Genomic DNA, 72,089 nt, shown 5'->3' with positions numbered 1-72,089 from the left:
AGACAGAGAGAGAGAGCAGGGAGAGAGAGAGAGCAGGGAGAGAGAGAGAGCGGGGAGAGAGAGAGCAGGGATAGACAGAGAGAGAGAGAGAGAGAGAGAGAGAGAGAGAGAGGAAGCAGGAAGAGAGAGAGAGAGACAGAGAGAGAGAGCAGGGATAGAGAGACAGAGAGAGCAGGGAGAGAGAGAGAGCAGGGAGAGAGAGAGAGCAGGGAGAGAGAGAGAGCGGGGAGAGAGAGAGCAGGGATAGACAGAGAGAGAGAGAGAGAGAGAGCAGGGAGAGAGACACAGAGAGAGAGAAAGCAGGAAGAGAGAGAGAGACAGAGAGAGACAGAGAGAGACAGAGAGAGAGAGCAGGGATAGAGAGACAGAGAGAGAGAGCAGGGAGAGAGAGAGAGAGAGAGCAGGGAGAGAGAGACAGAGAGAGAGCAGGGAGAGAGAGAGCAGGGAGAGAGAGAGAGCGGGAGAGCAGGGAGAGAGAGAGCAGGGATAGACGCAGAGAGAGAGAGAGAGAGAGAGCGCAGGGAGAGAGAAAGCAGGAAGAGAGAGAGAGAGAGCAGGGATAGAGAGACAGAGAGAGAGAGCAGGGAGAGAGACAGAGAGAGAGACAGAGAGAGAGAGAGAGCAGGGAGCGAGAGAGAGCGGGGAGAGAGAGAGCAGGGATAGACAGAGAGAGAGAGAGAGAGAGAGAGAGAGAGAGAGAGAGCAGGGAGAGAGAGACAGAGAGAGAGAGCAGGGAGAGAGAGAGAGAGAGCAGGGAGAGAGAGAGAGAGGGAGAGCAGGGAGAGAGAGAGAGAGCAGGGAGAGAGAGAGAGAGTAGGGAGAGTAGGGAGGGATGGAGGAATCAGTGCCACAGGGTAATCCTCATATCAGCGGTAGCTCATGAGCAAGCGCCGCAATGCCCTTCCCCTCACCCTTCAGCCCCCTCATGGCTGACACCCAACACTAACAGGCCAGGCAGGGGTTACACAGGGACGAGTCTGTACGCTAGTTGACATGTGGGTGGTAGGGTGGTGTAGGTTGAACGTTTCAAGCATTTACATTAGAGTCCTGCCTTTGTGTGTATTGATAGGTATGAATGATTGGTACTTTTTTCCACACACAAAGAGGCATGCGATACCAGTCATTAACGTCTTGGAGCCAGTTGGATGAAGGAGACAAGTCACACAAAATTAGCACACCTGTCTAAATGATTTCACACTGTGAAGACGGAATCCGCATTAGGGGAAACCGTATCACTGTCTGCCCAAGTACCTTTGTTATTGCTTGTGTTTTTTGGAGAAAATGGAGGTGATGTGCATCGAGCAACATATATTCTGCTGTTCTATCATGCCTACAATGACGTCAGAGGGAGAAAAAAACTGTGTTGATTGTTTGCAGTAACTTTTTTTTTCATTTTTTTTTCAAAGTGAAGTATTCCAGCTTTAATCTAATAACTGGATAGTGAGAATGACGCTGGTAATGATACATACAGAGGCAGTGGACCTCCACTGGCCTGAATGACCTGCCAAGGCTTATTAAGGAGACGTGATGAAGAGGAATGAGGAATGGTGCTGTGACTGACTTGCAGAGGTCCACATAGACAGAGAAGGCTATTTTTGGGGGGGGAGGGGGGGGGGGTGAAACTGCTTTGAACACTTGAGTGTCCTGGTCCCTCATCAGATAGTGGATAACAAGATATAATCATCATCATCATCATGAATCATGTCTTGGCATTACCACTGATAACTGTCTCCAAGTTCTCAATGATGCACAGATACAAATAGTTTACAGCTATATTATCACATCAGTACTCTCCACAGGTTTCATAGCACTAGCATATCTCTGAGATCTTCAGCATATAAACATGATATGTAGAGTGACATCTGCAGTTAGCTTCATTGAATCACGTGGTTCAGAGAGCGCCCATGTGATTTGAGTGTAGTAGGGTCAGGTGACGGTGCGTTGGGAGTGACACCTCTCTAAATGACCGCAAGAGCCGCAAGAGCCAGGGAACGGATTTCAGGGACGCATAAGCAAAGGGTGGAGCCAATAGTTGAAATGTAACCAGGTGTGAAATACTCTGGCATCCAACCTGACAGCGCCTGTGTAACACTGTGATCTCCCCATTGAACCGGGTGCTCAACTTCACACATGTTCCTTTATCTTTAGATCTGAGCTGAATAAGTATGACTTCACCAGTTACTACAGGCAGAACTCATACACACGTTTTCATATGCTAATTAGGGGCCGCTGATTAACATATTTTTAATGAGATTAAAATACAGTGATGAGAATAGGTACACTTATGCCAAATTTGGAGCCTGCATGATTTGGTTACACTGCCTTTGAAATCTTACGGGTACATTGGTTTTGATATGACTAGTATTTACATGTTATCTAAGCTGTATGAAGTACTTAAGGGAGGGTTTAGGGGAGACTTTATTGAATAAAACAACATTTCTCCAACTAAATATATTGCCAGTGTATGTATGAAGTAACACATGACTGAAGAAAGTAGGCTACCCTTATGTTTAAACAGATTCCATTCATACATTTCAATTAGACATCTGACCAATAGCAGCAAATGTTCCCCAAAAGTTGAATATATCAACTTTTCTTACGATAATTGAATAGCTTTTGTAAGTTACTCTTTCTGTTTGTGGATGCTTAACAAAAAAAGTTCTGAATCAGATGGAATCTCTGTCCGTGCACTGGAGAAGCAGAACATCTTTTAACTGTCTGTTTTTCAAATGGGAGGATATCTTCCCAGATCTAAAGACGGGATAAAAACTAGGCTTGGGGCCTCCTGAGTAGCGCATCGGTCTAAAGCACTGCATCACTGCGCCACCATCAAAAATGTAATAAAAAAATAAAAAACTGTCTTGGAATTCGCCAGACATGTGACACAGAGGATAATTCTGCCAAATATCTGAATTGACTAAGCGCTCTGGTGCCAAGTGGAAAAGAGTACCTCGTCTCCCCCTGTGATTGCACAATGCAATTTCTGACATGCTCTGGTAGCAGCAGTAGATGAATCATCCCAGTTAGCACCACTGTCTTGTTTATCATGATCAAACCTGGACACTGCGGCAAAGACTGGCTCCATTGCAGAGGCCCGCCAAGCCAACCTGAAAATAGTGCCAAAACAACCTCTCCGATCCTTTTGAAATCCAAAACCATGAAGGATATAGTGCATGCAAGTCCATGCAGGAGCACAATGGCAAATTAAGAAACTGTTCCACAAAGAAAATCCAAAATGGCCCCTCCTTATTTGAAACCTTCGCTAGTTTATGTCTTGGAAAAGTTGCATCTCCAGACATCGCTGATGCATATGGCACAGATGTTGTTTAGATGATGTAGAGAAATGTATGTTTTATCAAAGCTACCAGCTGGAGTTTTTCCCTCTCTTTTGGCTCTGGCCCCACCAGTGTGAGAGACGTCTACGTGCAGTTGTGTAAACTGGCAGTCATTATGAGGTTGACCAAGAAAACAAATATTTTCAACAGGTCTAACCTGTACGTACGGGCATCAGTAGCTCCTGCGTTCAAAATAAACATTTGTCAAACATATTGCTTCACGCACATTCTGCGTGGGATGAGTAACAACCCTCATAGCACGCCACAGATATATGCAGACGATGTGTCGTGATAAAGCGGTTCACGCCCCCGTTGATGATTTTTCCAGGATGACAGCGAGGTTGACGTCAAACTTGGGAAACATTGGAAAAGTTGTATAAAAACTTTGAGAATCACTGGTACCCTGAAACTGTACCAAAAGTTCTGCGTTCCATTCTCAAACAAGATATACAGTAGGTAACGGAAATTCTAACAACAAAATAAGTAAATAATTTGTAGTCTGTAGATAGTCTGCAGATAAATGCATTACTGGAATTGTTTGATTGACGGTGCCACACACGGAAGCCAATGCTTTCCCAGAGACGCATGATTCAAACAATGATTTAGTGATTTACAAAAAGGCAAAGCAAACATGACATTGAATGACAGCATGACAGCCACTTGTTTCCACCGAAAGCCTGACACACAGGAAATACGTTTGTACTCCTGGAACTACTGGGTCATGTTTTGGTTGGGAAATCTCCAGTGGTGCATCTCAACTGGAAAAAAATGGCTTCCTTTCCTTTTCATTGATATAGAAAGAACTGGGCAAGTGAAAGCAACTCCCTGGTAAACAAGTGAAAGCAACTCCCTGCTAAACAAGTGAAAGCAACTCCCTGGTAAAAAGTGAAAGCAACTCCCTGGTAAACAAGTGAAAGCAACTCCCTGGTAATAAAGTGAAAGCAACTCCCCAGTAAACAAGAGAAAGCAACTCCCCAGTAGACAATTGAAAGCAACTCCCCAGTAGACAAGAGAAAGCAACTCCCCAGTAGACAAGAGAAAGCAACTCCCCAGTAGACAATTGAAAGCAACTCCCCAGTAGACAAGTGAAAGCAACTCCCCAGTAGACAACTGAAAGCAACTCCCCAGTAGACAAGTGAAAGCAACTCCCCAGTAGACAAGTGAAAGCAACTCCCCAGTAGACAAGTAAACGCAACTCCCTAGTAGACAAGAGAAAGCAACTCCCCAGTAGACAAGAGAAAGCAACTCCCCAGTAGACAAGAGAAAGCAACTCCCCAGTAGACAAGAGAAAGCAACTCCCCAGTAGACAAGAGAAAGCAACTCCCCAGTAGACAAGAGAAAGCAACTCTCCAGTAAGCAATAGGTAGACTATCCATCCAGCAAATTGCTTACACATACCCTGTGCTTTCAGATCAATGCTTATGAAGAAGTGGAGACGAGCAGGGGGGCACATTAGACTACTGATATACACCCCTGAGAGGAGACCAGCGGCCCCCCAACTACGGAGCCTCTTCAGTACACCCTCAGTTCAGGCCACAAATTCTGAGACGGCCTGATGCAGTGTTGTGATAGGGCAGAAGAGGACACCTTTCCGTGAAAAACGTATCTGAGCAGGAAGCGAAAGCCAAAAATGTACTGTCTTCTTAAAGAGGCATGAAGCAGCTGGTTAAGCCACCGCCTCCCAGATAGACATCTTCTAGTCAGGATATTGTTCCCGATAAGCAATCTGCCAGCTGCCTTGCACCCTGGAGTCCACTAGGCTCATTGGATTTCTCCCTCTTTTTCTCCCTCCCTCTATCTCTCAGACTTCCTTCTGTTTTTGATCATCACCAAGTAGCATTAACAGGAAAACAGCCACATCTGAGACAGGCAAAGGGGAGGACGGCTTTTTCAGGAGGGAGCGTTTGACTATTTCAAAAGTGATTTATTTCCAAGGACAGAAAATAATTTGTGTGTAGAAAAAAACGAGACGTATTGATTAACACCTTGACACCTTTTATCCACATTGATATGGGGAAGCTAAAACAAAATAAATGGCAAAACAATCCCCTTGTTTTGTAATGGATCCCCTCTGACTAGATTCAAGATACAAAAAGCTGTACTGGGTGTATGGATGAGGACTGTGTGACTCATCTGGTCACAGTCCTCCAGCCATAGGGGCCATTAAGAACTCCAAGATGAAGGGAGAGCACAGATACCAGCTGTGCAGGGGGACTCCTCTGACTAACAGGCACAAATCAATGGACAATCGGAGGCAGACATTACAAAGAAGGCCATACTGTAACTGCATGTCAATTGTAAATTCACAGAATATGTTAACACTGTGGTACATTTTCCAAGTGAACAGGGGTGTATAACTACTCTACAAGGTGTAAAATAAGTCCATTGAATAATGTTCTTTTTCCCAAACACAATCAGCCATAGAATTGAACTGGGCACGGCTATGGTTCGTTGATTTGCGCTGTTGCTTAGATGATGTTTTCCTGCGGGGCTCTTGCACACGTCAGTCTCCACGTCAGTCTCCTGCCGACCCACAGATAGCTGATTCTCAGAGATACCTTGGCTGATTTCAGCTAGAATGGACCCGTTGGGGTGGTTTCTCTTCCATTGTGATAAGCGGTAGACCGTGATCTTCTTGTTGTTGTTCATTCTGATGAAAGTGGACGTCGATACCTGATGCACAATCAGAAGGATGAAAGCTGTCTACTGAGGACGGTAGTATGACGGTAGGATGGACAGAGTGAGTTACAGTATACAAAGATGGTATTATAATGGACAGAGGGAGTTATAGTATATAAAGATGGTATTATAATAGACAGAGGGAGTTACAGTATACAAAGATGGTATTATAATAGACAGATGGAGTTACAGTATACAAAGATGGTATTATAATAGACAGAGGGAGTTACAGTATATAAAGATGGTATTATAATAGACAGAGGGAGTTACAGTATATAACGATGGTATTATAATGGACAGAGGGAGTTACAGTATATACAGATGGCAGTAGGATGGACAGGGGAGTTATTTGTTGGCCCTGAGCAGTCAGACAGACAAGGTTCAGGTGGATTTCAAAATGGTTACAATCAAGGATGGGGGACATCCTGGCTTAACATAATGTTTCTCATCCTAACCAATGACGGACGCTGACTGTCTAAATACCCAGGGTGCGAGGTTGTTAAAGTTGTCAACAAAGCAGCATGACAGAATGATGATGTCAAGTTTTCCAACTACCGGCAGTTTCTTTGAGAAGATACAGTTGAAGTCGGATGTTTACATAGACCTTAGCCAAATACATTTAAACTCAGTTTTTCACAATTCCTGACCTTTAATCATAGTAAAATTCCCTGTTTTAGGTGAGTTAGGATCACCACATTATTAGAAGAATGTGAAATGTCAGAATAATAGTAGAGAGAATTATTTATTTCAGCTTTTATTTCTTTCATCACATTCCCAATGGGTCAGAAGTTTACATACACCCAATTAGTATTTGGTAGCATTGCTTTTAAATTGTTTAACTTGTGTCAAACATTTGGGTAGCCTTCCACAAGCTTCCCACAATATGTTGGGTGAATTTTTGCCCATTCCTCCTGACAGAGCTGGTGTAACTGAGTCAGTTTTGTAGGCCTCCTTGCTCGCAAACGCTTTTTCAGTTCTGCCCACACATTTTCTATAGGATTGAGGTCATGGCTTTGTGATGACCACTCCAATACCTTGACTTTGTGGTCCTTAAGCCATTTTGCCACAACTTTGGAAGTATGCTTGGGGTCATTGTCCATTTGGAAGACCCATTTGCGACCAAGCTTTAACTTCCTGACTGATGTCTTGAGCTGTTGCTTCAATATATCCACATCATTTTCCTTCCTTGTGATGCAATCTATTTTGTGAAGTGCACCAGTCCCTCCTGCAGCAAAGCACCCCCACAACATGATGCTGCCACCCCCTTGCTTCACAGTTGGGATGGTGTTCTTCGGCTTGCAATGCTCCTCTTTTTTCCTCCGAACATAACGATGGTCATTATGGCCAAACAATTCTATTTTTGTTTCATCAGACCAGAGGACATTTCTCCAAAAAGTAGGATCTTTGTCCCAATATGCAGTTGCAAACCGTAGTCTGACTTTTTTATGGCGGTTTTGAAGCAGTGGCTTCTTCCTTGCTGAGCGGCCTTTCAGGTTATGTTGATATAGGACTCGTTTTACTGTGGATATAGATACTTTTGTACCTGTTTACTCCAGCATCTTCACAAGGTCCTTTGCTCTTGTTCTGGGATTGATTTGCACTTTTTGGACCAAAGTACGTTCATCTCTAGGAGACAGAATGTGTCTCCTTCCTGAGTGGTATGACCGCTGCGTGGTCCAATGGTGTTTATACTTGGTACTATTGTTTGTACAGATGAACGTGGTACCTTCAGGCATTTGGAAACTGCTCCCAAGGATGAACCAGACTTGTGGAGGTCTACAATTGGCTGATTGGCTGATTTCTTTTGAATTTCCCATGATGTCAAGGAAGAAGGCACTAAGTTTGAAGGTAGGCCTTGAAATACATCCACAGATACACCTCCAATTGACTCAAATGATGTCAATTAACCTATCAGAAGCTTCTAAAGCCATGATATAATTCTCTGGAATTTTCCAAGCTGTTTAAAGGCACAGTCAACTTAGTGTATGTAAACTTCAGACCCACTGGAATTGTGATACATTGAATTATAAGTGAAATAATCTGTCTGTAAACAATTGTTGGAAAAATTACTTGTGTCGTGCACAACGTAGATGTCGTAACCGACTTGCCAAAACTATAGTTTAACAAAAGATTTGTGGAGTGGTTGAAAAACGAGTTTTAATGACTCCAACCCTAAGTGAATGTAAACTTTCGACTTCAACTGTATACAGTGTATCTGTGCATTTTAACGACACCATAAATACACATATTTCACTTCTTCATGTGAAATTCTCCCACTGTTTTGAACAGATTATATTATACTATTTATAATCCAACCTGTTCATACTGTTTCTACTATTTTTCAAACTGTTCATACTGTTTATACTATTTACAACCATCAGTCAGCTCAAACGAGTGTACCATAGAGAACACAACAAGCATGCAGATAGGTGAAAACACATTATCTAACTGGGGATAGCTAGCTAACAGAATGTCACAAAGCATTATCTAACTGGGGATAGCTAGCTAACAGAATGTCACAAAGCATTATCTAACTGGGGATAGCTAGCTAACAGAATGTCACAAAGCATTATCTATCTGGGGATAGCTAGCTAACAGAATGTCACAAAGCATTATCTAACTGGGGATAGCTAGCTAACAGAATGTCACAAAGCATTATCTAACTGGGGTTAGCTAGCTAACATAATGTCACAAAGCATTATCTAACTGGGGATAGCTAGCTAACAGAATGTCACAACGCATTATCTAACTGGGGATAGCTAGCTAACAGAATGTCACAAAGCATTATCTAACTGGGGTTAGCTAGCTAACATAATGTCACAAAGTATTATCTAACTGGAGATAGCTAGCTAACATAATGTCACAAAGCATTATCTAACTGGGGATAGCTAGCTAACAGAATGTCACAAAGCATTATCTAACTGGGGATAGCTAGCTAACAGAATGTCACAAAGCATTATCTAACTGGGGATAGCTAGCTAACAGAATGTCACAAAGCATTATCTAACTGGGGATAGCTAGCTAACAGAATGTCACAAAGCATTATCTAACTGGGGATAGCTAGCTAACAGAATGTCACAAAGCATTATCTATCTGGGGATAGCTAGCTAACAGAATGTCACAAAGCATTATCTAACTGGGGATAGCTAGCTAACAGAATGTCACAAAGCATTATCTAACTGGGGTTAGCTAGCTAACATAATGTCACAAAGCATTATCTAACTGGGGTTAGCTAGCTAACATAATGTCACAAAGCATTATCTAACTGGGGATAGCTAGCTAACATAATGTCACAAAGCATTATCTAACTGGGGATAGCTAGCTAACAGAATGTCACAACGCATTATCTAACTGGGGATAGCTAGCTAACAGAATGTCACAAAGCATTATCTAACTGGGGTTAGCTAGCTAACATAATGTCACAAAGTATTATCTAACTGGAGATAGCTAGCTAACATAATGTCACAAAGCATTATCTAACTGGGGATAGCTAGCTAACAGAATGTCACAAAGCATTATCTAACTGGGGATAGCTAGCTAACATAATGTCACAAAGCATTATCTAACTGGGGATAGCTAGCTAACAGAATGTCACAAAGCATTATCTAACTGGGGATAGCTAGCTAACAGAATGTCACAAAGCATTATCTAACTGGGGATAGCTAGCTAACAGAATGTCACAAAGCATTATCTAACTGGGGATAGCTAGCTAACAGAATGTCACAAAGCATTATCTAACTGGGGATAGCTAGCTAACAGAATGTCACAAAGCATGATCTAACTGGGGATAGCTAGCTAACAGAATGTCACAAAGCATTATCTAACTGGGGATAGCTAGCTAACAGAATGTCACAAAGCATTATCTAACTGGGGATAGCTAGCTAACAGAATGTCACAAAGCATTATCTAACTGGGGATAGCTAGCTAACAGAATGTCACAAAGCATGATCTAACTGGGGATAGCTAGTTAACAGAATGTCACAAAGCATTATCTAACTGGGGATAGCTAGCTAACAGAATGTCACAAAGCATTATCTAACTGGGGATAGCTAGCTAACAGAATGTCACAAAGCATTATCTAACTGGGGATAGCTAGCTAACAGAATGTCACAAAGCATTATCTAACTGGGGATAGCTAGCTAACAGAATGTCACAAAGCATTATCTAACTGGGGATAGCTAGCTAACAGAATGTCACAAAGCATTATCTAACTGGGGATAGCTAGCTAACAGAATGTCACAAAGCATTATCTAACTGGGGATAGCTAGCTAACAGAATGTCACAAAGCATTATCTATCTGGGGATAGCTAGCTAACAGAATGTCACAAAGCATTATCTAACTGGGGATAGCTAGCTAACAGAATGTCACAAAGCATTATCTAACTGGGGTTAGCTAGCTAACATAATGTCACAAAGCATTATCTAACTGGGGTTAGCTAGCTAACATAATGTCACAAAGCATTATCTAACTGGGGATAGCTAGCTAACATAATGTCACAAAGCATTATCTAACTGGGGATAGCTAGCTAACAGAATGTCACAACGCATTATCTAACTGGGGATAGCTAGCTAACAGAATGTCACAAAGCATTATCTAACTGGGGTTAGCTAGCTAACATAATGTCACAAAGTATTATCTAACTGGAGATAGCTAGCTAACAGAATGTCACAAAGCATTATCTAACTGGGGATAGCTAGCTAACAGAATGTCACAAAGCATTATCTAACTGGGGATAGCTAGCTAACAGAATGTCACAAAGCATTATCTAACTGGGGATAGCTAGCTAACAGAATGTCACAAAGCATTATCTAACTGGGGATAGCTAGCTAACAGAATGTCACAAAGCATTATCTAACTGGGGATAGCTAGCTAACAGAATGTCACAAAGCATTATCTATCTGGGGATAGCTAGCTAACAGAATGTCACAAAGCATTATCTAACTGGGGATAGCTAGCTAACAGAATGTCACAAAGCATTATCTAACTGGGGTTAGCTAGCTAACATAATGTCACAAAGCATTATCTAACTGGGGTTAGCTAGCTAACATAATGTCACAAAGCATTATCTAACTGGGGATAGCTAGCTAACATAATGTCACAAAGCATTATCTAACTGGGGATAGCTAGCTAACAGAATGTCACAACGCATTATCTAACTGGGGATAGCTAGCTAACAGAATGTCACAAAGCATTATCTAACTGGGGTTAGCTAGCTAACATAATGTCACAAAGTATTATCTAACTGGAGATAGCTAGCTAACATAATGTCACAAAGCATTATCTAACTGGGGATAGCTAGCTAACAGAATGTCACAAAGCATTATCTAACTGGGGATAGCTAGCTAACATAATGTCACAAAGCATTATCTAACTGGGGATAGCTAGCTAACAGAATGTCACAAAGCATTATCTAACTGGGGATAGCTAGCTAACAGAATGTCACAAAGCATTATCTAACTGGGGATAGCTAGCTAACAGAATGTCACAAAGCATTATCTAACTGGGGATAGCTAGCTAACAGAATGTCACAAAGCATTATCTAACTGGGGATAGCTAGCTAACAGAATGTCACAAAGCATGATCTAACTGGGGATAGCTAGTTAACAGAATGTCACAAAGCATTATCTAACTGGGGATAGCTAGCTAACAGAATGTCACAAAGCATTATCTAACTGGGGATAGCTAGCTAACATAATGTCACAAAGCATTATCTAACTGGGGATAGCTAGCTAACAGAATGTCACAAAGCATTATCTAACTGGGGATAGCTAGCTAACAGAATGTCACAAAGCATTATCTAACTGGGGATAGCTAGCTAACAGAATGTCACAAAGCATTATCTAACTGGGGATAGCTAGCTAACAGAATGTCACAAAGCATTATCTAACTGGGGATAGCTAGCTAACAGAATGTCACAAAGCATTATCTAACTGGGGATAGCTAGCTAAAATAATGTCAATTTAATTGCAATAGAAAGTTCGTCAAAATAGACAAGATCTTGCAACCATGGAGAGGTAAATACATGTCTATTTATGGATATTAAAGCGTTATACTTAAATGCAGTGGTTCCCCAGTAGATTATTAAGAAAAGCTCATCCTTTGATAAAACAATTCATATTTGCCTTCATCCAGATTGCAACCTCTTATTTTCAGTTAATTGAAAATAAAACTTTGTTCAAACTGTCTCCCTTTCTGAAACAAGCGATAGAAAGCTGGTTACAATTTCACTTTCAGGCTCCAGAAAAGACAGCACAAATATTACAACAAACATTATGAATAAACTCTAATATATGAATTGATAAAAATACAAATAAAATGTATGGATATATATTTTTTAATGTCATTATTTTTTATTCATGATATCTGGAGTTATATCATACATGCAGCTATCGAAACTATATGGTTATGTTTGCTCAATACAACATTTACAACCAATTGATTGCAGAATTACCACAGAATTGGAGAATATAAGTGGAAGGGGGAGAAGGTTCTTTGTCTGTCCTATATTTAAAGATCAAAATTGGCATAAATAAAACAAATGAACAGTTCCATTTCAGGACAGAAATGCTGACAGCTGCGTCACACAGGTTACACAAAAGCAGGGAAGACTATGTTGTCTATGTTCTGATCTCATGGCACTTGGCTTATGAACTGATATGCAACAACAACTATACAAAATTCTTGCTACCAACAAAATGTTATATCAAATCACTGAATCATCTATTTTGTTATTGCCCCCTTGTAGCTGGTTTCTGGTCACATGTTCAGGAGGGGCTAAAAAGTCATAACATTGGTTTAAAATGAACCCTACAAATAGCACCATAGGCAATGAATCAACAATATAATAATACCTTTAGCAAAAATATTCATTTTTAAATAACAATCTGTTGATAATATGGATTTGAAAGGTTCAGAATCTATGTAAGACATCACAGCACAGTTGAAAAATATATGGAACAAGAAAATGGAGAGATTGTGGCCTATGGAGATAGGGGGGATGGGCTGAGAGAAACTGAGCGGTGGATTTAATCTGTAAAAGTTATTCACCTGTAGTAGATGTGATTGAAAATAATATATATATCACCGGACATGTGTGAGCACTATGAATCCAAAATATTTCTCAATGTTTCTCAAAATTACTGTAGCTTGCTAATTCATTTCATGCTTTGTGATACACGTGTTTTTAAAATTCTGTTTTAGTCCACACCACATGTCGCCCTGTCACTGACAGTAGAACCTGATGAACAACATGGGGGGAAACAATATGATTAGCCATGCTTTTTGTCCTACAGGATCCGCAAGGAGAAAGTTCTAGCTAGTGTATCCCTCTGTCCTTCCACTCTTGTTTGATGTAGTTGTTTGGTTCATCAGGTCCCAGGCTCCCATGACTTTTATCAGGGCCGCAACTTTAGTTTTAGAAGTGGAGGGGATATTTTATTTTTATTTTACCTTTATTTAACCAGGCAAGTCAGTTAAGAACAACTTCTTATTTTCAATGACGGCATAGGAACAGTGGGTTAACAGCCTGTTCAGGGGCAGAACGACAGATTTGTACCTTGTCAGCTCGGGGATTTGAACTTGTAACCTTCCGGTTACTAGTCCAACGCTCTAACAACTAGGCTACCATGCCGCCCCAATATAATAATAATATATACATATATTTTTATCCAGTCAGATAAACACTCCAAACAGCCTACCCGATCACTCGGAGGCGTCCGCATGGTCCTAAAGCACACCAGTACCTAGTTTAGTATCACATTCCAATGATAAAACTGGGGGAGGACAAAAAATGCACTTTCAGATTGTGGGGGGGGATATGTCCCCCCGTCACAAGTGAACGTTACTCCCCTGACTGTTATAATTATTTGCTTACAAGTTCATTACAATTAGCTTTTTGATTTGAGTCTGAAGTGGGGAAGTACGTAAACTGTCTGGTGCCAGAGACTCATTGGGAGTGAGATTAAAGCAGACCCAGAAATTCTGTCTGAACGGATGCACATTTGAACACCTGAAAAGACTACCTTTACTTAGTGCTGTTATAATTTATGCTATGAAATTCTGTGATTTTATTGGGGCAGTTCCCCCTCCATAATAAATAGCTAGCAAAACAATCCAAGCAATATTTGCATGACCTATATGCCCATAGAGGCGGAGCTGCTGCTGGAGGCAATCACTGAGGGGCAGAGTAGTAAGTAACTGAACGGCTTGTTTTGAACAATATATTTATGAAACAGGAAAATGTATACATTTATCTCCGTTTTATGCAGTGGTGTAAAGTACTTAAGTAAAAAATACTTTAAAGTACTACTTAAGTCGTTTTTAGGGGTATCTATACTTCACTTTACTATTTATATTTTTGACAACTTTTGTTTTTACTTCACTACATTTCTAAGGAAAATAATGTACTTTTTACTCCATACATTTCCCTGACACCCACAAATACTGCTTAGCAGGACAGGAAAATGGTGGCTCACTAAACACCAATGCTTTTTTTGTAAATTTTATTAAAAAACAAGAAAATTGTGCCATCTGCTTTTTTTAATATAAGGAGTTTGAAATGATTTATACTTTTACTTTGATACTTAAGTATATTTTAGCAATTACATTTACTTTTAATACTTAACCTCTTGAAGCTAGGGGGCACTATTTTTATGTTTGGAAAAATAACATTCCCAAAGTAAATGGCCTATGTCTCAGGACCAGATACTATAATATGCATATAATTGACATATTAGGATAGAAAACACTCTAAAGTTTCCAAAACTGTCAAAATATTGTCTGTGAGTATAACAGAACTGATATTGCAGGCGAAACCCTGAGAAAAATCAAACCAGGAAGTGGCTTCTATTTTGAAAACTCCATGTTCCATAGCCTCCCATTGCTCTATTTAAAGGGATATCAACCAGATTCCTTTTCCTATCGCTTCCTCAAGGTGTCAACAGTCTTCAGACATAGTTTCAGGCATTTATTTTGAAGAATGAGCGTGAACGACCACATTGCGTAAGTGGATAGGTGGGGGCTCTTAGAGTGAATTGTGCGCAAAAGAGAAAGGCGGCCCTGTTACTCCCGGTCCTAGTGAAAAGCCACCTGTCCCGGTTGATATATTATCGAATAGATATTTGAAAAACACCCTGAGGATTGATTATAAAAAACGTCTGACATGTTTCTGTGGACATTATGGATATAATTTTGAATTTTTGTCTGCTTTGTCGTGACCGCTCTTCCCGGTGGATTCCTGGGCATAACGCACCAAACTAACGGAGGTAGTTGGATATAAAAATATCTTTATGGAACAAAAGGAACATTTGTTGTGCAACTGGGAGTCGACTGCGTGGCCATGCACGCCTCCAACTCAATCATCAAGTTTGCGGACGACACAACAGTGGTAGGCTTGATTACCAACAACGACGAGACGGCCTACAGGGAGGAGGTGAGGGCCCTCGGAGTGTGGTGTCAGGAAAATAACCTCACACTCAACGTCAACAAAACTAAGGAGATGATTGTGGACTTCAGGAAACAGCAGAGGGAACACCCCCCTATCCACATCGATGGATCAGTAGTGGAGAGGGTAGCAAGTTTTAAGTTCCTCGGCATACACATCACAGACAAACTGAATTGGTCCACTCACACTGACAGCGTCGTGAAGAAGGCGCAGCAGCGCCTCTTCAACCTCAGGAGGCTGAAGAAATTCGGCTTGTCACCAAAAGCACTCACAAACTTCTACAGATGCACAATCGAGAGCATCCTGGCGGGCTGTATCACCGCCTGGTACGGCAACTGCTCCGCCCTCAACCGTAAGGCTCTCCAGAGGGTAGTGAGGTCTGCACAACGCATCACCGGGGCAAACTACCTGCCCTCCAGGACACCTACACCACCCGATGTTACAGGAAGGCCATAAAGATCATCAAGGACATCAACCACCCGAACCACTGCCTGTTCACCCCGCTATCATCCAGAAGGCGAGGTCAGTACAGGTGCATCAAAGCTGGGACCGAGAGACTGAAAAACAGCTTCTATCTCAAGGCCATCAGACTGTTAAACAGCAATCACTAACATTGAGTGGCTGCTGCCAACACACTGTCATTGACACTGACCCAACTCCAGCCACTTTAATCATGGGAATTGATGGGAAATGATGTAAATATATCACTAGCCACTTTAAACAATGCTACCTTATATAATGTTACTTACCCTACATTATTCATCTCATATGCATATGTATATACTGTACTCTAGATCATCGACTGCATTCTTATGTCACTAGCCACTTTAACTATGCCACTTTGTTTACTTTGTCTACATACTCATCTCATATGTATATACTGTACTCGATACCATCTACTGTATGCTGCTCTGTACCATCACTCATTCATATATCCTTATGTACATATTCCTTATCCCCTTACACTGTGTATAAGACAGTAGTTTTGGAATTGTTAGTTAGATTACTTGTTGGTTTTCACTGCATTGTCGGAACTAGAAGCACAAGCATTTCGCTACACTCGCATTAACATCTGCTAACCATGTGTATGTGACAAATAAAATTTGATTTGATTTGGGAGTCTCGTGAGTGAAAACATCCGAAGATCATCAAAGGTAAACGATTCATTTGATTGCTTTTCTGATTTTCGTGACCAAGTTACCTGATGCTAAGTGTACTCATTGTTTTGTCGAGCGATCGATAAACTTACACAAACGCTTGTATTGCTTTCGCTGTAAAGAATCATTTCAAAATCTGAGACGACAGGTGGATTAACAAAAGGCTAAACTGTGTTTTGCAATATTGCACTTGTGATTTCATGAATATGAATATTGTCTAGTAATATTATTTGACTGTAGCGCTATGCTATTCAACGTTGCTGATGACAATTATCCCGGATCCGGTATGGGTGGGTATATTTTAAATATTTTAGACTTTTACTCAAATAGTATTTTACTGGGTCATTTTCACTTTTAATTGAGTCATTTTCTATTTTTTAGTCATTTTCTATCTAAAATGCTACATATCAAAACTTCTAGTAAGAATGGTACTTTTGACTCCCACAATATATATATATATATATATTTTTTGCATGGCTCAAGGTTTTTTTCATAAAAGTAGCATGTCGAACAAAGTTGTTTTTATACATAAATTGTGAGACTTTTTCCAGTATTGTATTTGTTTGTTTTTACCCCCCTAACACATTACACACACACAAAACATAGCTAATTTGTTCTTTTCCTCCTGTTTCATTACCACCTTGACTCCATATCTATTTACACAAATCAAGCTGTAAAATGTTGCCCTTCCTGGGTCATACAATACACTGTCCCGACTTCAACTCACAATGGTCAATGAGAGAAATGTCTTACAAAGACTAGAACAAGTACTACAAACACACATACTTATAGAGACACATTTTAGTCCACAAAAGGTCTACGCGTTTAACATTCAAACAGTGTTAGACAAGCCGGATCTTAGTGTTGCGCGTAAACAAGCAAATGTGCCATTTAAGATTCGGTAACCCCTAGGTCCTCCGGCAAGTGTTTAGGATTCGGTAACCCCTAGGTCCTCCGGCAAGTGTTTAGGATTCGGTAACCCCTAGGTCCTCCGGCAAGTGTTTAGGATTCGGTAACCCCTAGGTCCTCCGGCAAGTGTTTAGGATTCGGTAACCCCTAGGTCCTCCGGCAAGTGTTTAGAGCATGGTAGTAATGAGGGAGAAAGAAAGTAAATAAGCAGTGATACCCATACAAACACGGGAGGGGAAAGTATTCAGACTAGGTGCTGATTACTGCTGAGCTCGACCAACGGACCCTAATTCTGCCCTTAGTAATGTGAGATGCACCATAAACAGTGTGGGGAAAGACAGTGTCAAACACAGCAGGATCAGGCACACCTGGCCTGTCTATTGATATGCTCCTCAGCCTGTCACTTAGTACCTGGCTAACACACTCCGAGAGCTAAATGTCAATTAACTCATTCAGAAAAGGATTTTGAATGTCATAAGACTTCAGTTATTGTACGGTAGGAAAATGATATTACATTTAGTTTGTGTGCAAAGAAAGCAGTCGTTTACCAGATTTTTAAAACATTTTCATTGTTGGATATAAAAGACTGTAAAAACACCGTAAAATCAGTTTCAAGTGATTTTAATATTTGTAAATCTGTTCCCAAGTATTCCCACGCATAAAATAGAGACACATGTGCTCGTATACAAATGTAAGCAAGGTTTGAAATGATTATGTTCCAGCCCCTACCATCTGCTTGGCCCTCGGATGAATGCAGTCGATGATCCTTGAACTAGTAGATATCATGAAGTATCTCGTACCGATTTTCAGGAATACATTTTTCCCAGGTCAAAAAGCTGAATTTAATCTTCGAGTTCAAATCTAAACCAAAACAGCACTGCTTTTTGCACACAATAGCATTCTCAGTATGTTCTCACAAAACATCTGAAATTGTAGCGAGACGTACAGTAAATCTGGTGTTTGATAAACAACCACTGTGTGAACCAGAGACACATACAACAGTCACAGCCGTGTTAGATCTGGGAGTTATAGAGGTTAAACGAACAACGCCTCGGGATGCAGACCTAGAGCTCTCTATTCCCACGGGTGTGTCGAAAACCCACTCTGATCAGCGTTTTTGGATGCAGTCTGACACACGCACGCACGCACGCACACACACACACACACACACACTGCAAAGAAAAGTCCCACGCAGCTGTGGAAGGCCCACTACTACAGGCGGCTGGAGGAACTGGCTGATAGATCGGCATCAGGCGGGGGGCTATTCTTCACCACTGGTGTGTGCTGCCAACTGCAAGCAGAGGCCTTTGAGCGCGGTAGAGTGTGAAGTGCTTGTCACTGAGCCCTGAGAGTGCTTCCCCTGTTGATAACAACACCTCAGGTGTTACTCTCTGCGGGGGGGATTTTTACCAACACCTTCCTCCTCAGTCAAAACCTTTATTTACTTTTTTGGACTTTCTTTCTTTCTATCTTTTTTTGTGTTTTTCAGTGGGTGAGATTATGGGCGTGTGGCACTCCCATGATCAAAGTATTTTCAAATGCGTAGATTAAAGTGGGAGAACTATCCACTTATTTGAAACAATCACATTAATGATGTATTCGTGTACATGTGTTTTTTTCAATGGCAGAGTTTCAAGACCAACCTTGGGGAAAGTCTCTTTTGGGAGACATTTGTTATTTGTTGAATATGATCTTTGTCTCGCTGGTTATCTATCCACCATCTCTGTAAATAACCTATGTTTCTGGGGTACTGCAAGTCAAACACTTCTTATGGAATATGCTATTGGCCTATAGGCCGTAAAATGCAGACACCTTCTCACTGCATGGCTTTTGTTGGGGAAACAAACACGGTCCATTCCACACTAGAAGATGTTGAATTATTATGAACCAAACACCAAACACTGTTTGGTGCTGTGCCTTGGCTTGAAGGTCACAGGTCAGTGATCACCTTGCCCCGATGGCTTTGTAGTGCTGTCGGGATCCTTCTATCTATATCCTCTCCACTGCAAGTGCAAAAATCACCTCTGTCAACACATCATTACTCTTACCGTGACAGTAAATAAATACTCCAACAGTTTTCATCTAGTCTCAATTATTTATGGTAATGCATGTTGTATTTTTATATTATGAAACATAAGATGTAGGCCTAACCAATGAGATGAATCCAAAATAGTTACTTTGAATTACAATTACAGACAGAAACAGACTCAAATTAGCAATATATATTTTTTTGTTTGTTGTGAACCTATATGTAAGTTCATCTGATCCTTTGAGCATTTGAACAAAAGGTGGAGCTGAAAGTTGCTGAGGTTAACTTGTGTGTGTGGCCCTTAAAACCCCAGTCTCATGGAGGTGCCCAGGAAAAGTATGCCCCTATGAAACCCAATCCTCACATCTGCAGGATACCCCCCCCCCCACACACACACACACCCATTGACTGTAATGGTTAATGAATTCCAACGCAAAATCATATGATGTTGAACATTTCCTCAATTGATGGATTACTCCTGTATCGAAAACAAAAGCAGATGAAAACGTGCTCATCCCTCTTATTCACCCCATGCAGCTCCGAGGTTTTGCCAAATTGTGTGCTGGTTAATATTGTTAAAGCCTAGAGCAGTGTCAAGCTCATTCCACGGAGGGTCGAGTGTCTGCGGGCTTTTGCTCCTCCCTTGATGAATTAAGGTCACTAATTAGTACGGCACGCCCCTCATCTGGTTGTCTGCTTATCAGTAGACATGTTGGTTGACTTTTTAAGTAATCTAATATATGTCATTAGGTACCACTAAGTAGAATTCACAGGTGTATACCTGCCAAGTCACAATGTAAAAACAATATATTTGAGAGAGAATATGGAGAAAATAGTATGTTCCCCATTAACCCGTCCTTGAAATCCAGGATATATCTTGTTATTATAATGTTTAAATTCAATTACATTTTTCACATTTTGATTCAAGCATATAGGATAGAATGAATAAAGTGAATTGAAAGACTAATAGACTAATTCCCCTTTATCTGAGGTGTTGTTTCTTGGGGATGGATCAGGAGGGGAGTTGCTCCTAAACATATGACACATGGAAGATTTCTCCTAGGGAACAATAATAACATTAGGGGATATACCATGCCAAAACAATGTAACGACAGGCATCAACGTACTCAATAACACTTCTGCAAAGGTATCTTGTGCCAATAAGAATAGATTATCAACAGTAGCCAGCAATTAATCTTTTAGGTGAGGAGGACCCATGACCTTCAAGTGTTAACAATTCAAAATGCAGTGATGGAAAAAGTACCCAATTCAAAATGACTCAAGTAAAAGGGAAATACTACTATAAACGTCTAAAAGCATTTGGTTTTAAATATACTTAAGTATTAAAAGTAATTGTAATTGCAGAAAATATACATACAGTTGAAGTTGGAAGTTTACATACCTTTAGGTTGGAGTCATTAAAACTCGTTTTTCAACCACTCCACAAATTTCTTGTTAACAAACAATAGTTTTGACAAGTCAATTAGGACATCTACTTTGTGCACGACACAAGTCATTTTTCCAATAATTGTTTACAGACAGATTATTTCACTTGTAATTCACTGCATCACAATTCTAGTGGGTCAGAAGTTTACATACACTAAGTTGACTGTGCCTTTATTAAACAGCTTGGAAAATTCCAGAAAATTATGTCATGGCTTTAGAAGCTTCTGAGAGGCGAATTTACATCATTTGAGTCAATTGTAGGTGTACCTGTGGAAGCATTTCAAGGCCTACTTTCAGTGCCTCTTTGCTTGACATCATGGGAAAATCAAAAGAAATCAGCCAAGACCTCAGAAAAAAAATGGTAGACCTCCACAAGTAGGGTTCATCCTTGGGAGCATTTTCCAAACGCATGAAGGTACCACGTTCATCTGTACAAACAATCGCATGCAAGTATAAACACCATTGGACCACACAGCCGTCATACCGCTCAGTAAGGAGAAGCGTTCCGTCTCCTAAAGATGAACGTACTTTGGTGCGAAAAGTGCAAATCATTCCCAGAACAACAGCAAAGGACCATGTGGAGATGATGGAGGAAACAGGTACAAAAGTGTCTATATCCACAGTAAAACTAGGACTAAATCGACATAACCTAAAAGGCCACTCAGCAAGGAAGAAGCCATTGCTCCATAACTGCTATAAAAAAGCCAAACTATGGTTTGCAACTCTACATGGAGACAAAGATCGTACTTTTTGGAGAAATATCCTCTGGTCTGATGAAACATAAATAGAACTGTTTGGCCATAATGACCATCGTATGTTTGGAGGAAAGAAAGGGAGGCTTGCAAGCCGAAGAACACCATCCCAACCGTGAAGCACGGGGGTGGCAGCATCATGTTGTGGGGGTGCTTTTCTGCAGGAGGGACAGGTGCATTTCACAAAATAAATGTCATCATGAAGAGGAAAATGATGTGGATATATTGAAGCAACATCTCAAGACATCAGTCAGGAAGTTAAGGCTTGGTCGCAAATGGGTCTTCCAAATGGACAATGACTCCAAGCATACTTCCAAAGTTGTGGCAAAATGGCTTAGGCCAACAAAGTCAAGGTATTGGAGTGGCCATCACAAAGCTCTGACCTCATTCCCATAGAACAATTGTGGTCAGAACTGAAAAAGCGTGTGCGAGCAATGAGGTCTTACTAACCTGTCTTAGTTACTCCAGCTCTGTCAGGAGGAATGGCCCAAAATGTACCCAATTTATTGTGGGCAGCTTGCAGAAGGCTACCTGAAACGTTTGACCCAAGTTAAACAATTTAAAGGCAATGCTACAAAATACTAATTGAGTGTATGTAAACGTCTGACCCACTGGGAATGTGATGAAAGAAATAAAAGCTGAAATAAATAATTCTCTTTACTATTATTCTGACATTTCACATTCTTAAAATAAAGTGGTGATCCTAATTAATTTAAGACAGGCCATTTTTACTAGGATTAAGTGTCAGGAATTATGATAAACGGAGTTTAAATGTATTTGGCTACGGTGTGTGTAAACTTCCGACTTCACCTGTAAGTAACAAAGTAAAACTATAAGTACAAATCAATTCAAATTCCTTATATTAAGCAAACCAGACGGCACCATTTTCTTGTTCTTTTAATTTACAGATAGCCAGGGGCACAGACATCATTTACAAACAAAGCATTTGTGTTTAGTGAATCCGCTATATCATAGGAGTAAGGATGACCAGGGATGTTCTCTTGATAAGTGTGTGAATTTGACAATTTTCCTGTCCTGTTAAGCATTCAAAATGTAACAAGTACTTTGGGTGTCAGGGGAAAATATATGGAGTAAAAAGTACATTATTTTCTTTAGCAATGTAGTGAAGTAAAAGTAGTGGAAAATATCAATAGTAAAGTACTGATACCCCCCAAAACTACATAAGTAGTACTTTAAAGTATGTTTACTTAAGTACTTTACACCACTGTCAAAATTATCACAACACCCTCATGAAATCAACAATATGACCTTAAGGAGCCTGTCTTTAATGCCGCACCTTATTAAATGAACAGTATGACCTTCAGGAGCCTGTCTTTAACACCGAACCTCATTAAATCAACAGTATGATCTTCAGGAGCCTGTCTTTAATGCCGCACCTCATTAAATCAACAGTATGACTTTCAGGAGCCTGTCTTTAACACCGAACCTCATTAAATCAACAGTATTACCTTCAGGAGCCTGTCTTTAACACCAAACCTCATTAAATCAACAATATGACCTCCAGGAGTCTGTCTTTAACACCAAACCTCATTAAATCAACAGTATGACCTTCAGGATCCTGTCTTTAACACCAAACCTCATTAAATCAACAATATGACCTTCAGGAGCCTGTCTTTAACACCGAACCTCATTAAATCAACAGTATGACCTTCAGGAGCCTGTCTTCAACACCGAAACTCATTAATTCAACATTAAATGCACCTCATGAAGTGTCTGTCCGTGACATATTACAAACTCAGAGCCACTGAGGCGTTTCCAATGGGGAGATACGCCAACTCTTCCAATATAGAGGGGAGACTTTATGTCCACTGCACCCAAGCTCCGAGTCTTATAATAAAGGAAGATACTACATCTACAACTAGTCAAATAAAGGATGGTACTTCAATCAGTGGAGTACTGGTAGTCAGCTGGTGCTTCCATTTTGACCGGTCTGTCTGAAGTGCCTTATATCTAAGTTTGATTTCCTGTGTTACTTTGGACACTAAGTGCCTCTCAGCCTTAGTTGCTTGCTAGCACTGTCTTAGCCTTGCTACTCTGTTATACTCTGAAGCATCTCCTCGCTCCTCGCTCTCCTTTCGGAAAAGCTGACCATGACTCCATTTTGTTGATCCCTGCCTACAGACAGAAACTAAAACAAGAAGCTCCCGCACTGAGGTCTGTTCAACACTGGTCCGGCCAATCTGATTCCACACTCCAAGACTGCTTCCATCACGTGGACTGGGATATGTTTCGTATTGCATCAAACAACAACATTGACGAATACGCTGATTCGGTGAGCGAGTTCATTAGAACGTGCGTTGAAGATGTCGTTCCCATAGCAATGATTAAAACATTCCCAAACCAGAAACCGTGGATTGATGGCAGCATTCGTGTGAAACTGAAAGCTCGAACCACTGCTTTTAATCAGGGCAAGGTGACCGGAAACATGACCGAATACAAACAGTGTAGCTATTCCCTCCGCAAGGCAATCAAACAAGCTAAGCGTCAGTATAGAGACAAAGTAGAATCTCAATTCAACGGCTCAGACACAAGAGGTATGTGGCAGGGTCTACAGTCAATCAAGGATTACAAAAAGAAAACCAGCCCCGTCACGGACCTGGATGTCACGGCCCGCAACCAAAACATGCGGACTCTCCTTCACTGCAGCCGACGTGAGGAAAACATTTAAACGTGTCAACCCTCGCAAGGCTGCAGGCCCAGACGACATCCCCAGCCGCGCCCTCAGAGCATGCGCAGACCAGCTGGCTGGTGTGTTTACGGACATATTCAATCAATCCCTATCCCAGTCTGTTGTTCCCACATGCTTCAAGAGGGCCACCATTGTTCCTGTTCCCAAGAAAGCTAAGGTAACTGAGCTAAACGACTACCGCCCCGTAGCACTCACTTCCGTCATCATGAAGTGCTTTGAGAGACTAGTCAAGGACCATATCACCTCCACCCTACCTGACACCCTAGACCCACTCCAATTTGCTTACCGCCCAAATAGGTCCACAGGCGATGCAATCTCAACCACACTGCACACTGCCCTAACCCATCTGGACAAGAGGAATACCTATGTGAGAATGCTGTTCATCGACTACAGCTCGGCATTTAACACCATAGTGCCCTCCAAGCTCGTCATAAAGCTCGAGACCCTGGGTCTCGACCCCGCCCTGTGCAACTGGGTACTGGACTTCCTGACAGGCCGCCCCCAGGTGGTGAGGGTAGGCAACAACATCTCCACCCCGCTGATCCTCAACACTGGGGCCCCACAAGGGTGCGTTCTGAGCCCTCTCCTGTACTCCCTGTTCACCCACGACTGCGTGGCCACGCACGCCTCCAACTCAATCATCAAGTTTGCGGACAACAGTGGTAGGCTTGATTACCAACAACGACGAGTCGGCCTACAGGGAGGAGGTGAGGGCCCTCGGAGTGTGGTGTCAGGAAAATAACCTCATACTCAACGTCAACAAAACAAAGGAGATGATTGTGGACTTCAGGAAACAGCAGAGGGAACACCCCCCTATCCACATCGATGGAACAGTAGTGGAGAGGGTAGTAAGTTTTAAGTTCCTCGGCGTACACATCACAGACAAACTGAATTGGTCCACCCACACAGACAGCATCGTGAAGAAGGCGCAGCAGCGCCTCTTCAACCTCAGGAGGCTGAAGAAATTCGGCTTGTCACCAAAAGCACTCACAAACTTCTACAGATGCACAATCGAGAGCATCCTGTCGGGCTGTATCACCGCCTGGTACGGCAACTGCTCCGCCCACAACCGTAAGGCTCTCCAGAGGGTAGTGAGGTCTGCACAAAGCATCACTGGGGGCAAACTACCTGCCCTCCAGGACACCTACACCACCCGATGTCACAGGAAGGCCATAAAGATCATCAAAGACAACAACCACCCGAGCCACTCCCTGTTCACCCCGCTATCATCCAGAAGGCGAAGTCAGTACAGGTGCATCAAAGCTGGGACCGAGAGACTGAAAAACAGCTTCTATCTCAAGGCCATCAGACTGTTAAACAGCCACCACTAACATTGAGTGGCTGCTGCCAACACACTGACTCAACTCCAGCCACTTTAATAATGGGAATTGATGGGAAATTATGTAAAATATATCACTAGCCACTTTAAACAATGCTACCTAATATAATGTTTACATACCCTACATTATTCATCTCATATGTATACGTATATACTGTACTCTATATCATCTACTGCATCTTTATGTAATACATGTATCACTAGCCACTTTAACTATGCCACTTTGTTTACATACTCATCTCATATGTATATACTGTACTCAATACCATCTACTGTATCTTGCCTATGCCGCTCTGTTCCATCACTCATTCATATATCTTTATGTACATATTCTTTATCCCCTTACACTTGTGTCTATAAGGTAGCAGTTTTGGAATTGTTAGCTAGATTACTTGTTGGTTATTATTGCATTGTCGGAACTAGAAGCACAAGCATTTCGCTACCCTCGCATTAACATCTGCCAACCATGTGTATGTGACAAATAAAATTTGATTTGATTTAAATGGGATATATTATTATTATTATTATCGTTTAAAGAAACTCAATGGGAATTGTGGGGAAATGATTTTCTATTTACATTTTGGGAATTATTACAGGAGGGTCAGCTTTGTTCATTACCACATGTTGTAACTGACTTTGTGTTAAATTTGGCTACTGGATTGGAACATTTGACTGTGAATGTGTGTATCACAGAGCCCCCTTGTGGATGAAGAAACAAACAACTGGTATACATCTTCTCAGTAGAGTGAGACCAGGGAACAAAGTAACACCTGTAGGCTTTTGCTTGTTATGAAAATATTATTTGAGTTGGATTAATTATATTTTTTATACAAACAACATACATATCTCAGCTACCATTACACACTGTAACTAAGTTTCTAGGACATACCAGTTGTTCACAATTCAACCGAAAGTGGCTAGAGTGACATTTTCTGGGTACAATCCTAGATCTATGACCAGAGGCAACTCCATTCCGGCTAAGGGGGTTCAGAGGTGGTGAAACGGGACAGTTTGGGCAGGAGAGCATCTGGTGTGCCTCATGGGGCTCGGTAACAATCCTCCTCGGTTCTGATTTGTCAGCTTTTCTCACACCTAGGACAAGAAAAAGAAAGAATAGAATGAGTAAAAAGACAGGTGACAAGGGACATATCAAGCTGGTGTGGTGTGTGTGTGTGTGTGTGTGTGTGTGTGTGTGTGTGTGTGTGTGTGTGTGTGTGTGTGTGTGTGTGTGTGTGTGTGTGTGTGTGTGTGTGTGTGTGTGTGTGTGTGTGTGTGTGTGTGTAATTACCTCACTGGAGGTCTTCATTCAAACTCAGTGTGCTCTTGGAAGAATGGGACAATGTAGGGGTTGAGAACAGCTGGCTTCCTATGGGTCACCTTGTCATGCACTTTGTCAGATATTCAGGGTTCATCATCTTGGGTTGATTGGAACCTACAGAATATATGCAATATAGTTATTAAATCAATGGAGGCATTGAACAAATACAAATAAGACAGCTAGATACACCTAATGTACTTACATTTACATTTAAGTCATTTAGCAGACGCTCTTATCCAGAGCGACTTACAAATTGGTGCTTTCACCTTATGACATCCAGTGGAACAGCCACTTTACAATAGTGCATCTAGGTCTTTTAAGGGGGGGGTGAGAAGGATTACTTTATCCTATCCTAGGTATTCCTTAAAGAGGTGGGGTTTCAGGTGTCTCCGGAAGGTGGTGATTGACTCCGCTGTCCTGGCGTCGTGAGGGAGTTTGTTCCACCATTGGGGGGCCAGAGCAGTGAACAGTGTTGACTGGGCTGAGCGGGAACTGTACTTCCTCAGTGGTAGGGAGGCGAGCAGGCCAGAGGTGGATGAACGCAGTGCCCTTGTTTGGGTGTAGGGCCTGATCAGAGCCTGGAGGTACTGAGGTGCCGTTCCCCTCACAGCTCCGTAGGCAAGCACCATGGTCTTGTAGCGGATGCGAGCTTCAACTGGAAGCCAGTGGAGAGAGCATACAACATATATGCTATATGCTACACATTTTCCTTTCGTTCTGTGCCTCCAAATGTTTGCCTACTACTAGTAAAGTGATCAGGTTTAGCTAAAACACTAACATGGTTAGCGGGGAGAGGCTGTTGTCCGTGCCACCCGGGATCCTTGGAAAGTCTGTACCCAATTGAAGCTGACATTTTAAATACTTAAGGTTAGGCAAGGGTTCTGGTTAAGGTTAGGGTTAGGGTATGTAATCATGATCTGATGAGGGGGAACGTAGGGGGTGTAATAATAGGTTATTTAAAATAATTTTGATTAGGTACCTAGCCATGCAAAGTAGTTCATTACCTTATTTAGGAAGCTCATTGGATCCCATCCAGGTTGAGGTCAAAGTTACTATTTTTTTTCTCACAGACTCTATGCACAAATTTGTTTATATCCCTGTTAGTGAGCATTTCTCTTTTGCCAAGATAATCTATCCACCTGACAGGTGTGGCATATCAACAAGCTGATTAAACAGCATGATCATTACACAGGTAAAAGGCCCCTCTAAAATACTCTGTTTGGTCACACAACACAATGCCTAAGATGTCTCAAGATTTGAGGGAGCGTGCAATTGACATTCTGACTACAGAAATGTCAAACCAGAATTGCCACCTCCAACATCCTTTGAGAGAATTTGACAGTACGTCTAACCGGCCTCACAACTGCAGACCACATGTATGGCGTCGTGTGGGCAAGCGGTTTGCTGATGTCAATGTTCTGAACAGCCCCATGGCGGCGGTGAGGTTATGGTATGGGTAGGAATAACCTACGGACAACAAACACAATTGCATTTTAATCAATGGCAATTTAAATGCAGATACGGTGACGAGATCCTGAGGCCCATTGTCGTGTCATTCATCTGCCGCCATCACCTCATGTTTCAGCATGATAATGCACGGCCCCATGACGCAAGGACCTGTACACAATTCCTGGAAGCTGAAAATGTTCCAGTTCTTCTATGGCCTACATACTCAGCAGACTTGTCACCCATTGAGCATGTTTGGGTTGCTCTGGATCAACGTGTATGACAGTGTGTTCCAGTTCCCGCCAATATCCAGCAACTTCGCACAGCCATTGAAGAAGAGTGGGACAACATTCCACAGGCCACAATCAACAGCCTGAACAACTCTATGTGAAGGAGATGTGTCGTGCTGCATGAGGCAAATGGTGGACACACCTAATACGGATTGGTTTTCAGATGCATATCTGTATTACCAGTCATGTGAAATAGATTAGGGCCTAATTACATTGATTTAAATTGACTGATTTCCTTTTATGAACTATAACTCAGTAAAATCTTTGCATTTTTGCATGTTGCGTTTATATGTGTGTTCAGTATACAACCCTTTCCACAGAGGGTTCTCCTATGGGGACAGCTGAACCACCCTTTTGGAACCGTTTCCCCCCCAAATGTACAGCTAATAATAGGCTAGCTAGTCGCTACTAGCTTTGTTCAGTTTTGTTAGGGGCGAGCTGGATATTCGAAAATGGCTGGGCACTCCCAAGTGAAATCTAATTGCTATTGATGGACATACAGCTGTGTGTTATTTGATGGGTATAGGTACAATGACCAATGTAGACTATAGCTTGTGCTCTGAGGTGATGCTGAAAATGGCTGTGCATTTAACGTTACCCTTTCAAATCAAATACATTTTTATTTGTCACATGCACCAAATACAACAGATATTACTGGAAATAGCTTACTTACAAGCCCTTAAACAACAATGCATTCAAGAAAATAGAGTTAAGAAAATATTTACTAAATAAACTTAAGTAAAACAATTAAATAAACAAATAAGTGACACAATAAAATAACAATAATAACCTTACTGTAAATAGCTTACTTATACAAGCCCTTAAACAACAATGCAGTAAACAGCACCAGCTGTTATTGACAAATAGACACACACCCCCACCCCTCATCTTACCGGATCTAACTGTTCTGTCCTGCCAATGCACAGAAAACCCATCCAACTGTATAATATCTGTGTTGTCGTTCAGCCACAACTCAGTGAAACATAAGATACTACAGTTTTGAAAGTCCCGTTGGTAGGATAGTCTCGAACGGAGCTCATCCAGTTTATTCTCCATAGATTGCACGTTAGCCAATAGAATGGATGATAGAAGCGGGTTAACTATTTGCCGACAACCTCTCACAAGGCACCCTGATCTCCGCCCCCTGTATTTTCTTCTTTTCTTCATGGGAATGACAAGGATTTGGGCCTGGTCTGGGAGCAGTATTATATCCTTCGCATCAGACTCATTAAAGAAAAAATCTTCACCCAGTTTGAGGTGAGTAATCGCTGTTCTGAAGTCCAGAATCTCTTTTCGGTTATAAGAGACGGTAGCATCAACCTTATGTACAAAATAAGTTACAAACAATGCGAGAAAAAAACACACAAAAAATAGCACAGTTGGTTAGGATCCCATAAAACTGCAGCCATCCCCTTTGGCGCCATTCTTTCATTTCGCTGACTGGGGCTATCCTTCTGTCCATTTTCCAGAATCGATGGTTCTGGTGTGTGATGTTTTAAAAACACATCTTGGGCTACCAGTCTTCTCTTCAACATCACGTGTTTTCTTGTGTGCAAAATTACAGTTGTGTATATGGCTGCATTTCAGATTTTTTTTTACGAGAGTGCAAGGACAGAGTCAATTGTTGCTTATGTGATCTAAAAAATATAACGAAAGACTGAGTTTCAACAACTCAAGGAGTCACTGAAACGTGACAGAATTGTGTGTGGAATCACAAATGACCAAGTGCGTAGCAGATTACTCTGAGAACCAGATCTCCTGCTAGCTAGAGCAATAGACATTTTCCGTGCTAGTGAAGTGAGCCAGAGCCAACTGAAAATGCTTCATTATGAAGTCGAGGTACCCATTCACAAGGTGCATGAGGAAAACACAAAACTAGACAACGACCGTGCACAGCTAGTAAAAGAGAGGTTGCAGGTAGAATGGTCACGTTGTGGGTAAAAACATGAACCAAAAAAGTGTCCAGCGTACAGTAAGATATGCAAAGTAATTCACTGCATTGACAGGGAGATGACAGCAGGAAATGAGGACATGTTCATTGGGACAATTTAAGTGAAACACAATGTGTATCTCAGCTAGTGAACATCAATGAGAAAAAAACATGAGAAAGAGCAATGGACAGAAACACTGAAAATAAACAACCACAAACTTACTGCTAATCTGGATACAGGAGCTGAGTGTAACATCTTGTCCTTGAGAGAATTGAAAACGCTGAAAGGAAAAGTTAGTGGCAGATTCCATGCAAAAATTCACCTGCAAGCTAGTGACATATTCCGGCCACGAGATAGAGCCAAAAGACAAGAAAACACTCCAATTTCAGTACAAAGAGAAAGTGTTTTAACAGGAATTTCAAGTGATTGAAGAAGATGCACCTGCAATACTTGGAAGATCAGCTTGTCTATAAATGGTCTTAATACAGAGAATATTCAAGCTTGAACAAAGGACAGAGACTGACATTTACGGTGAATATAAAGATGTATACACAGGACCTGGATGTGTTCCTGGAGTTCATCACATACAAATAGACCCAGAAGTCACACCACTGGTTCACACATGCAGAACCTGTAGCACTAAAAGGAAAAACTGGAAATGGAACTGAACCCCGTGGAAAACATGGATGTTGTCGTCAGGCAACCTGAGTTTACTGAATGAGTAAACAGCTTGGAGATTTTTTATTTTTTAATTGACCTTTATTTAACCAGGCAAGTCAGTTAAGAACAAATTCTTATTTTCAATGACGGCCTAGGAGCAGTGGGTTAACTGCCTGTTCAGGGGCAGAACGACAGATTTGTACCTTGTCAGCTCGGGGGTTTGAACTTGCAACCTTCCGGTTACAAGTCCAATGGGGGGGAGGCGTCTGTTAGCTCTTCGTTACTATGCAAAGTGATAGACATGGTGACGGTGAAAGGACTTCGCAGTGTTGTATTGCCGGGGAGAGAGGCATTGAAGGATACCCGGAGGAGGCGTTATGTTGTACTAGAGTGCCAGTTATAACAGCTTATAGCATACACCCATTTCCTTGCCAAGTCATGTATTTAAGAGTGGGAAACTGCAGGTGGCTTGTTCATTAGGCAACAAAATGGAAGTAAATGGACTGAAACAGGGAGGGACTATAAGAAATGCTTATACTCGTTTTCTGTTGCAAAACATTAACAAAAAAACTGTCGCATTGCCTTACTAACACAACCCAGATTAATTAGAAGTTTCATATTACAGACAATTCTATGTATTCTTCATTTGCAGAAACAAGTTCATCCCTGAGTCAGCGATCAGAAACATACATTTTCAGATATTACAAAGCCAATCATTTATTCATTAACATGGTAGAGGTCTCCCATAAGAACCAGTTGACTCTCTCCTGTGACAACACCAAGGACAACTGGAGTAACAGAAGGCCGTTACCATCACTGGCACTCCCATCATTCATAGTTGGCTATTGTCTGTAAACACTGACAAATATTTGGGCTTTTTGTGAATTATCATATGTGGCACAACCCCATATGGTGCATTTTAAAGGGTTGGTTCACTCTATTGTCTTGCGATTTAAAGGGATGGATGGTTGGTTCAAAGTAAATTTTCCTCAAAAGTGGTCTAAAGTCCTTATTCTATACTTGTTGTGTGTAGATTCCACTACATTAGAATCAATCAATCACCCCAAAGCCCCCAGCAGACACTCAACAGCCCCACCAGTAGACCCCCAACAGCCCCTCCACCAGGCCCCCCAACAGCCCCTCGAGTCGATCCCCCACCAGGCCCCCAACAGCCCCTCCACCATGCGCCCCAACAGCCCCTCGAGTCGATCCCCCAACAGCCCCTCCACCAGGCCCCCAACAGCCCCTCCACCATGCGCCCCAACAGCCCCTCGAGTCGATCCCCCAACAGCCCCTCCACCAGGCCCCCAACAGCCCCTCCACCATGCGCCCCAACAGCCCCTCGAGTCGATCCCCTCCAACAGCCCCTCCACCAGGCCCCCAACAGCCCCTCCACCATGCGCCCCAACAGCCCCTCGAGTCGATTCCCCCAACAGCCCCTCCACCAGGCCCCCAACAGCCCCTCCACCATGCCCCCAACAGCCCCTCAAGTAGATCCCCCCCAACAGCCCCTCCAGTAGACCCACCAACAGTAAGTTATGTGACAATTGTAACATTATAACACAGTATCCCTCACAAATCTAACTCAAAGAGACATGTGTATCTATTTGGATTCGGACATGACTGGACTCTTGACCTATGAAGAAATGTCCCATTCTGTGAGCTTGTTTGGCCCAACACTTTGAGCCGTTGTTGCTTCTGGAGGTTTCCACTTCAGCACTTATAGTTGACCGGGGCATATCAAGCAGGGCATAAACTTGACGAACTGACTTGTTGGAAAGGTGATATCCTATGACGGCGCCACGTTGAAAGTCTGTCTATGGATTTTATACACCTTTCCCCAGAGCTCTGCCTCGACACAATCCTGTTTCTGAGCTCTTACGGACAATTCCTCCGACCTCATGGCTTGGTTTTTGCTCTGACATGCACTGTCAACTGTGGGACCTTATATAGAAAGGTGTGTGCCTTTCCAAATCATGTCCAATCAATTGAATTTACCACAGGTGGACTCCAAACAAGTTGTACAAGCATCAAGGATGATCAATGGAAACAGGATGCACCTGAGCTAAATTTCAAGTCTCATAGTAAAGTGTCTGAATACTTATGTAAATAAGGTATTTATGTTTTTGAATTTTAATGCATTAGCAAAAATTTGCTTCGTCATTATGGGGTAGTGTGTAAATTGAGGGATTAAAAATATGATTTAAATCAATTTTAGAATAAGACTAACGTAATAAAATGTGGAAAAAGTCCAGGGGTCTGAATGCTTTCCGAATGCACTGTACATTAACATTCATCTACATGATGTTAAAGAGAGCCATTTTGATTCAATGAAAGTGAGTGGATGTTCTGCCATGGATGTCTGTCTCAGAGTTACTTTGAGGCTGGAAAGAACACACTAGGGGCGAATTTCCCAGGATACTGATTAAGTCTAGTCCTGGACCAAAAAGCACATGCAACAGAAATTCCCCAATGTGCATGTTTTTTCAGTCCTGGTCTAGGCTGAATCTGTGTCCAGACAATTGTCCCTATAGAAGGGGTCCTGTAACTATGGTTTAGTACATTCAGCACATGGATCGCTCAGATCTTTTTTTCTTTTCAGATTATGATGGAAGGCAGACAGGCCCCAAATGAAAAGGACAGAGCTACTCAGCTCTGTGGAAAACCTCTAGCAACCAGACTAGAGGTCCACTTGCACAGCCAGTCCATGGTAGGGTAGACTTGGCACCCAAGTACGGAAGGGAAATCGCTAGTGCACCAAGAGAAGCTATAAACCCAACCTGCAGGTTTAGCCACAGTCTGATATACACTAAGAAGGAAACTGTTTTGTAGCGCTGAACTTCACTGCCCTCAGTGCATGTACTTCTGAAAGGCCTCCAATGTATTATTCCAACAAAGTAACATGTACAGGGATGTCCAAGGAGAGACATTTCTGTACATGTTTTTATACTGGCATCATTTGGGTGATGTATATGAACAAGACATATGCCAGGAGGACAGATCCCTCTAACTTCACCAGAAGAGTACCGGGACCATCTATTGTAATTGCTGATTGACAGGCTGATGCGTTTGCTCTAAAACAGGGGTTCCTAAAAAAAAAAAAAAGTTTTTCAGCTCAAGACCCAAATCCTCCCATGACTCAAATCGTCCTCCAACGACCCAAATTAAGAAGAAATAAATGTGTAATTATAGATTTATTCTCATCATTTTACGACCCACCTCTCACATGCCCGGGGCCCACTTTGTGTCCGACCAATAATTTAAGAAACACTGCTGTAAAGTATCCCTCATAGACAATCGCGTCCTGAAACCCGTTGGATGCCGACATCTGGCATGCCTCATGCAATTAGTTTATGATAATATTTGATTTTTTGTGAATTTTGTATTCTAGATTTTTATAATGTAAATGGTTTCTATTATGTTTAAATTACTAAACTCAAAGGACATTTTATTAGGAAATTCTTCCTAAAACTGTAAATTGTAAAGGTTTATCGCTCATATATCCCGAGTAGTAATTTACTGAATCAGTGGCTAAAGCAGCATTGACTTCAGTTTTATTATGTATGATGGCAGTCTACACTTATGTAAAAGGTAAATAAACAAACACGGGCCATCTTATAAACCTTATACGCAACTTCACGGTTCATTTATCTCTTGTAACGTAATGACAAATCTGCGTAACAATATGAACAAAAACACATGACAGTCCTTGTTATTTCATAAATCAGTGTTCAATTATACATTTGTCCAAAATAACATTCACATATCTGACTGATATTCTTGGTGAACGATATAAGACCGTAGAAAAGCACGAGAGGATAGTGATTTTGACATCGGTGTCTGTGAACGTCTTCTTCATTTCAGTGCATTATGACTCCTGGGGCTTCTGCAGCAGCATTCCAACACCCAGCTTCCCCACCATAAGTAAACTGCACAAGGTAGAGACAAAAATAACATGTTAAGTAATCTCATACTGCATCATCCTCATACCCATTTCCTAGTCCTGAAACAACAACAACAAAAAGAAGGGAGTTGATTGGCTACCTTGCTGCTGCCATCATTCCAGCAGGCATCATCTTCCTGGAACCATAGAATCTCTTTCCCATCACACCTGCCAGGGCTCCTGATGTGACTGTGTGATACAGGGGGAATTGACTCAATGCAGTAGGTCTACTGTAAAACTAATCATCATGAGTAGCTAGAAGTCAGTTTGTCGTGATCAAGAGAGGTCTGGGCGACGAGACATATGTATACATACTGGTGTCTAAATGAGACAGAAACTGTACTTTTAACAGAGAGATACATTCACAAAACAGTGAGGGACGACACCAAAGGTTTACTAACCTAGAGACACCCAAATATTTGTAGGATCTTGTGATATCTGGTAGGCACCAACCCCAGCTAAGCTGCCGAAGAGAAGACCTGCCGCCAAGGAGGGGACACTGCCTGGAGACACCAAGAGATGTACAGGGGAGAGTGGAAACCATGTTACCACTTCATTGTCACAAGACTGGACATATGATGCAATGCATTAGACTCAAAAACTATTTACTCTATTCAATCTTGTTAACATGACGGCACAACAATAAACGTACGTGCTTTGACATAGCCCATCACTCCTCCGGATGCAATGAGTGCTGCATACCCATATCCAACCCAATCAGTCATTCTAGAACATGTAACGAAGGAAAGAGAGAGAATGTTAGGCTACTAATCGCCATTTGCCACACCCACTGCAGTGGGCATGTGGCGACGATACACATGTAGCAAGTCATTAATTAACTCAAGATGTGCCTGTTAAATATGTTAGATAGCCAATGTTTGTTGTTTTGCAAAAATGTAGCTCACTGCTAAACTGAGGTGTATTGATTACTCCGATTCTGTTGCAAGACGTTACGTCGCATTAGTGGAAACCCAGAGTGTTCTCAGGGCAGACCTGGTTGTGGCTAGATACCATACATTACCAAAAGTATGTGGACACCTGCTTGTCGATAATCTCATGCCAAAATTAGATTAATATGGAGTCAGTCCCCCCTTTGCTGCTATAACAGCCTCCACCCCTTTGGGAAAGTTTTACACTAGATTTTGGAACATTGCTGCGGGGACTTCCTTCCATTCAGCCACAAGAGCAGTAGCAAGGTCGGGCACTGATGTTGGGAGATTAGGCCTGGCTCGCAGTCGGCGTTCCAATTCATCTCAAATTCATCCCAAACTGCAAGATGGTGAAGCATGATTCATTACTCCAGAGTCCAATGGAGTTCACTCCAGCTGATGCTTGGTATTGCACATGGTGATCTTGTGTGCGGCTGCTCAGCTATGGAAACCCATTTCATGAAGTTCCCGACAAACAGTTCTTGTGCTGACATTGCTAACAGAGGCAGTTTGGAACTCGTGGTGAGGACAGACGATTTTAACGTGCTACGCACTTCAGCACTCTGCTGTCCCGTACTGTGAGCTTGTTTGGTCTACCACTTCGCGGCTGAGCCGTTGTTTCTCCTAAACATTTCTACTACTTCACAATAAGAGTACTTACAATTGACTGGGCAGCTCTAGTTGGGCAGAAATTTGACGAACTGACTTGATGGAAAGGTGGCATCCTATGACGGTGCCACATTGAAAGTCACTGAGCTCTTCAGTAAAGCCATTCTACTGACAGTGTTTGTCTATGAATATTGCATGTGTAACAGTATAGCTTCTATTCCATCCCTTTCCTTACCTCGAACCAGGGACCCTCTGCACACATCAACTGACACCAACGAAGCATCGTTACCCATCGCACCACAAAAGTCGCGGCCCTTGCAGAGCAAAGGGAACAACTACTTCAAGGTCTCAGGGCGAGTGAATTCACCGATTGAAACGCTATTAGCGCGCTAAATAGCTAGCCATTTCACATTGGTTACACACAGCTGTGTGCCCGATTTTATACACCTGTCGGCAACGGTTGTGGCTGAAATATCCTAATCCACTCATTTGAAGTGGCGTCCACATACACTAAATATACAAAAGTATGTTTGAGTCGCGTCAGGGACCATTTTAGCTTATCCTAACCGTAAACTAATTATCTTACCCTTCATTCACCTAACCTGTTAGGGAAAGTAACTTCTGTTAGGCAGAACCAGCAGACCTGCCCTGAGAACAGTCTTGGTTTCCACTAATCCAGAAAATGTTTTGAAACAAAAACAAGAGCTTCTATTGGACAAATTCAGGTAGGTTTCCTCCCCATTTCGTTTGCTTCAGTTTGGTTCTTAAACGGTCAACGGTTTCCATTGCAAGACATAATGGATACACCCCTGTTCACTTAGATACGATGTAGCTTGCCGTAAGACACCACCCTACCGTTATGCTTGTTTACCCTGAGCTGCACTGTGAACGGAACGCAATTTTTACATTTAAGTCATTTAGCAGACGCTCTTATCCAGAGCGACTTACAAATTGGCAATCATGGTTACATTAAGACACATTGGAGCTGGCACGAGAAATGCGTCAGAAAACGTTCCTCAATGCAGGGATGGGATATACCACTGTACTCAATTTGACCTTTATCCACAATGTTCCATCGAGATGATTGAAAAACTGAGTTTTTCGGAAAACTTCCCCTTTTGTCCTCATGCTTGCTAGCAGTAGCCACCTCCGCCGTTTTGTAATGGCAGTGTCAGCCAATCAGCTCCTTTGCTGTTCAACACCATGTTCCATAACAACTGCGGTGGCTAATGCTAGCTAACATGAGAACAAAGTGCAGTTTTCTTGGAAAACTTGAAAGTATTTAAAATGTCTATATGCAGCAGTATGGATAAAAATTACATTTTTGGAGTACAGTGGCATATCCCATCCGTACATTGAAGTACATTTTTCAACTCCTATCTCATGCAGGCTCCACCGTGTCTTAATGTAACCATGATTGCGTCCATGACCCCAGTACAGCTCAGGGTAAAAAGGCGTAACGGTAGGGTCACTATCTTCTGGTAACAGTGTAGCCTGTCCCAGCTAAATTCATCCGTGGAACACTGTAGTTAATTGCCCCAACGTTGCTACAATGTTTCCCGTTTTAAAATATATATTATATTTGATTTTCTTCAGTACATTGTAATGTATCGGTTGGGAAACATTTTAGACAGTAAATCAATCCCACAAAATTGCAAGTCAGAGCGCAACATAGCATACCTAGCAGTTTAAGACAACAGTGCCCATTGAGTCAATGGAGTTGCCCATGTGTGCGATCGGCATTAATTTATAAGGCAGATGGCTACATTGTCAAGTTTAGGAAACCTTTGGATGAATAGTAAAACACAAGCTTGTGTACAACCTTGCTCCTTTTGGCGTATCCTTCAACGCTGCTTCGTAGTGCGTATCGTAGCAATGACGCGCTGCCAAAGACCCCACGGGAAGTGATGTTTTTCTCCACATGGCAGACAGCATAACCTAATTTGTCTGGAACACTCTGGACCTCATATCCCATGTACCCCCAATTATAATGTTTTACGAAGTGACACTATCAAAATAATTGACAAAAGCTCTGTTCAAGTGTCTACAATAAATGTATAAAAACATCCAATTAAAGCACATATACAAGGGGAAACCTAATATTTTAAAGGCCTGTAATTAATCGATGAAATACAGTACATCGCGTAGCCTATTTATTTAATTGTAATGAATTACTTTTCAGAATATTGGCCTAATGTAGACAGTCACATCCGCAGAAAATGATGCACTTAATAATGAGTTGGATTTGAGTGTTTGTGAGGTGTTTTAGACATATGTTCAGAATGGATCACTATGGTAACCACAAGGCCTACTGACAAAACAGAATATGGCTAATATGGCCTACCTAAGTAAGTGGAATATTTAATAAATGCCCAGTTTCTCGTTTCCCAGTTGCGATGTAACTAAAGCATAACGTTGATCGTACCAGATGCATCATTATTTACCAGACAAATTTGTAAGTGTTTCTGAAACCAACAGGTAGAGAAAACCGTGTGCAGGTAGAGTAAATATTGTATTGGCACTGGCCCTGGAACTGATCCTGTATATTACTTTCTTGTGTTCTTCTTATTTCTATTTATCGTGTTTTTGTTCTACATTACTTTTTAAAAATGGTAATACTGATATTGATTACTTCATTGTTTGGGGGACCTGAGTAATATTTGGTTGGGGGACCTCCCACCTCACAGCAAAACATGTTAGTGACCCCCCCCATCAAGTTTTCTGCAATTCTACCTATTTTGCCATGGGGTAGAGAAAAGCTAATTTAAAGCTAATTTCCTGCATTCTAAACATTTTGTAATGACTTATGCCATGTTAATATGATATCTGAGTGACAATGACTAACAAAAATCAATGGCGACCCCCTGGGGGTCAAAGCCCCTGAGATGTGCCCTGCGTGTCCGGTCGGTATTCGGCTATGATTACTCCAAGTTTAAATACCTGGCTAGCTGACATGTCTAATTGAGTGACTGTCAGTGACATAACTAGATAAAACTGCTGTTACACAACCAAATTGTCACAATCTATCAATGAAATGTATTTATAAAGCCCTTTTTACATCAGCTGATGTCACAAAGTGCTGTACAGAAACCCAGCCTAAAATCCCAAACAGCAAGCAGTAAAGATGTAGAAGCACGGTGGCTAGGAAAAACTCCATAGAAAGGGCAGAATCTAGGAAGAAACCTAGAGGAACCAGGCTCCTGAGGTCAGCACCTCAGGAGTAAATGTCAGTTGGCTTTTCATAGCCAATCATTCAGCAAGTTCGGGACACGGTAGCACGTCCAGTGAACAGGTCAGGGTTCCAGAGAGAGAGAGAAGAGAGAAGAGAGAGAGAGAGAGAGAGAGAGAGAGCAAATGAGGTGAGAGCAAATGAGGTGAGATAAGGGAGGTAAAGGCAGAAAAAAGGCAATGGTGGCGAGGTAAAGACAATATAGCAAGTTAAACAGTGGAATGGTAGATTTGCAGTGGAAGAATGTGCAAAGTAGAAATACAAATACTGGGGTGCAAAGGAGCTAAATAAATAAATAAATACAGTAGGGGAAGAGGTAGTTGTTTGGGTTAAATTATAGATGGGCTATGTATCTGTGAGGGAGATAAGTGTTTCCAGTTTCAGAGATTTTTGTAGTTCGTTCCAGTCATTGGGCTTTGGTGACAAAACAGATGGCACCGTGATAGACTGCATCCAATTTTTTGAGTAGGGTATTGGAGGCTATTTTGTAAATGACATTGCCGAAATGGTCAGTTTTATGAGGGTATGTTTGGCAGCATGAGTGAAGGATGCTTTGTTGCAAAATAGGAAGCCAATTCTAGATTTAACTTTGGGTTGGAGATGTTTGATGTGAGTCTGGAAGGAGAGTTTACAGTCTAACCAGACACCTAGGTATTTGTAGTTATCCACATATTCTAAGTCAGAACCGTCCAGAGTAGTGATGCTGGACAGGCGGGCAGGTGCAGGCAGCGATCGGTTGAAGAGCATGCATTTAGTTCTACTTGTATTTAAGAGCAATTGGAGGCCACGGAAGGAGAGTTGTATGGCATTGAAGCTCGTCTGGAGGGTTGTTAACAGTGTCCAAAGAAGGGCCAGAAGTATACAGAATGGTGTCGTCTGCGTAGAGGTGGATCAGAGACTCACCAGTAGCAAGAGCGACATCATTGATGTATACAGAGAAGAGAGTCAGCCCAAGAATTGAGCCCTGTGGCACCCCCATGGAGACTGCCAGAGGCCCATACAACAGACCCTCCGATTTGAGACACTGAACTCCATCAGAGAAGTAGTTGGTGAACCAGGCGAGGCAATCATTGTTATAAAATTAAGCTTGACAAAATGTTACCAATACATATTTCAAATATCAGCCTACATTTCATCCTATTCATTACCCAAATGAAAAATGTATCATCTATTGATAATGCCCATTAACACAAAACACGTATACATTGTTTTATAATGATATCTTGTGAGGTAAGGCAGGAAAGAAGCCTATAAAGATGCACTGTTCACTGATGTGGGAAGGTTTTTAAAAGCCATGTTACTAACACTCTGGGAAACACCTCGACTACTAAAGATGCATCATAAGATGGCTCTAACGTTGATCTTAACGCTACCAAGGGTCTGGGAAACGGCGCCTTGGTGAATCGACTACAGTAGGCCCTACAGCCAAGTGGAAAATCGTTTTTGTTTTCATTGTACAGTAAATAGAATGTCTTTATATTGTATAATTTCTGCCAAAAGATGGCGCAAGAAGATCAATTAATGTATATACATGCCGATGTCTGTGTTCAGATTGTATCTGTCTGGGATTCATAAATAGGAATACTGGGCCAAATCTGAGATTATTATCATTATGAAGGGTTTTAGGATGAGACGAAATGGTGCATAAAAAAAATATATGTTTAAGTTGAGTATAGGGAATAATTAAAGCGTATTCTTGATATAAAGGTCATTTTGTTTTATAGTCTATTTCATTCAACTAAATGATCATTGCAGTGAAGTGCTCTGCACTGAGCTGGTAGGCTTTGAGCGTATTATTTCTTACTGGAATGTCCTTTGCACACAATACATTTGATTTCAAATACCGTTGAATTGGAAACTCTGGCTTTCTGTCGTGCTCTTCTTTCTCTTAGCGCTTGATGGCGCAAGACCACAATTTATTAGTGTGGAGATCGTCATTTGAGAATAACGATTGTTTCATCACTCGAAACACATAGGGTAAGTACAAAATCTATAACTCCAGAGTTCATAACATTATGTGAGAGGACTCTTCATAGATTTTCTTGGTTACATTTGAAGCACATGAGGGAAGGAATATAATATTGGCTAATTTTGTGTAAATTGTTTTACACCTTATTTATAGTGCTTCAAACCATTTTGTTCTTATTTACGTAGCTATAAGGCATAGTTTCATCACGCCTTACTTGTACGATAATGAATAAAGTTATGCGCCAAGGTGTGGGTATATAAGAATTAAGCACGAAATATGAGTTAACCACATTCTATGACATGTCATGTTGTGAAGTAGATTATTTCTTTAGCATTGGACTGTTCATTACGTAAACATCTGAAATACATCTAAATATCTGAAATGCAACAGCTACTGATGATGATAATGATAATACAGTTGTGTTGTTATTGGCAAGACGCATTACATGCGCATTATCCTTACTAAATGGTGAGATATATCAATGCCCCAAAAAGTGCAACCAGTCGTTTCAGTATCGTTGCCTATTAAGCATCTTGCACAGTTTTATGGTGCTTAACGGAAATTGTGCCGGGGGCTCGTGGTAGGGGTGCTAGCGGCCTTAGACAAACAGGTTGGATATTAACATGGAAACGTATCCTGTCCAGAACTCACACAACACACTTGCAGCGTTCCTGTGCACAGTATTCCAGTCCACCTTGCTGCTCTGAAATATATTGTACATTGTTCTATTTAATCTGTACCTGTACTTCCATTCTTCTCAAATCGATTGTCTTTGAAGTAAAACTTTAATATTCCCTCAAACATGTATAGAATACAAGGTTGAAGACAGTTGCCAATGACAGACTATAACACAACAGTCAAATGAAGTGTGCAAGTTAAATTTAAAAAAAAAATGTAATCTAAAATATTTGAGTGTTTGCGTTAAAAATTGTGTGACTGTCTATTTCAAACTGGGCTGGGTTTTCTTAGGAAAAGTATGCTCAAAAGTAAAGGCCTGTTGTTTATGCTATATAGGCCTAGCTTACTGTTGTCACTGTTGAATTTGACATAGCACAATTGTTATTATTGTTTATTTATCATATGTATATCAACTAAATAACATACCATTGCTCAAGCCATATATCTTTCCATTCTGCAATTGACAGCCATATATCCTTCCATTCTGCAATTGACAGTGCAACACCCGGCACGTGTCGACTCTATCCATGTTGCGGTCAACAACGTAGAGTCGACACGTGCTCGGTTAGAAATGACAAGAAAATACGTTTATCACCTCAGCGCGCGCACGTGTTGTTATTTTTGTTGTTGTTTGTGTGCCTGATGAAGATGAGTTCCTCCCGAGGAGTTTACATAAGTAGGAAATAAACAGATGATAAATAAACCGTGACCCCAATGCACGTAAGGGAATCCGGTAGACTGTGTGTAAGTAATGATGTTACCTTAACCATCAGATTTTCATCCTGATACAGTTTCATTTTGAATGTGAATATATATTTTACAACCAACTGACAGTAAACTTGTGGACATGTTGTAAATCAATAAGATTTTAAATTTAGTTTACTATTTATACATGTAAAAAATTGTAAAACTCTAGCAAAGTTATAATGTTGACCTCGCTGAGTAGGCCTATCCACAACAGTTAGCCCATAAAAAAGTTGCTGTTGTACCCTTTTCTCTCATATGTTCAATGCAGTGAGACCCAAATGCAAATTCACATGAGACCATTACCTCTACTTCAGGTAGGATTACACACCCGGTCCATTGCGCGTGCGCCGCCAGGTGAGGTAATCTCGTTCAGCACAGGTAAAAGATAAAATTGTTTTAGGGACCGAAGGCTCAATGAGATTACACAACATGCAAGATACCATATCAGGACAGATTGAAGAAAAAATCATGTCGATAATTGGCAAAATGGGAGATTGGCAGGTATGTGTTGTTTATTTAAAAACAAAGGTGTTATTGAACGTGTGCATACTACAGGAGTTTAATTCGTCGAATTTATGGACACAATTGGGGAAATGCATTGGCCATAAGCGATTGCCTTGTAGAATTAGTAGCACTATCTTTAGCCTAAATATAAATAAAGTTATATTCTATAGGTATTGTTTAAATTATTTTCACTTGTACAGTGTTAGTTTCCCTCAAACGTTAATAATGTTCCCATTTACCCCTGATTAACAATACCGTATTGGCTGTTGTGCTAACTTTGGGAAAGTCTGTTTAACATGATGCATAGTAAGTAGGCTATACCGCTCAAGCAGTTTAAGAAGATAGAAAACCGTCCCTTATAAAGAAGCAAAGAATAGCCTATATGGAATGTGTGAACAGTAAACATATATTTGAAAGAACCGTGCTCAGACATTTTGTTTTGCTTTGCTTAGTTTTTTAAATTTAAAGTGTGAATACAAAATCAATTAAAATAGCACAGTCATACATAATATACTCCAACTTTTCATTTTATATGTTGATTCGTCTCTGCGATGGTAAATAACCAACACTTGAAATAACATATACTAAAATTATAGGTCGCCTAGGACTTGTGGTTCTTGTCATCTCAAAGTTCGAAACAAATCTATCCGATCGATGTATTACTGTGTATGTTGCATGTTGGCCTGGTGAAAGGGCTTTAAAATAATAATTCAATGTAGATTTTAAAACAGAACGTTCTAACGCGGTGAAAATGAGGTCGGTAACACAAGCCATGGTGAGATTTAGGTTTCACTCTCCGAAAGAACACCACCTCTAAAATCAACACCGCAGCACACATCCCACAATTTCTAAGGCACTTTTACCTAGACGATAGTTATAACAACTGGTTATAAAGGTACCCCACCAAAAAAAATGGTAATCTAGAGTTGGCGACCTGGTTCTTGACCCGAAACCCTTGGTGCTCAACTTCGCCGGCGACGGGACTGAGATCAAATACTTTAGACCCTCATTCACATTAAACAAGCTATTTTGTTGTGTTAATTATTTACATTCCGAAAACGGCGCTCTTCCATGTCGTCAATGGAGCTGTATAGCTACTTTAGAGTGGTCCCTCTTTTACGTGAAAGTGACAGAATAGCTTCTCATTGTCTAAATACATCTAAAACAACAGGTTACGAAAAGCAGGTATTAAGAGAATAGTAGAGAGAGTATTTGGCATATTGTGGCACGCTCTTCAGGGCAAGTTGTAGATACAGAGACCGATTATATCATAGGTTAGTAGGCCATGTGTGTGTGAGCTGATGTAAGTTGTTTTCATGAAGTTGTTTCATACAAAATATTCTCATCAAACAACATCTGCTAAAACGGAATATGCAAGAAAAGTAAAGCAAATGAATATAAGATATAACACGTATTATCCAATTATTAGTTTGATCATATCCATCATAATGATGAACGTAGGTGCAGGTTTTGTTCTTGTCATTTTGTCAAATTTAATGCTTACGCTCAGTTCGTGCTGTATATTGTCATTGGATGTGGGAGAAGTAAATACATGTGTAGTCTCTCTCCAGTTTGACCTGTGTTGTCCGTTGGTGTAGGGCAGATGGAATCAAGCGGCTGTTGATATGCTAATGAGGGAATGCGAATGTTAGTACAGTGGTGCGCGAGCCTTTTACTTCCACCATTAGAGGGAGATCTCAGAGCGCAGACAGCCAAGTTCACCTAAAATAGTTTCAGCTAGAGCACAATTCACTGTGTAGAACAAGGAGAGGCGCTCTCAAGACCCACCACAACCCATGAAAATGCTTTGGAAATTAACTGACAATATAAAATATGAAGATTACGAGGTAAGAGGCTCATATTTGATTTATTGCCATTTTCATGTCATTAATGGCGTGCAGTTTTATTTGTATTTCGTCAAAATCTGGAATTGTTTTGACATTTGTCAGGAAACATATTTAATTCAACTGAAGGATATAAAAATGCATACTGGTTTATTTCATATGTTCGATATATTTTGATATAGACTCATTACAGTTTTTATTGTGTAAAAATATACATTTTGCTGTTTCAATATTTATAACGCAAATATTGTAATAAATATCATCATCATAACAGTCATATTAATAATCATAATCATACATTTTCAAAGCAAGGAAGTAGATTAATACTTGTCAAACCTGATGCACAGGCAATAACAGAGACAAAAAGGTTTATATAATTTTTTACGAAATTGCGTTTAATAGGATTTATCAAAAATCATTGCTGAACAATGAGTCAAATGTAGGCCTATACATTTCATGTAAGATCATGTACTTAGGGACACATACTCAACATGCATCATCGAAAAAAGTTTGTTTATAATAATGTGTTTAAATATAAAATAAATTATGGGATGCCTATCCCTAATATTCTTATGAAAGAAGTCGGTGCATTTCAAGCCCTTAGCTCGTGCACAGGCTGAGTGGTTGTTATTATAGCACACACAGAAAGTTTAGCAGTCATATCAGGCAGTTGTTTAGGAGCGGTGAATCCAGTTGAACATGTTTTTGCCCGGGTCTGGAGAAGGAACATAGTCTCGTCTAGAGCAGGGAAGAAACGCTGGGCTTGAATTTGTGATTATCTCAAATCCAGTTTAATTTACGGGTAACATACCCGTTTCTGTTAATAATAGAAATAAGTGTTAACTACACGGTGTTTTCATAAAGGGGACTCTTTCGCTGTTTTGTCAAAACGGTCGCGTTTAGGTTAGTAGGGGAAAGTACATTTCATAAGCTTGTGAGGTGCGTATCCGTTTGAGAACTTTGTAATATATTTGTTCCAAGTTAATGTTAGCTTGGATGGCGTAGTTTGAAGTCGAATAACCGAGGATTCATTCATTTGAGATATTCGGGAAGGGCCATGGAACGCGAGGCGTCAGAATCTGAATTGGAAAACAAAGGCGAGCAGACAACCGCCCTCTGAACAGTACAAATGTGCCAGCCGAGATGCCCTCAGCGTTTGCTGGATTTTCACACGAATCAGAGGTGCACATTGTTTCTTTCCATGGGTCTTCCTCTCTCTCTCTCTCTGGTCACCCCTTCATTCTGTCTTTCTTTCACTTTTGTTTGCCCTCGAACCTTTTAAACCCCTCCCCTCCTCTCTCTGATTCGTCAGACGCAAGAGAATCTCCCTCTTTTTGTCTCCCGCTCTCTCTCCCCTCCTCACTCACTCCCTCTTTCTCTCCTCATCTCTGATTAGATATACTGATTCCTCATTCAATGGACGTCATTTAGTGCAGACTCTGCCTTGAGTTGGTTCCTTGCTTCACGCTCGATTTCCGACCATTCTACCCTTATTAAGAATTCGTGTAGCCTAATATTAATAGTCATGAATATCTGCTATTAGGAGTCCAAGGGAAGAAGCAGCTCTTTGCTAATAGAGCTCAAGCGAAGGAACAGCAGTGATAGAACCAGACGGAGGAACAGGGATACAGGAAACTTTAAACATAAATCCGCAAGACAAAAAACACTGCATTTTAGAATCGAATGAAGGATAGTGGGAATTTAATCAAATTCTGATGGATTATCGTTCTTCGCTGATGCTTATCTGAACATTGGGCTACGTGATCTTTCAATAGTGTTGTTGCTGGCTTTATTTTGTTTGCTCGTACATTTTCGTTGATTTGTCAACGTTTTTATTCAGAAAAATACATTTTGAATCGCTCGAAAATCTTCGCAGATGTTAGTGCACAGCTTTTCCGCGATGGTAAGTTGGACTCCTTGGCAAAGACTGATATAGGCTTATACTTCATGCTGCATTCAGACTCAGATTGTTGCATTTATTTAATCAAATTGTTTTGGTAAGATAGCATCCAGACAATTTAAGCCAAACAAATATCTCACATTTTACATCAGTATCGAAATATTTCAACTGTAGGCCTATTCATTTATTTATTTTCCGAAAACGATCCAATACGAATGTATTATTGGCCTACAGTAATTATCACTGTTATTATTGGTATCATTAGTATTACTAGCATTATTATTAGGATATTATTCATCCGTTCAACAGGGATCTGATTTAATTCAATATTGCCCATAGTTTATTTAATGTCAACCAACAAATTTGGATACACACGCAATAGGCCATAACAGTCCATAAAAGTCCCTGTGAAAACGGGTAAAATGGAGGGTTGGTGTATAGGTTTAATTTCTACGATTCCTTTTTCCTGCAGGATCGTCACGACGGTACCAGCAATGGGACAGCCAGACTACCTCAGCTGGGAGGCGTGGGCCAGTCTCCGTATAGTGCTCCTCCGCTCTCCCACACCCCAAACTCCGACTTCCAGCCACCGTACTTCCCCCCACCCTACCAGCCCATCTACTCCCAGTCTCAGGACCCCTACTCGCACGTCAACGACCCCTACTCCCTCAACTCCCTGCATGCTCAGCCGCAGCCACAGCACCCTGGCTGGCCGGGCCAGAGGCAGAGTCAGGAGAGCACTTTGCTGCACCAGCATCGCGGCCTGCCCCATCAGCTCTGTAGAGAGTACCGGAGAGAAGTGCTCCTGCCGTCGGGCCACGGACTCGATACGGGACTCTCAGATTCTATCCCAATCCATGGAATACATCACTCTTTAGAAGATGTTCAGGTAATTCAGCATTATTTGGTAATTATATTATTATTACTATTACATTATTACTTTCACATTATTGATATTATAATCATAATAATTGTTGTTATTATTATTTTATAATGACGATTTATACATTATTATTACACACGTAGCCTTCTATTAAAGTTTGCTGCTGTAAATTGGCAGCTCTGTATTAAATGTTAAGGCCTACATTTTATGACTCAATTTTATAAATGCAGAAATAGCAAAAGATTATGCCTTTAATTTAATTGACAGATGACTTTTTATACGAATGTATTTGATTTTTACAAACGCCTTCGAGTCAAACATGTTATACAGGCCTGGATTATTCAGTCTATATTTTCTAGCTGTGTTTGCACGTTATTAGCCTTATTAGAGATAATTTGTTTACCCCCTCCCTCCACTGAAAATATATATAGTGTTATAAATAACACTTACCCTAAACTGCAGCTCTGAGGACTATAATTTGATCTCAAACCCCTCTCACAAAATGGATGGTATATCACGATTGTTGATTCATATACCCTGTCAATTTTTGGACGTGATTCTGAATATCCTCCCTTCATATTTAATTTAATTGTGCTCATTGAAAAGACTCTTTCAAGTCCGGATACGAGTGGGGGTCTGTGAGCTATAATAATACAATAGTCCACTCGGGAGTTTTACACATTAACTGATGTTTTAGAAGTTCCATCGCTCAGCGGGTAATACGAATAAATGGAATAAGTAAAGGGTCTATCTATAGTGATAAATCGTTTTGTTTTATTGAAAACAATGGCCTAATCACTAATTAGCGTGCACGGCTTGTAATAACACCGTTATTCCTAATATAATTCATATTTATTCGTAAGTAGCCAATCTGTGGATGGAATCAGGTCACGATTATTGAGGCGTTATTTAAGTCTGGTGTGCACGACGCACCCTGCCCAACAGCTGTAGACAATAACCCTTCCCCTTTATTGAAAATAATAACAGGTAACCTATAGCCCCCCCCCCCATATTGTCTGATTGTGGGCTACACGCCAGCCTTTTGCAAACAGCATGACATGTAAGATTCATTCCATTGTATTCTTTATTAAATAGTGTTTGTGCATCTGTGTGTTGCAGCATATTGAGGATCAAGGAATTCACATCCCAGACCAGACTGTAATTAAAAAAGGTAAGCAGTTTCCTTCGAGATGCCATGCCTGTTTGCACAAGCTGAACACCACACCAGTCCACCACTCTGCTCGGGAGCTCGGTGCGGTAGCTAAGGCTTCACTGAACCAAATGGATTAATGCGCAGTGTTTTTTAATACGTGAGCTCGAGTGCATCAAACTAACTGCACATGTTTAATCAATGAAGGCCAATGTCAGCATTTCAAAGTAGTCAGATGTGAATATGCCCTATATAGGTTATGCTGTATCCTATAGGTTTTAATGTGTTGCATCCTTTTCGCTCGATGTCATATCTAGGCCTATAGGCTACCCACTGTCCACGTCATTTCAACCAAAACAATCTATGTGATGATGTCAACGTGGAAAATTGATATTATTTGAAAAAAGTAATCAACAGAAGATGTAATCTACATAATATATATATTATATATTATATATATTACATATATGATGTGTTTTTATTTTTTACCCAACTTTGAACCTAAATCCAATGACTTTTTAAAATGTTGATTTCACGTTAGATGACAACGCAGCCAAATGTAAATCAAAACTAGAGGTTGAAGCGACGTCTGTGTCCAGTGAGTAGTTCTCTTTGCACCGCAGGAGCAAATCTAACATGGCAGTTGTTAATGCTGAATGTATTCAGTATCAAGATGATACCAGATCCTGCATCAAGGTGGAACAAATCTCAACCTGCAAAAATAGGCAAGGTCTCTAAACCATTTATAGAGTCCAATTCCATCAATGTTTTACATAGCTGAGGTTGTTTGTGGAATAATGCGTTCAGGGTTGCATTATATAGATGGGCCTAGCATAATTGCGTGTGGATTGAAATGTTTTCTCCTATACTGTAAGACCATTTCGGGCGTCTGAGACCTACTTCATGGTCAGGTTGAATGTTACTCCTCTCGCCATGTAGAGTCTTTTGTCAAGTCAAATTAGTTGCGCTGAGGATGAATCTTGAGAGATGCTCTTTCCGCGTCAGCATGATAATTGGCTCTTATATTAGTAATCTCAAGAGTTCGTTTAGCTTCTATTGTCTCTATTAGCCTCCCCTGAGCTCTTAATGTCACAAGTGATCTATCCAAAAGGCTAGTCCCTTTGTCTCCGGTTCCTGCACACAAAACGGTAAACCCTGCAAAGAGAAATCACACGCACGAATGTATTTTTAAGGGGGACCATGGATATTTGAAAATCAGCTTCTCTCAGCGTGATGTGTGTGTGATGTGTGTGTATTGTACATTTGCAACATAGAGAGTGCGCGTGTGTCTGCAGAAATGTGCAATGTTTCAGAGGTCAAACGTAATATATAGCCCATCCTAAACAAATATAGGGTTTATAGGCCTATAACAAAGCCTTAAAATACGATAAAATAGTTTTTAGCAATGGTTAGCCCTTTGTGCGGATGCCTAATAACACCAACAAGAAAACAATACATATATTATTATTCATATTATTATTAGGTCTGTTTATATAATGTGTTATGATTCGTGTTAATATTATCATTATGATTTGGCCTGTCATAGCCTACCCTATGCCCATTGTTTTGAATTTTGTGTAGACCTCTGCACACACACTGCGTTTGATATTGATCTGATATGGTTAAGGGTCTACATTGAATGAGATTCACTGAACTTGGTCTTTGTGTTCCCTAGGTCCAGTTTCTTTATCAAAGAACAACAATGTCTCCACCATTGGGATAAATAAGGACGGTCTTTTTGGTGGTGTGGTAAACCCCAACGAAGTGTTCTGCTCTGTTCCGGGTCGATTGTCTCTGCTTAGCTCCACATCAAAGTACAAGGTCACGGTGGCGGAAGTGCAGAGACGCCTCTCGCCGCCTGAGTGCCTCAACGCGTCACTGCTGGGCGGGGTGCTGAGAAGGTGAGCCGGACTTTAATGTCTCTTCTAATTTTTTATTCCACGAATAATTTAAATCGACCAAGCGTGACACCTCCTGCTTTTAAAACAGCCTTAACGGCAGACTGTTAAATTCCATATTAACTTTACGCACACACTGAATTTGTTTTCTCGCAATGTAGCCCACAAATGAATGTAAGCCTGTTGGCCTTACCCTCAACCCTCTAACACATGTTTAAGCACGTCACATAGGCCTACACCAAAAGGAAACTACTGTAATGTTCGGTCTATTGATTCTAAGCTAGACGCAAAGCCAGTATTTTGGCTGTATATTGTGTATTTACTCAAATATAGACACCGATATATAGTTACAGAAGCACATGAATGAAATACGATGCCAAATAGATAGTTATCTTTTTGATTAAATAATATTCATTAAACTCTTTTTGGATCAGATAGTGTGTCCAATTGAGTGTTGAAAAAATATTTTATAAATTAGCCTATTCATACAAGCTATTTTTACTTTCTTGTTACAGAGCCAAGTCTAAGAATGGCGGAAGGTCCCTCAGAGAGAAATTGGATAAAATTGGATTAAATCTACCTGCAGGTAGACGCAAGGCTGCAAACGTTACCCTGCTGACGTCACTAGTTGAAGGTAAATTGCATTGTAAATTATCTGAATTCCGGTTCCGGCGATAGCAGGTGCTTTGAACGGTTTCAGGGGGAACATTCGAAATCAGTACGTTAGTGTAATTTGGGCCGGCCTTGCAAACCAATAATGCATGAAGGATATCTGTGTATTTTTGAGTGAGATGATGATGATGATGGTAATTATTCTAGAAGTATTACGCAACATTGGCCTGTGTATTTAGCCTACCTGTGTGCAATCCTCTCTTTGTAAAAGTGCATGGGCCTAAGGCTAGGCTACTACATTGGAGGTAGGAGTCGGTTAGCCTTGCTGGCCTAGTTTGTGCCAGATGAATTAGGCTCGCTGTTGAAGCCGGCTTATGGCCATTTGCTTATTTATTGTCTAGCGGGAGTGTGGAGCTGTTTCACCTCTGGCAGAAGTGGATCGATTGATTTATTATATTGATTTATTCTAGTGGCTTGTTATCATGATCAGTGTTATAAGGCGTTTATTATTATTAAGCTAGTACTAGTAGGCTAGTAGTAAGAATTCTAGTAGGCCAAGGCTACTACTAGGCTACAGCTACTGGTCACCTATTATTTACACTGGGCTCGTTCTTTCTCTGTGATGGAAGTGGAACTGACCTATTGCGGAACTATATGTTGTGAGCCTATTAAATAATATAAATGAGTCATTTACGGTGTACTGTGATCATGGCATTGGCTATTGAATAAAGAAATGTTGCTTGCAAAGTTGAGCCGTTATTATTCATCGCGGTGGTATTTGGTGAGCTGTGGGTTTTAAAGGTGAAAGCATGGGATGGTTCATTGGTTCCTCTTAATCATTACAGCCGAAGAGTGAATGCAATATTCATTGTGCTTCATTGAAATTTGGTGCTGTATGGTAATGAGGCTGAACAAATGTACGATTCTTTGCGATAAGGGGGGGTGGGGGGTATGAAGGCTCTCGGTTATTTAGTGAAAAGACTATGCTTTTTTCTGAAGTGCTGTTATTGTTTATGATCCGCTCCATTTTATGGAAACGACAAAAAGGAGTTTACTGGACATGAGCTTTGACGATAATTGGCGCGCATGCGTTCTTCTGGAGTTGAGATTTATGTCAGGAAGCCCCGCAGTAAAAACCCAACTGTTTCAGGAAATGAAAACCAAAATCAACAAAAAAGGCAGACCTCAATGGAATGAACCTATAATTCTCAAAGCTAAAATATGTCGGAGCGAGATTTACGTATATAGCCTTTTAAAATTGCTTTCCTATGTTGCATTATCGTATGGACTTTCAATAATGTTTAGGGATGTCTAATCGATGTCATGGTGTTGTGCATGACGCTATTTATAACATTGTTGTAGTGTTTCCCTGGTAGTGAACTCTTCTCTCAAAAGGACGTATGGTGCCTGACTTGTATTAATAACATTGAATTTTGTTCCATAATGTGAAAGAAGGAATGCTACAGGTGCTATATAGCCTACTGCTTTGGACATGGATACGATAATAATGCCTTCTCTTTGGCCGAAGACGTTCATTAGATTCATCATCTGATAAGTGGAAGTGTTAATTGGTCTATATTTGATGTCACCAATTCAGAGCAATATATTATACACTCAATCCATTATTTCCTTCTTAGGCGAAGCAGTGCATCTTGCCAGAGATTTTGGTTATGTATGCGAGACTGAGTTTCCAGCCAAGGCAGTAGCGGAATATACAAACCGCCAGCATTCCGACCCAAACGAACACGTCCAAAGAAAAAACATGTTATTGGCAACGAAGTAAGTGTTATGTTATCACATTTCGTATGTCCCAAAAAATGTTTTCAAGTCATTCTCATGTTTACATTGACAGTGTTTGCAAACACAAACTCAAATGGATGGTCGTTTGTTGAAGGCTTTTTGATAGGTTTCACATGGATTTCTAGTGTTACATTTTTGGCATTGATATTTGGGTTACATTGTAGTATTTTTTCCACTAATTTATTGCATTCTAAATGAATGTGACACATTACAACTGACCAACAAAAATGATTGGATACAAATTAATCGACTAACGTCAAAATATTTGAGCTTCTAATGCGCCGGATAAGTCATCACGTGATGTTATGCACGCGACAAAATGCTCAAATGAACAAACACTTTTGGAATTTCACCCTGTCAACTAACTGAATTTAAAATCCCAACTCTCTTTTTCATTTGATTCATGCCAAACATGTTTATCATGGTGCGTAAGCATGAAATAAAACACGTGGACGAATCGGCCTGTATTAGCCTATCCAAACTGGAGTGTACTGTCATTGGTCGGTCTATTGAGTAGGCCTCATCCACACGCAACCATTTTGTTTGCTGTGATTGCGTTTGCATTGACACATAGCTGGTTCTACGCCAACATAACCTTTCCCCACTGCATTAAAACATTTCGACACTACAGTAGGCCTATCACACCTAGCCTATAGCCTACGTCACTTTGAGCAAATATGTTGTGCTAACAACTATATACATTCTATCAAATTAATAGGATTTTTGGACAACTCTTGTGTACTGAATTTATATTAGGGGCAGACTGGCATTATGATTGTAATTAACACATATATTGTCTCCCCTTTTAGGCAAATATGCAAAGAGTTCACAGACCTGCTTTCCCAGGACCGTACTCCCTTGGGGAATTCTCGACCACAACCTATACTTGAGCCAGGGATTCAGAGTTGCTTGACCCATTTCAGTCTCATTTCTCACGGATTCGGGACCCCGGCCATGTGCGCGGCCCTCACCGCTCTCCAGAACTATCTGACGGAGGCGATTAAAGCCATGGACAAAATGTACCTGAACAACAATAGTCACTCAGACAGCGGCACTAAAGGCGGAGACAAAGACGAGAAGCACAGAAAATGATTCTCACCTGAAAGCCCAATATAAATATTATAAATACATATAGATACTATTGATCAAGTAAACGGGCCACTTCCTGATCTCGCAATGATTTTACATGTTTGTTTTTACTATCATTCAACTTTGGATTTTCGGAAAGCGACGTGCAAGATGCCCACCATAATTCACAGCTCAAGAGAGAGAAAGGTCTTTGCCACATGGAGGACTTTTTATGTAGGCCTGCTCCCTCCTTTTATGAGCTGCAACGGATTGAAATCCAGCGACCATTATATCTCAATTTACGATTGTAGCCGTATGACAAAAAAGAGGCTAAAAGAGGATGAATTATTATCAGTATTGTGAATAATAAACTTTGAAAAATCCACATTTACATGTCATGACTTCAGTTGCAGACTCTCACTCCAAATGACCAACTTGAACTTTCAACACGATTCACGGTTATATAAGGGAATCTGTGTTCATGTATGTATATATTTATTTATCTGTAATTTAATGGGAATTGTAAATATGGTGCGTCTGTTGAAACTTATTTTTTATTTATCTGTTGCCTCCTGTTTTAGTGGGTTTAAATATTCGGTTAGTTCTACATGTGGTTTTATGGTTCTTAGAAAACTGAAGTTTGGGGTATTTTTTTTCTCTGGGATATTTCAATTCAGCCCTCTTGTAGCATGTTGAGGCGACATTGAAGCAAGTGAACAAATGTAATAGAAATAAACCTCCATTTCTCTCTATCATCCTTATTCTATTCCGTTTGTTTTGTTGTTGTTGAAAAGAGCATACGCGATATCCTGATAAGAACTCTTTTGTGTTTCTCCTTTCTTGTTTTAATACAAGGTTTTATGTGTTGTGCCAATCAGAATACGTCTCACCTCTTGTTCTTCCCTTGAAGCACCATAAAAGCAATAAATGGATATTGTCTTTAGATTTTTTTTTTCATGTTCAAAGAAATTCAAAACATTTGGGACCACCTGATATCTTGTATGTCCAAATTGGAGGCGGTTTTAGCTGTATTGTATAGACCTCTGCTGGCAATAGTTCCCATGCCTGTCAATGTATTATAGTCCTTTGTTGCCCAGAAAAAAATAAATATTTGATACGCTTCATGTCGATTTGTATTCATATCTTTTAATGATTTTATTCCGTGGTTGATATACGCCCGGGTGTATTTTCGTTCTTGGCATTTTTTTTTATTCAGCCCGGTTACAGTAATTGCGTTTAACTGTCCCCTGACAATTGCTCCTTGCAATAAGCAGCTGAACCCATTGTTTCCCTCAAGTAGGCTATAGTAAAATAAAAAGCACATATACTTTCAACTCATAGTTCATAGCACAGGATCATTCAAACCGCAGCGGAGCTTTTTACCCTGCCAAATGACACAGAAAACAATGAATACATTGGTGTTTGATGCGTGTGTGAAGCGCCAGCCCTCAAGCGAAACCCTTGTTTAAAATCAGTGAGATGTACACGGCTGTGTTGAAGGTTATTACACTTGCCATTCCCTACCACTCTGTTTTTTTTTATTGTTTTAAGATATGCATCAAATATATATGTTTTACTACTAGGCTGTCTGTAATTATTGGTGTTGTTTGACAGCGTCCAGTTGGAATACAACTTATTTCAACTGCATTAAGTTAATTGATATGGCAAATCGTCGGAATGTGGATATCTGTTATATTTGGTCACATCTCTACCGTATAGCCCTTAGGCTTCGTATAAGTCATATCCATGCAAATGATCACGTGTGCTACTGCTAATACACCAGATGTAGCCTTGTTTTACGTGCAAAAAGGCCATGGAACATTGCATTACATAACCTAATTCAAATAGAGTTTGGATTGTATATTGATGGCATGCACCTCGAAATCAATATACTGATGCATAGAGCAGAGTCTGTGGATGTATATGAATATGCTATGTCTGTGCTCTAGATCTCCTTTTCACTGTCACGTTCTAGTCTAGAGCGTTCTAGCTTCGTCTTCTCTTTCTCTAACCGACAGTCTGTTTTCAAATAAGGTGAATGAAGCCTAACTGTACACGTCCTTGGCATAATTGCGATGCAGTGCTGTGGCAGGTGAAGCGAGCCATGGTCTGTCAGGGCTGTTTTTGTTGGCTGCATCTCAGATTGTGTGTGGGATCCTAACCCCAGGCACAATAGCTCACTCATAAAGAGGAATACCCGGCTGCTCCATCCGTAGAAAAATAGTCACAAGGAAAACAATCGTATGCTTATTTATGCATTTGTATTAGGAAGCTCCTTACGTGTGTCATTAATGCTAATGTTATTTAATAAATGAAAACAGTTTTTGAGAGCGAAACGAACGCATTATAGCCTAAATATCTATCACAATGGCTGCTGTCGAAAGCTATAGGCCATAGGCCTGTCTATCAAGGCATGATACAGGAAATACCATTGCCCCCATTTCTTTAAAAAAGGTGTTGTTAAAAATAACATGTATATATTTATTTAGTTTGTTTACGTTGATACAAACATGTCATTTACATAGGCCTATACGTTTAACACAAATGTTGCCATAATTTGATCATAAACAGGTAGAACTAGTTTGACATAATGTCTTAGAGCTAAAGTAATTTACAACAACGAAGAGGCCTGCAAATTTTACAGGCAGTCAGCAATACCCAACTGAATTTGTCTAATTCAATCCGTAACCCCTGGTTTCAGCTACATCAATTACACTTGATTCCACTATAATAATTAATACGTGTGTCTGCTGTGTACTGTTCCCGAGTTGTTATTAAATAGCTTATTCTTAAATGGTAAAATATATATAAATATATTGATCAGATATTCCCATGCACTCTTGATTGCATAGACTATACACGAATATGCAGAAATACAACAACGCGCGCATGTATGCTTGCTCTCAGGCACGCATAAACTACACTCCACAGGCACGTTTATCGGACAGTATTCGGAAACTATTTTGTTGAGATGATGTTGGGAGTTATTGCTGAGCTAACACTAGTGTCTTCTGTTTTTTCATCAATCACAAGACCAGAGTAGACTCCAACATCTCTCATGGCAGGAGAATACTTTGGGATGGCAGATTTTGCAATAGACTAAAGACTGTTATTAGTGGCTATAGCTATTGTTTGATTTTCGGTGCTGAGTCCATTCCTTTTCGATTCCAGTTTTAATGCATGAAATAACATAATGTATTTAATCGACCATTCAAATGTAACTGGCCCCAAATACAAATTCAATGGTTAACAAACCTAAACAATTAAGAAATAATAGTGGCCTAAAATAATGAAAATTGCATTTGAATGTATTTGCATCAGATCAACAAACGTAATGTATCAAGTGCAACTATGGCTTTGAACCGGTTTCCATACCGATGATACGCTGTACTGCTTTGCCATGTGTTGTATAGCCTACACAAGGAACCTCGATGGTCGTCATATTGACCTCTGAACTCAAAACCTGTTGTGTCAAGCGTGCACACAGTATAACATTCCATCTGCAACATGCAAACAATGTATATACAATATTTGGAGAGTTTACCATGTACAAATGTGTTTATATATTTTAATTTACTATAGTTCCTGTATGGACACATCTGTTTCATCAAATTGCCAATTTCTTTATATCTTCTTTATATCTTGTTAATGACGAATTCCAAACTGCAGGTCACTCGACAAGTAGCCTATGCATATAGGGTTCACTCAAATGACTTATGAAACGGGGACCCGTGCAATCGAATTATGTGACTCTATGTTTGCAATGAAGCGCAAAATGGCTAATTGTCGTCAAGTCTGACATCAAACCTCATTTCGGTCTCAACACCCCTCTCCACTTACCTCACTCCACTGTGCGAGCCGGGCCTCAAAAGCCACGAAAGGTCATGGACTCCAACAAATCGTTCTTGATTACTTGAGACATCAGCTAATCGATTAGAAAACATTAACTGACTTTGAATAAACAAAATTACTTCTGAGTAAGTGGAAAATACGATATTTCCAACACAATATGGGTCATTCAGAAACTAGGATAGGTGTTTGATGATTATTGAGGCGACAACTTTGGGACCACACACATGCACACACAGCCACGCACGCACGCAGGCACGCGCGCACATACAAACAAAGCCTAGAGATATAGGCCCAATGTCTCAAAAGTTTCCTTTTACTTTAGGCCTATTGGTATGTGCACAGGCCACGCCACATATGTATTACTTAATGTAAATGAAAGAAATATCAGCATTTACCCATAGTTAGATTTTCCAATTCATTTATGTTCACAAAATTGTCAGTGAGAAAACGAATTTAACATCAAAAGACAATATTTCAACTAGATGGAAGTATCTTGGCTTATAAACATTAATATCGTTGTTTTCAGACTAATAATAGCCTAGTATGTGGCTAGGCCTAAATTATATTTGATTATGGTTCGGTAAGGTTAACATAATATCATGTTTATGTGGTGTCATTTTTAGAGAGAAGGATAGCATCTGGGCATGTGTTTACTTTGTATCTTAATGTTAGTGGTGTGTTGACTGCTCATGCTCATTACAATTCATAGGCAGCACGGTTGTTCTACTATCGTTGCCTTCACCTGTCAAAAGCGGAGGTCGACTAATTTCATGGGCTTGTGTCTCCCAAATATACAAAAATAGGGGATTGAAATTGTGTTAATGTTTCCCCTCTCGGTTAATGTAGTTTATATTCTAGTTTTCAGTCTCTCTGCCTCTCTCTCTCTCCCTGCATTCTCTGAAAGCAGCCGGGGGGACAGTCGCCCCGGGCCAAACATATGCTTCTTTCCATTGCACTAATCCAAATTCAGCGTGGAGGAATAATTGCTCGAGTGGCCATGGCTTCGCGGGGCTTTGTCCCTCGCTGGCTCCCGTCAACTCAACACACGCCATTTCAATCAACCGCCTTTTGAGGGCTGTCTCTTTTTTTTTTATCAAACCTTAGACCTTGCACATGATGCGAACATTTAACCAAAAGGCTTCACGCTCCATAAATACCCCAAAACGACTTTATTTATTCGTTTGTTTATTAATGTATGTATCCATGTATTTATTTATTCATTGGTCTCATGCAGTCTGTTCCCTTTAGTTATTGTGTCATTATGTTGGCCATTCGATCACATGACGTTCGTTACAGATTTCTGGGGACCCGTAGAACTACTTGTCTGTATAGGTCGCTTAGATGGTGAACTTGGTAAAGGTGGGGAAGAATGATGTCTATTTTATTGCGTATCTAATTGATACTTTACAAATAGAAACCATGTAATCGTATCCCACTCAATGAAATGAGATAACTGTTTTTTTTTTTACACATGAACGAAATTCTATCAATTTGCCTCATATAAAGTTCTGGCTTTATGAGCCTCAGCTATTGGGTTACAATATTGTCATAACATAAGAAACAGCTAAGAATGGTTTGCTTTGAGAAACTGTTTTTTCCAAGCGAACATTTGCACCAAGTACAATCTGAAGATATAATACTTTTGTAAAGTACTAAACCATCAAGCGATGCTGATCCCATAACATGCTTTGAGGTTCTTGCTGGCTTACACCATGTTAACAAGCCCTAAGACCAAAGCAAGTAACAATCTTTCTCATACTCAAAACTGCTTGCTAAAATGATCTGATCGAAGTTGGTGTCATTAGTGTAATAATAACAGCCTACTACCATTACTACTACTATGCTATTGGACCAGATCTCTCTTGGAAAAGAGATGTTATCTCAATGAGAAAAACCTGTACAAATAAAGGTAAAAATAAAGAAAATACTGCTGCTACTACTACTGCTGCTGTTACTACTACTACTACTACTGCTGCTGTAACAGTATAACTTTAGACCGACCCCTCCCCCATTCCCGGGCGCGAACCAGGAACCCTCTGCACACATCAACAACAGTCACCCACGAAGCATCGTTACCCATCGCTCCACAAATGGCACGGCCCATGCAGAGCAAGGGGAACTACTACTTCAAGGTCTCAGAGCAAGTGACGTCAGCAATTGAAACGCTATTTAGCGCGAACACCGCTAACTAGCTAGCCATTTCACATCCGTTACACTGCTACTACTACTACTACTACTACTATTAATAATAATAATATCAGGCCAAATGATCTAATAGTAATATTATAATAAATTCGATTTTTTTTCACACAAAAAAACGCATAGGCCTGTCTACATCAAAGGAATAGCCTAAATCAAATTTAATCCAGAAACAACCCTTTTTCAGACTATAATATTTCCATTGACATAATGACAGGATTAACAAAGTATGTCAACGCCAAAATAACTATTAATTCTTTATAAACATGACCTCTTGTTTGTTGATCATATTGAGAATTGACAGCAGCAACCTTAGCCTACATTAATCTATCCATTGACATTACTTCACAAGAGAACTGGGTTATTCGGTAAACTCGCTCTATTGTCTATCTATTGCCTATTTCTCTATAATGAATATATGGCATGTAAACGATTCCAGAAAATTCGAAAGGATAACGACAAAACGTGTCATATGTTTTGTTACAGTTTTAGTTCGGCTGCACTGTGCTATGAACGAAGCTCCATCTTTTAAAGCCCCCCCCCCCGAGCTTTATTTTCTACGAATCAACGATGAGAAATGACTCTAGTAAAATGGACCATTTGTAAGGAAATCGTATATTTTTCACGGATAAGGAATATAATAAGAGAGGGAAATGGAGAGAGGTAGAGACACTGATGTCGGACTAAATTAATAGACAGGATAATTTAAAACCAAAGAGGAACACTATTTCATCTAAGCTGCTGTCGGTTCCATCACAAAGGGTCACCGCGCAGCTGTGGCGAACCCAGCGTTATCATCAAGTTTGATGATAGGATCCCGTTTGCTGTCCTCGCACCTTGCTCGAGGCAAGCAATAGCTCCAGGCAACGCCAGTGCCGCACGGTGATAAAGGACTTACTCTGCGCAGAGAAAGAGAGCAGCTTTCACTTGAGACGTAATCAACTCAACGGCTTGGCCTATACTGCTTTTCGTTTTTTTCTCCCCTCAATCCTTTTTTTCTTCATAATACATTTCTAACTTTTGGCTTATTGCACATTTCCTGAATAATGACTTATTTCTTCTGCTAAATAACTAGGCGTATTTGAAGGATGTAGATACGCTGTTAGAATGAATCCACGCCCACGGATTTTTATTATCCACAAAGATAGTTTAAAAATACATGTATATGGAAATACAATAATGCAATTGCTCAGTTGTTTAGCAAGTTACATGATGAATGTGATCAGAGAAGACACATGCAGACCCCCCCCCCCCCCCCCCCCCAAGCAGTCAGAAGGACCTGTCAGACAAAATGCTTAGCAACCATTCTGTCTGAAGCTCATTTGAACGTCTGCCTTTAAGGTTGATTATTAAAACTTCATCCAGTAAGATAGGCCTATAACACCTTTACACAGTCATTTCCACTCTAAAGACTAGGTATCCTCCTTTCCCTTTTAAACGATCGGGAAGAGTATATTGATGTATTCATTTATACTGATGTTTTCCACAATTGTCTTTTTCCACGTTGCCAATTACTTTTATTTCCTGTTGTTTGGACAGTCTGTATAAATATGTGTGTTTCTGTGATTGAGCCCAAGACGAATTCCCACTTGAATCTGAATGAACACTAAAGCTGCGAATTACATTACACTGACGCTCCAAGACACTCTCTACCTGGGCTGTCTGAAGCTGTGGAGTGTTACTCTAAGCCCCAGAACCCCTCTCCCGTGTATGTTGTGAAGGCTTCGCTATGCTGTAGATTAGAACCTGTTCACATTAGCACTGGTGAGGCCTCGCCACTTGACTAGGTTACCTCTTTGTCCTCTTCATCGTCATCATCATCACCATCATCATCATCATCATCATCATCATCATCATCGTCGTCTTCATCCTCATCGCCGTCATACTTCTCATGGCCATCTTCATAATTTCTCCTGTCTGTGCAGATAAAGATGATCCTCTAGTTCCCTGAAGGAAAGACATGAGCAGAATGAGTTTAGCGCCATAAAGAATACCTTATGCTTGTCTAAAAGTGCAAAAGGAGGCCAGAGTGAATGACTTGGCTAGTGACTTTTGATCATCTACTCCTAAAAAGACCTCATAAAGCACTTACTTATAACAAATTGTAATTGTTTATAGCTTGATATATACTGAACAAAAATTTTGTGAAATAAAAGATCCCAGAATGAAATCATGAAATAAAAGATCCCAGAAATGTTCCAAAAGCACAAAAAGCTTATTTTTCTCAAATTTTGCGAACAAATTTTGTTGATATCCCTGTGAGTGAGCATTTCTCCTTTATCAAGATAATACATCCATCTGACAGGTGATGCATATCAAGAAGCTGATTTAACAGCATGATCATTACACAGGTGCACTTTGTGCTGGGGACAATAAAATGCCACTCTAAAATATGCAGTTTTGTCACACAACACAATGCCACATATGTCTCAAGTTTTGAGGAAGCGAGTAATTGGCATGCTGAATGCAGGAATGTCCAACAGAGCTGTTGCCAGATAATTTAATGTACATTTTTCTACCATAAGCCGCCTCCAATGTTGTTTTAGAGAATTTGGCAGTACGTCCAACCGGCCTCACAACCACAGACCAGGTGTAACCACGCCAGCCCAGGACCTCCTCAACCACAGACCAGGTGTAACCACGCCAGCCCAGGACCTCCTCAACCGCAGACCAGGTGTAACCACACCAGCCCAGGACCTCCACATCCGGCTTATTCACCTGAGGGATCATCTGAGACCAGCCACCCAGACAGCTGATGAATATTTCTGGTCTGTAATAAAGCCCTTTTGTGGGGATAAATGTATTCTGATTGGCTGGACCTGGCTCCCAGGTGGGTGGGCCTTGCATGTTGTGTTTATATTTCAAATTTCATTATCATTTTCAGTATCTGGGAAAGAGGTTGATAATGTTTAATAACTGTTTATGATGAATTTCTAAATGATTATCCTACTAGAGGAAACTTATACAGGAGGGGAGATTGCTTCGACCTCTTGAGTGTAAGAAGAAACAGTTAGATCTAACCACAGGCTAAACACTTCCAAGAGGACTTAATATTGCAGAACAATTTCCAACAATTACCTTTTGACATGCATATTGACACAAATGTGCAAAACTGTCATTTTCTCTCTGAATTTGTTAGCTTGAGGGGCTGGCTTTCATGCCAGTGAATTGTCAGAAGTATTTCTTCCTTCCTCCTGCTAGTCTGACTGACTGTGGGACAGTCAGAGTTCCCTGACAACCAATTCGAAAGTGAGAGGCCGATTTTAAAAATGGAGGATACTTTTTTTGGGGTCAAAACACAGAACTTTGATTTTCCCATTCTTTAGATGGAGGAACAGCATGTCAATGCTATTTGGTGTGAAACATTGAAAATTACTTGAACGGTAGCCTAATGATGTTACTATGAAAGATTTACCATCCAAACAAAAAGGGTCATTACAATTAATAATCAAATTGGATGTGTGAAAATTGTGATTTATCATTGTGTGTTATTTTCTGTGTCCTGTTTGAAGGTTTCCTGCCCTATGCTCTATGACTAAGTCACACCTACATAATAAACTTTACAAACTATTTTTGACGTCTCAGTCAATCTTGCACGATAAATCCAACCTAGCGTGCCCATTGACATTGAAATGCCATGGTCATCGAGACATCATCTTGTCTTTGACACAGCCAGGCAGTGAGAGGAGAAGGAGCTCTATAGCTGTGTCATCACACACGTGTCATCCCATTCCGACTGATTGGCATGTGCTTACCCAGATCACAACAGTGTTGAAGGAGGAGGGTTTCCCCGATTCCCTCGAACTCACCCAGGATCCTCATGACAGGATCCCCAGCAAAGTGGGTAAATTGGGCCTCGCCTGGCTCCGGGAGGCCCCCTGCCTTGTCACCAGCCGCATAACCAGCTTCAGCCCCATCCCCAGCCCATGTATCTCCAGCCCATTCAGCTCTGGCCCCAGCCCACACCTCCAGCATTGTGCCGTGCTTTTACACCTGCATTGCTTGCTGTTTGGGGTTTTAGGCTGTGTTTCTGTACAGCACTTTGAGATATCAGCTGATGTACGAAGGGCTATATAAATAAATTTGATTTGATTTGATTTGCCCTAAATGAGTGGCTGGATACGGCTCATTGCCGAGCCCGCATCGCTACACTGCTCAAAGTGTGAGGTGGGCTGTATGTGTGAAAGATCAGTCACAACAAGCTTTATCTACTGGGAGATATTGAGTGGTGAAAGGAGATGAGTGGGGATGATGGTGTGACGTTGGCTAGCTAAACCAGGAAGTACTGATGTTGTGAATGGGAATGGTGGACTAGTCTGTCAGTCAGTTAGTTAGCGAGGTTTCAAACTGTTGTTGGTACATGCAACTAGAGGTGAAAATGCATGTTTTGAACAGGATACAGAAGTTAAAATGCTTGTCTCATTATCCGAATATAAATTCAACACCACATAGGCAGTGTCTGACAGCATTCAAACTACTCCTGGAGTCTTGAGCTAAGCAATGACCCTAGATAAAGTCACAGTGACAAAACACTGACCGTCACTCCTCTCGTCACACGGCGGCCTGCGTATCTCATGCCACCACCACGGCCTTCAACCACTTTCAAAAGTCATGGTGTCGAAATGATCAAAATGAGCCTCCGCTGCTTCTCATCGCCCAGGTTATCATGGCAGCCTCAACTGGTGGGGACAAAAAGCAAGCAGCTAGCGAGCGGCAGCACTGTGTTTAACACAAGTTCCATTAAAAGAGCCATTACTATTACTGAGAGGAAACAGTGCCCCGGGGTTCTCAAAGTGTTGCTAAAACCTCATTGATAATTAAGTATTGGTTACCCCGGTATACATCGCTCCCGAACGTTGCTTACCAATCAGAGCACTCTTTCCTCCTTCTCTCTCTCCCTCTCTCTTCCCAGGTCTCTCTTTCCCATCACTCTCTCTCCTCTCTCCCCAGGGTTCTCTCTCTCCCATCTCACTCTCTCTCTCCTGCTCTCTCCCCAGGTCTCTCTCTCTCCCCTCTCTCTCTGCCTCTCTCTCTCCCCAGATCTCTCTTTCCCCCTCTCTCTCCCCAGATCTCTCTCTCCCTCTCTCTCCCCAGGTCTCTCTCTCTCCCATCTCTCTCTCTCTCTCTCTCTCTCTCCTGCTCTCTCCCCAGGTCTCTCTCTCTCCCCTCTCTCTGCCCCTCTCTCTCCCCAGATCTCTCTCTCTCCCCTCTCTCTCCCCAGATCTCTCTCTCCCATCCCTCTCTCCCCTCTCTCTCCCCAGATCTGTCTCTCTCCCATCTAGCTCTCCCCTCTCTCTCCCCAGATCTCTCTCTCCCATCTCTCTCTCTCTTCCCTCTCTCTCCCATCTCTCTCTCCCCCTCTCTCTCCCCAGATCTCTCTCTCTCCCATCCCTCTCTCTCCCCTCTCTCTCCCCAGATCTGTCTCTCTCCCATCTAGCTCTCCCCTCTCTCTCTCCCCAGATCTCTCTCTCTCCCATCTCTCTCTCTCTTCCCCTCTCTCTCCCATCTCTCTCTCTCCCTCTCTCTCCCCAGATCTCTCTCTCTCCCATCCCTCTCTCCCCCTCTCTCTCCCCAGATCTCTCTTTCTCCCATCTCTCTCCCCCTCTCTCTCCCCAGACCTCTCTCTCTCCCATCTCTCTCTCTCTCCCCCTCTCCCCCAGGTCTCTCTCTCTCCCATCTCTCTCTCTCCCTCTACTTTGTGTTTGTCATGGAATCACACGGGCCCTCTAATAAGCGTCAATTAGAGCAACGGGAGACCGGGGTTAATTATGCCTCAACACATTTTGATTGATCATCATTAGAATGTACAGTGTTGGGGAGGAACAGTGACAAGGTGTAACAGTAGATAATGTGTTCATCTTCATGTGTGTTCACCGCTCACCTCCTCCTGCCCTTCCCGTCACATCGATAAATACTGAGACGTAAAAGCCCCCATGACACCACCACCCTACTTTCAAAACCACTGCTATTTATTGGATCAAGGACTGTGGTTTTGCACGTGGTATTCAAACTGAGTGCTTTGCATGCATCTAATGGCTGGTACCTTTGTGTAGTGTTGAAGCAGACTAGATAGCAGGAGAAACACAGTGGGAGGATGAATGACAAGCAGTTGCTATTAATAATTTGTGTTGTTGATCAAATTACTCACAAGTTACCAACCCAAATGCCCCCTAATGTGGAGGCTATTTCTCCATTTGCATCCAAACAAACAGAAAAATCATTGTCTTTGCAGAGATGTGCCTTCAAGTGAAACAGATTCCACCTTCAAAAATATAACAGAATGTGTGCCTAGATAAACAGTTACAGATTCAAGGAAGGAATCACCATTCCAATGTAAACACTTGCAGTGAGAGAACCTTGAAAAGCTAATACAAAATGACACAATGAGCACCGGGTATCTTCACTGAGACCCAGCAAATGGATAACGATCATTAGCCCAAATAAGAACGCTTCGTTTGAGCAATGGCGAAGCAAAGACATAAAAGTAACTTCAAAATTAAGCTCCTGACAGCCCGTTAATGGATCGCTGTAGGCCCATCTGCTTCATTGCAAATAGAAATGGGGTTTGATTTTGTGAACTGTTACCACTGTCACTGTAAACAATAATTGTCAAACATATTTACCCGCAATCGCTTTAGCAGATGTTCCGGGTTTTGTTTCGCTCAGCTTTTGTGTATCTCCCCTCTGCAGACGCACCACATGCCCCCCCAATGCCCAGCCCCCCCCTATACCCTCTGTACTAGAATATTGAGCAGGTATTTGCTGAAGGTGCTTCAGGACATAGGTTGCGGTGGGGGGGTGGGGGGGGGGCAAGTGTGAGGGGAGGAGAGGGGGGAGAAGGGGAGATTATCTGGCCTCCTCATCAGCGGTGCTGAGCCCACTCCCCTCTGCCTACGGAGCCTCGGGGCCTGGGGGGCCTGGGGGGGGCCTTGCTTCGCAGCCATGCAACCTCTTTATCACCCTGATCTGTTAATTGTAGGCTCTCAGTTGGCACATGGTGTCTTTTTATTAGAGCCTCCTCCCTACATGAACTAAACAGAGAATACAGACACGCCTCCCTACATGAACTAAACAGAGAATACAGACAGGCCTCCCTACATGAACTAAACAGAGAATACAGACAAGCCTCCCTACATGAACTAAACAGAGAATACAGACAAGCCGGTGTAGCCCTCTGTTACTAAACAGAGAATACAGACAAGCCAGTGTGGCCCTCTGTTACTAAACAGAGAATACAGACAAGCCAGTGTGGCCCTCTGTTACTAAACAGAGAATACAGACAAGCCAGTGTGGCCCTCTGTTACTAAACAGAGAATACAGACAAGCCGTTGTGGCCCTCTGTTACTAAACAGAGAATACAGACAAGCCAGTGTGGCCCTCTGTTACTAAACAGAGAATACAGACAAGCCGGTGTGGCCCTCTGTTACTAAACAGAGAATACAGACAAGCCGGTGTAGCCCTCTGTTACTAAACAGAGAATACAGACAAGCCAGTGTGGCCCTCTGTTACTAAACAGAGAATACAGACAAGCCAGTGTGGCCCTCTGTTACTAAACAGAGAATACAGACAAGCCAGTGTGGCCCTCTGTTACTAAACAGAGAATACAGACAAGCCAGTGTGGCCCTCTGGTACTAAACAGAGAATACAGACAAGCCAGTGTGGCCCTCTGTTACTAAACAGAGAATACAGACAAGCCAGTGTGGCCCTCTGTTACTAAACAGAGAATACAGACAAGCCAGTGTGGCCCTCTGTTACTAAACAGAGAATACAGACAAGCCAGTGTGGCCCTCTGTTTCTAAACAGAGAATACAGACAAGCCAGTGTGGCCCTCTGTTACTAAACAGAGAATACAGACAAGCCAGTGTGGCCCTCTTTTACTAAACAGAGAATACAGACAAGCCAGTGTGGCCCTCTGTTACTAAACAGAGAATACAGACAAGCCAGTGTGGCCCTCTGTTACTAAACAGAGAATACAGACAAGCCAGTGTGGCCCTCTGTTACTAAACAGAGAATACAGACAAGCCAGTGTGGCCCTCTGTTACTAAACAGAGAATACAGACAAGCCAGTGTGGCCCTCTGTTACTAAACAGAGAATACAGACAAGCCAGTGTGGCCCTCTGTTACTAAACAGAGAATACAGACAAGCCAGTGTGGCCCTCTGTTACTAAACAGAGAATACAGACAAGCCGGTGTAGCCCTCTGTTACTAAACAGAGAATACAGACAAGCCAGTGTGGCCCTCTGTTACTAAACAGAGAATACAGACAAGCCAGTGTGGCCCTCTGTTACTAAACAGAGAATACAGACAAGCCAGTGTGGCCCTCTGTTACTAAACAGAGAATACAGACAAGCCGGTGTGGCCCTCTGTTACTAAACAGAGAATACAGACAAGCCGGTGTGGCCCTCTGTTACTAAACAGAGAATACAGACAAGCCAGTGTGGCCCTCTGTTACTAAACAGAGAATACAGACAAGCCGGTGTGGCCCTCTGTTACTAAACAGAGAATACAGACAAGCCGGTGTAGCCCTCTGTTACTGAACAGAGAATACAGACAAGCCAGTGTGGCCCTCTGTTACTAAACAGAGAATACAGACAAGCCAGTGTGGCCCTCTGTTACTAAACAGAGAATACAGACAAGCCAGTTTGGCCCTCTGTTACTAAACAGAGAATACAGACAAGCCAGTGTGGCCCTCTGTTACTAAACAGAGAATACAGACAAGCCAGTGTGGCCCTCTGTTACTAAACAGAGAATACAGACAAGCCAGTGTGGCCCTCTGTTACTAAACAGAGAATACAGACAAGCAAGTGTGTCCCTCTGTTACTAAACAGAGAATACAGACAAGCCAGTGTGGCCCTCTGTTACTAAACAGAGAATACAGACAAGCCAGTGTGGCCCTCTGTTACTAAACAGAGAATACAGACAAGCCAGTGTGGCCCTCTGTTACTAAACAGAGAATACAGACAAGCCAGTGTGGCCCTCTGTTACTAAACAGAGAATACAGACAAGCCAGTGTGGCCCTCTGTTACTAAACAGAGAATACAGACAAGCCAGTGTGGCCCTCTGTTACTAAACAGAGAATACAGACAAGCCAGTGTGGCCCTCTGTTACTAAACAGAGAATACAGACAAGCCAGTGTGGCCTCTGTTACTAAACAGAGAATACAGACAAGCCAGTGTGGCCCTCTGTTACTAAACAGAGAATACAGACAAGCCAGTGTGGCCCTCTGTTACTAAACAGAGAATACAGACAAGCCAGTGTGGCCCTCTGTTACTAAACAGAGAATACAGACAAGCCAGTGTGGCCCTCTGTTACTAAACAGAGAATACAGACAAGCCAGTGTGGCCCTCTGTTACTAAACAGAGAATACAGACAAGCCAGTGTGGCCCTCTGTTACTAAACAGAGAATACAGACAAGCCAGTGTGGCCCTCTGTTACTAAACAGAGAATACAGACAAGCCAGTGTGGCCCTCTGTTACTAAACAGAGAATACAGACAAGCCAGTGTGGCCCTCTGTTACTAAACAGAGAATACAGACAAGCCAGTGTGGCCCTCTGTTACTAAACAGAGAATACAGACAAGCCAGTGTGGCCCTCTGTTACTAAACAGAGAATACAGACAAGCCAGTGTGGCCCTCTGGTACTAAACAGAGAATACAGACAAGCCAGTGTGGCCCTCTGTTACTAAACAGAGAATACAGACAAGCCAGTGTGGCCCTCTGGTACTAAACAGAGAATACAGACAAGCCAGTGTGGCCCTCTGTTACTAAACAGAGAATACAGACAAGTCAGTGTGTCCCTCTGTTACTAAACAGAGAATACAGACAAGTCAGTGTGGCCCTCTGTTACTAAACAGAGAATACAGACAAGCCAGTGTGGCCCTCTGTTACTAAACAGAGAATACAGACAAGTCAGTGTGGCCCTCTGTTACTAAACAGAGAATACAGACAAGTCAGTGTGTCCCTCTGTTACTAAACAGAGAATACAGACAAGTCAGTGTGGCCCTCTGTTACTAAACAGAGAATACAGACAAGCCAGTGTGGCCTCTGTTACTAAACAGAGAATACAGACAAGTCAGTGTGGCCCTCTGTTACTAAGCCAGTGTGGCCCTCTGTTACTAAACAGAGAATACAGACAAGCCAGTGTGGCCCTCTGTTACTAAACAGAGAATACAGACAATCCAGTGTGGCCCTCTGTTACTAAACAGAGAATACAGACAAGCCAGTGTGGCCCTCTGTTACTAAACAGAGAATACAGACAAGCCAGTGTGGCCCTCTGTTACTAAACAGAGAATACAGACAAGCCAGTGTGGCCCTCTGTTACTAAACAGAGAATACAGACAAGCCAGTGTGGCCCTCTGTTACTAAACAGAGAATACAGACAAGCCAGTGTGGCCCTCTGTTACTAAACAGAGAATACAGACAAGCCAGTGTGGCCCTCTGTTACTAAACAGAGAATACAGACAAGCCAGTGTGTCCCTCTGTTACTAAACAGAGAATACAGACAAGCCAGTGTGTCCCTCTGTTACTAAACAGAGAATACAGACAAGCCAGTGTGGCCCTCTGTTACTAAACAGAGAATACAGACAAGCCAGTGTGGCCCTCTGTTACTAAACAGAGAATACAGACAAGCCAGTGTGGCCCTCTGTCACTAAACAGAGAATACAGACAAGCCAGTGTGGCCCTCTGTTACTAAACAGAGAATACAGACAAGCCAGTGTGGCCCTCTGTTACTAAACAGAGAATACAGACAAGCCAGTGTGGCCCTCTGTTACTAAACAGAGAATACAGACAAGCCAGTGTGGCCCTCTGTTACTAAACAGAGAATACAGACAA

The 72,089-nt window shown here is 41.4% G+C and overlaps 2 protein-coding genes across 10 annotated transcripts; one reads left to right on the top strand and one right to left on the bottom strand.

The window, feature by feature from the left end:
* Positions 1-34,976: 34,976 nt before the first annotated feature.
* LOC115104866 (transmembrane protein 14C-like) lies at positions 34,977-38,867 on the bottom strand. 4 transcript variants are annotated; one of them, XM_029626218.2, is made up of 5 exons: positions 38,748-38,867; positions 36,040-36,113; positions 35,789-35,890; positions 35,489-35,576; positions 34,977-35,373 (listed from the first exon to the last, which is right to left on the bottom strand). In XM_029626218.2, the coding sequence occupies exons 1-5, from the start codon at positions 38,858-38,860 to the stop codon at positions 35,313-35,315; spliced, it is 438 nt and encodes a 145-aa protein (XP_029482078.2). In that variant the 5' UTR covers positions 38,861-38,867; the 3' UTR covers positions 34,977-35,312. The 4 variants fall into 4 exon arrangements, with proteins under 4 accessions (XP_029482078.2, XP_029482082.1, XP_029482080.1 ...); XM_029626222.2 differs by lacking the exon at positions 38,748-38,867 and adding an exon at positions 38,606-38,707; XM_029626220.1 differs by lacking the exon at positions 38,748-38,867 and adding an exon at positions 37,874-37,902.
* Positions 38,868-43,973: 5,106 nt separating this feature from the next.
* Positions 43,974-56,329, top strand: LOC115104865 (transcription factor AP-2-alpha-like). Of its 6 annotated transcripts, none has more exons than XM_029626213.2 (7): positions 43,974-44,049; positions 48,269-48,685; positions 49,799-49,850; positions 51,505-51,730; positions 52,243-52,361; positions 53,977-54,118; positions 54,949-56,329. In XM_029626213.2, exons 1-7 carry the CDS (start codon positions 43,978-43,980, stop codon positions 55,229-55,231), a joined length of 1,311 nt encoding a protein of 436 aa, XP_029482073.1. In that variant the 5' UTR covers positions 43,974-43,977; the 3' UTR covers positions 55,232-56,329. The 6 variants fall into 6 exon arrangements, with proteins under 6 accessions (XP_029482073.1, XP_029482072.1, XP_029482074.1 ...); XM_029626212.2 differs by having other exon boundaries at positions 48,269-48,703; XM_029626214.2 differs by lacking the exon at positions 43,974-44,049 and adding an exon at positions 45,701-45,899 and having other exon boundaries at positions 48,269-48,703.
* Positions 56,330-72,089: the final 15,760 nt, after the last annotated feature.

Source organism: Oncorhynchus nerka, linkage group LG22, assembly GCF_034236695.1.
Source record: "Oncorhynchus nerka isolate Pitt River linkage group LG22, Oner_Uvic_2.0, whole genome shotgun sequence".
Lineage (NCBI taxonomy): Eukaryota > Metazoa > Chordata > Actinopteri > Salmoniformes > Salmonidae > Oncorhynchus > Oncorhynchus nerka.
This window is presented reverse-complemented; position numbering and strand designations above follow the sequence as displayed.

Excerpts from the sequence above, each read along its gene's own strand:
- LOC115104866 (XM_029626218.2), bottom strand. The coding sequence starts at position 38,860 with ATGCTGTCTGCCATGTGGAGAAAAACATCACTTCCCGTGGGGTCTTTG. Across the intron at positions 35,891-36,039 it reads GATGGGCTATGTCAAAGCAC|GCAGTGTCCCCTCCTTGGCG; the intron begins GTACGTTTATTG and ends TGGTGTCTCCAG. Across the intron at positions 35,374-35,488 it reads GGAATGATGGCAGCAGCAAG|TTTACTTATGGTGGGGAAGC; the intron begins GTAGCCAATCAA and ends TACCTTGTGCAG.
- LOC115104865 (XM_029626212.2), top strand. The coding sequence starts at position 43,978 with ATGCAAGATACCATATCAGGACAGATTGAAGAAAAAATCATGTCGATA. Across the intron at positions 44,050-48,268 it reads GCAAAATGGGAGATTGGCAG|GATCGTCACGACGGTACCAG; the intron begins GTATGTGTTGTT and ends TTTTTCCTGCAG. Across the intron at positions 51,731-52,242 it reads CTGGGCGGGGTGCTGAGAAG|AGCCAAGTCTAAGAATGGCG; the intron begins GTGAGCCGGACT and ends TTCTTGTTACAG.